At 42.8% G+C, this 55593-nt stretch overlaps 1 protein-coding gene and 2 non-coding genes across 9 annotated transcripts; all 3 read right to left on the bottom strand.

Moving 5' to 3' along the window:
* Window positions 1–4488: 4488 nt before the first annotated feature.
* On the bottom strand, window positions 4489–4595 carry LOC140488219 (U6 spliceosomal RNA). The gene has a single exon (XR_011963015.1). It is a non-coding gene; the product is annotated as a U6 spliceosomal RNA (small nuclear RNA).
* A 13137-nt stretch (window positions 4596–17732) lies between these two features.
* Window positions 17733–17839, bottom strand: LOC140488218 (U6 spliceosomal RNA). The gene has a single exon (XR_011963014.1). It is a non-coding gene; the product is annotated as a U6 spliceosomal RNA (small nuclear RNA).
* Window positions 17840–22618: 4779 nt separating this feature from the next.
* Window positions 22619–54120, bottom strand: LOC140487884 (synergin gamma-like). 7 transcript variants are annotated; one of them, XM_072587267.1, is made up of 7 exons: window positions 53775–54120; window positions 48978–49140; window positions 39835–39891; window positions 38832–38928; window positions 29922–30082; window positions 27137–27238; window positions 22619–24286 (listed from the first exon to the last, which is right to left on the bottom strand). In XM_072587267.1, exons 2-7 carry the CDS (start codon window positions 49014–49016, stop codon window positions 24071–24073), a joined length of 672 nt encoding a protein of 223 aa, XP_072443368.1. In that variant the 5' UTR covers window positions 49017–49140; window positions 53775–54120; the 3' UTR covers window positions 22619–24070. The 7 variants fall into 7 exon arrangements, with proteins under 7 accessions (XP_072443368.1, XP_072443366.1, XP_072443370.1 ...); XM_072587265.1 differs by having other exon boundaries at window positions 48978–49121; XM_072587269.1 differs by having other exon boundaries at window positions 49002–49121.
* Window positions 54121–55593: the final 1473 nt, after the last annotated feature.

The following is a 55593-nucleotide window of genomic DNA, read 5'->3' as shown; positions in this document are numbered from 1 at the left end:
TCCGGAGGAGCTCACCAGTCCCCTGGACTACAATCACCTTGACGTTTCCCGACAGTGAAGTGTCCCGCTGCATTCCTCAAAACTGCAACTCAGGGCATTCTCCAAGCTGTGCAAGAACCAGCAGAGAATTTGGCGCCAGTTGACGCCAGCCAAGATAAAAATATTTGCGAAATGAAGCACTCTGAAAGCTAGTGTTTGATACAGAGCTTTTCAGTTTCGCTCGAAGAATGTACAGCATCATTCATTGCAACTGGAGGGTGCTTCCTACTCCGTGGTTCCTAGTTCAAGGGGTTTGTGGGGAAACACATCCAGGAAAATAACAAATGTTTGCTTTCACATTGATGATCTGTTCTATATAACTCCGAACACTTTCATAATCCAGAACTGAAAAATTATTTGTGAACAATACACACATGATCTGAATAACGGTCACATGTCGGATTGAACACCAACCTCCCATCACTTACATCAATGTCCTTCCTCCACTGAGGCAGCCATACCCAAACCCCTGCCCCGAGCGAGTCTCCAACATTTGCCTGAGTTTTGGAGTCATAGAGTTATGGAGATGTACAACAAGGAAACAGACCCTTCAGCCCCACTTGTCCATGCCGCCCAAATATCCCAACCCAATCCATTCCCACCTGCCTGCACCTGGCCCGTATCTGTCAAACCCTACCTATTCATCTACCCACCCAGATGCTTTATGAATGTTGCAATTGTAGTAGCGTCCACCACTTTCTCTGGCAGCTCATTCCATACACATACCACCCTCTGCGTGATAAAAGTTGCCCCTTAGGTCTCTTTTATATCTTTCCCCTCTCACCCTAAACCTCTGCCATTTAGTTCTGGACTCCCCAATCCCAGGGAAAAGACTTTGTCTATTTATCCTATCCATGTCCCTCCCTCATGATTTTATAAATCTCGATAAGGACACCCCTCAGCCTCTGACGCTCCAGTGAAAACAGCCCTAGCCTATTCAGCCTCTCTCTATACCTCAAATCCGCCAAACCTGCCAACATCCTTGTAAATCTTTTCCGAGCCCTTTCCAATTTCACAACATTTTCCGATACAATGGTGACCAGAATTACATGCATTATTCCAACAGTGGCCCAGCCAATTTCCTGTACAGCTGCAACATGACCTCCCAACTCCTGAACTCAATACTCTGGCCAATAAAGGACAGCATACCAAACGCCTTCTTCACTATCCTATCTATCTGCAACTCTCCTTTCAAGGAGCTCTGAACCTGCACTACAAGAACTCTTTGTTCAGCAACGCTCCCAAGGATCTTACCATTAAGTATAGAAGTCCTGCTAAGATTTGCTTTCCCAAAATGCAGCACCACACATTTATCTGAAATAAACTCTACCTGCCACTTCTCAGCCCATTTGCCCATATGATCAAGATCCCTTTGTTATCTGAGGTAACTTCCTTTGCTGTCCACTCCATCTCCAATTTTAGTGTCATCTGCAAACTTGCTAACTTTACCTCTTACGCTCACATTGAAATCATTTATAAAAATGATGAAAACGGACCCAGTACCAATCTTTGTGACACTCCACTGGTCACAGGCCTCCAGTCTGAAAAACAACTCTCCACCACCACCTTCTGTCTTCTACCTTTGTGCCAGTCCTGCACCAAATGGCTAGTTCTCCCTGTATTCCGTGAGATCTAACCTTGCTAACCAGTCTCCGATGGGGAACCTTATCGAACGCCTTACTGAAGTCCATATAGATCATGTCTGCTGCTCTGCCCTCATCAATCCTCTTTGTTACTTCTTCCACAATCTCAATCAAGTTTGTGAGACATGATTTCCCACACACAAAGCTGCATTGACTATCCCTAATCAGTCATTGCCTTTCCAAATACATGTACATCCTGTCCCTTAGGATTCCCTCCAACAGCCTGCCCACCACTGATGTCAGGCTCACTGGTCTGTAGTTCTCTGGTTTGTCCTTACCACCCTTCTTAAACAGTGGTACCACGTTAGCCAACATCCAGTCTTCTGGCACCTCTCCTGTGACTATCATTGATACGAATATCTCAGCAAGAGTCCCAGCAATCATCTCCCTTGATTTCCATAGAGTTCTAGGGTACATCTGATCAGGTTCTGGGATTTATCAATTTTTATGCATTTAAAAACATCCAGCACTTCCTCCTCTCTAATATGGACATTTTTCAAGATGTCCCCCTAAATACCATATCTTCCATGTCCTTTTCCACAGAAAACACCAATATTCATTTAGCATCTCCCCCATCTCCTGGGACTCCACACAGAGGTCACCATGCTGATGTTTGAGGGGTCCTATTCTCTCCCTAGATACCATTTGTCCTTAGTGTTTTTGTAAAAACCTCATGGATTCTCCTTAACTCTATTTGTCGACGCTATCTCATGTCCCCTTTTTGCCCTCCTCGTTTGTCCACTCTCATCCAGCATTCCGTATACCTATGAGATTTTAATTTCATCGTAACAGGAATACACTGTCTCTGGACTCTCGTTATCTCATTTCTGAAGTTTTCCCATTTTCCAGCCATCCCTGTACCTGTAAATATCTGCCCCCAATCAGCTTTTGAAAGTTCTTGCCTAATACCATCAAAATTGGGCTTTCGCCAATTTAGAACTTCAACTTTTAAATCTGGTCTATCGTTTTCCATCACTATTTTAAAACTAATAGAAATATGGTTGCTGGCCCCAAAATGCACCCCCACTGACACCTCAGTCACATGCCCTGCCTAATTTCCCAAGAGTAGGTCATGTTTTGCACCTTCTCTCGTAGGCCCATCCACATGCTGAATCAGAACATTTTCTAGTACACACTTAACAAATTCCTCTCCATCTAAACCCTTAATACTGTGGCAATCCCAGTCTCTGTTTGGAAAGTTAAAATCCCCTACCATAACCGCCCTATTATTCTTACAGATAACTGAGATCTCCTTACAAATTTGTTTCTCAATTTTCCTCTGATGATTAGGGGGTATATGATACAGTCACAATAAGGTGATCATCCCTTTCTTATTTCTCAGTTCCACCCAAATAACTTCCTGGGATGTATTTCCGGGAATATCCTCCCTCAGTACAGATATAATGCTAGCCCTTATCAAAAGTGCCACTCTCCCTCCTCTCTTGCTTCCCTTTCTGTCCTTCCTGTAGCATTTGTATCCCGGAACATTAGCTGCCAGTCATGTCCATGCCTGAGCCATGTTTCTGTAATTGCTATGATATCCCAGTGCCATGTTCCGAACCATGCACTGAGTTCATCTGCCTTCCCTGTTAGGCCCCTTGCATTGAAATAAATGCAGTGTAATTTATTAGTCCTACCTTGTCCCTGCCTGCCCTGACTGTTTGACTCACTTCTGTTCTCAACTGTACGGGTCTCAGATTGATCTCTTTCCTCACTATTCCTGTGGGTCCCACTCACCTTACAAGCTTAATTCCTCATGAGCAGCTCTAGCAAATCTCTCTGCCAGTATATTAGTCACCTTCCAATTTAGGTGCAATCTATCCTTCTTGTGCAGGTCACTTCTATCCCAAAACAGATTCCAGTGATCCAAAAATGTGAATTTGTATCGCATACACCAACATCTCAGCCATGCATTGATCTGCTGCATCCTCCTATTCCTCTATCCTCACTAGCTCGTAGCACCGGGAGTTATCCAGATATTACTACTCTCAAGGAGATCCTTTTTAACTTCCTGCCTAACTCTCTGTAAACTCCCTTCACAATCTCAACCTTTTGCCTTCCTATGTGGTTGGTTCCAATGTCTACAATGACCTCCTGCCGGCGCTTCTCTTCCTAGAGAACATCCTGCATCTTCTCTCAAATATCCTTGATCCTGGCATCAGGGAAACCACAAACTATTCTGATTTTTCACTACTGGCCACTGAAGCATCTGCCTGCACCTCGGATTAGAGAGTCCCCTAACACAATCTTATAGAACTCGAGGTACCCCTCATTGCATTAGATCCAGTCTCAATACCAGAAACCTGGCTGTTTGTGCTACGTTCCCCTGAGAATCCATCACACCCTACATTTTCCAAAACAGCATACCTGTTTGAAAACAGCATGTCCCCCGCCCTGTAACACACAAACTCTCAACTTTCTTTCTTTCAGAATGTCCTTATGTCATTCACTTTGGACAAAATGACATTTCTATCTCGAAATCTCACTCCATACCCGCCACTAGTTTATTAACACTGTCCAGTCCCCCTTTCACCGTTTTAACACCTGGGGGAAATAGATTTGAAACCACTGTTCCCAGCAGATGTCGATGTTGCCGAGTTGGTCCACAGACTTGGTGTCCATCTGCTGCTCCCTTCCAGCAGGTTCCCAAAGACATGGCTTGTCCTTGCTGAGTATGATCAGCAGTTGGGGTTTTCCTGCAGGGTTTGTTGTTGCCATGGTAAGTGAATCAAGGTGTAACCGGGTTTAACGTCTAAGGTCCATTGTGACACTTTTGCAGCGGGAAAATTGTAATGTTGCGGAAGTGTAAAATATGGAACGCTTCACGAATTTGCGTGTCATCCTTGCGCAGGGGCCATGCTAATCTTCTCTGTATCGTTCCAATTTTAGTATATGTGCTGCCGAAGCGAGCACATTGTTAATGCGGAAATGAATGCCCTTTAAATACTGACAAACCCAATTACATCTATGTTGTGGTGTCTGGCTCTTTCAATTTGGCTTTTTTCCTCACAACCAAACATGAGATAACTTCCTGAAGGATCCGAATTGAATTATACAGAATGTGTTGAATTTCGCGGGAAACGTAATGTTATTTTGTCATTGAACTTGTGCTTGTGAATATAGTTAAAAATTAATCTGTGATCCCATTGGCTGGGCCTGTTTGGTTGACTGAATCGTGAAGGTGTGTTTGCTGTTCACGCACGTGGGCGTGGTCTGTTGCCATGGCGTGACTGATGGGCGTGTTGCATTTGTTGCAGAGTTGCGCGGCCTTGTCCAGTAGGCGGGGCCTATTTCCCTGCTGTGGGAAGCCTGAGTAAGCAGGCAGCTGTGGTTTGTCTGTCCCAGGTTGGAGAGTTAAAAGTCATACAACACCAGGTTATAGTCCAACAGGTTTAATTGGAAGCACACTGGCTTTCGGAGCGTCGCTCCTTCATCAGGTGTTACTGGAGGGCTCAATCCTAACACACAGAATTTACAGCAAACATTTACAGTGTGATGTAACTGAAATTATACATTGAAAAACTGATTGTCTGTTAAGCCTTTCATCTGTTAGAATACAGTGATAGTTTCACTTCTTTCATGTGTAAATCACAAAACCTTTTTTTAAAAAAGTTGCATTCTCGGGTTAGCTGTTAACAATGGTGATAGCTAGACAATATGTTGAAGGTGTTTGCCCCCTGTGTTCTCTGTTTATGACCTGATGTTTAGATTGATTCTAATCTAAAAAGGGAGATAACGGAGTTTTACATAAATTCATGCAGTTTTTGAGCTCAGAGTTCTACATGAATGCATGCAGTTTTTGAGCAAAGTACAATGTCACCCTGAAAGTACAAATTCACCCCACAAAATATATGTGTGCATGTGGGTCTTTGTGTATGTGTCTGTCTGGGTCGGGGGTTGTGAGTGTGAGAAAGTATATGTGTGTGTGTAGTGAGTGCAGAGTGTCTTAAGTCTGTGAGGGGATGCATGTGTGAGTGTGGGAGTGTGTGTCTGTAAGGGTATGTGTGGGTGCGTTTGTGTGTACATGTGACCATGTGTGTGTGTGTAGGAGTATTTTTTTAGATTAGATTACTTACAGTGTGGAAACAGGCCCTTCAGCCCAACAAGTCCACACCACCCCGCCGAAGCGTAACCCACCCATACCCCTACATCTACATTTACCCCTTACCTAACACTATGGGCAATTTAGCATGGCCAATTCACCTGGCCTGCACATCTTTGGACTGTGGGAGGAAACCGGAGCACCCGGAGGAAACCCACGCAGACACGGAGAGAACGTGCAAACTCCACACAGTCAGTCGCCTGTGTGTGTGTATGGTGTATAGTGCAATGGTGATCACCTGTAATGTGACATGAACCCAAGGTCCCGGTTGAGGCCCTCCCAATGGATACTGAACTTAGCTATCAGCCTCTGCTTGGCCACTTTTCTCTGCTGCCTGTCCCAAAGTCCACCTTGGAGGATGGTCACCAGAAGATCCGAGGCTGAATGTCCTGGACCACTGAAGTGTTCCCCAACTGGGAGGGAACCCTCCTGTCTGTTGATTGTTGTGCGGTGCCCATTCATCCGTTGTCGTAGCCTTTGGTCGGTTTCCCCAATGTACCATGCCTCCAGGCATCCTTGCCTGCAACGTATACGATAGACAACGTTGGCTGAGTCACATGAGTACCTGCCAAGTACAAGGTGGGAGGTGTCCCCACGTGTGATGGTGGTATCCATGTCCACACTCTGACACGTCTTGCAGCGTCTACCGTGACAGGGTTGTATGGAGTTGTCCTGAGAGCTGGGCAGCTTGCTGCGAACAATGATCTGTTTGAGGTTTGGCGGTTGTTTAAAGGCAAGTCATGGAGGTGTGGGGAAGGTCTTGGTGAGGTGCTCATCCTCATTGATAATGTGTTGCAGGTCACAAAGAACATGGCGTAATTTTTCAGCTTCTGGGAAGTACTGAACAACGAAGGGTACCCTGTCAGTTGCAGCACGTGTCAGTGGTCCAGGACATTCAGCCTCGGACCTTCGGGTGACCATCCTCCAAGGTGGACTTCGGGACAGGCAGCAGAGAAAAGTGGCCGAGCAGAGGCTGATAGCTAAGTTCGGTACCCATAGGGAGGGCCTCAACCGGGACCTTGGGTCCATGTCACATTACTGATGACCACCATTGCACTATACACACACACAGACACTCCTACACACACATACTCTCACATACACATGGACATATGTACACACAGACGCGCACACAGCCACCCACACACACCCTTACAAACACACACACTCCCACACTCACACATGCACCCCCTCACAGACTTAATACACTGTGCGCTCACTACACACACTCATACACTTTCTCACACTCACAACCCCAACCCAGACAGACACACACTCAGACAAAGATCCACATACACACATACATTTTGTGGGGTGAATTTGTACTTTCAGGGTTACATTGTACTTTGCTCAAAATTTGCATGCATTCATGTAGAACTCTGAGCTCAAAAACTGCATGAATTTATGTAAAACTCCGTTATCTCCCTTTTTAGATTAGAATCAATCTAAACATCAGGTCATAAACAGAGAACACAGGGGGCAAACACCTTCAACATATTGTCTAGCTATCACCATTGTTAACAGCTAACCCGAGAATGCAACTTTTTTTTAAAAAGGTTTTGTGATTTACACATGAAAGAAGTGAAACTATCACTGTATTCTAACAGATGAAAGGCTTAACAGACAATCAATTTTTCAATGTATAATTTCAGTTACATCACACTGTAAATGTTTGCTATAAATTCTGTGTGTTACGATTGAGCCCTCCAATAACACCTGATGGAGGAGCGTCGCTCCGAAAGCTAGTGTGCTTCCAATTAAACCTGTTGGACTATAATCTGGTATTGTGTGATTTTTAACTTTGTACACTCCAGTCCAACACTAGCATCTCCAAATCCAGGTTATAGAGTGTGTCACCGAGCTTTTACAGCAGGGAAAGGCTTCCTGCAACCTCTCGTATCCATGCTGGTCATCAAACACCTGTCAACTCCAGCCCCATTTTCCAGCACTTGACCTATAGCTTTATGATTTGGAGATGCCGGTGTTGCTTCCAATTAAACCTATTGGACTATAACCTGGTGTTGTGTGATCTTTGACTTTATAGCTTTATGGTTATCTAAATACCTGTAGTTCTGAAATATCTTGAGATTCCCTACCTTTATCAGATTTACAGACAGAATTCCAGATGTTCACATTCTTATGAATGAAAACAAAGTATTTAATCCTCTTTTAATTTCCTGCGCACATTCAGACTGAACCCTCTGGTTGCTTTCCCTGTCACTAAGCCAAAGTTTATCACTATTTATCCCATCTTTAATGACACCCAGCCTACTCCCTGGCTGGCCATATGTACCTGATGACTCGTCTCCTTTAAACATCTCTTCTTGTGCTTGAGTTGTCCCCAGCAATTTTGGGTAGTACGGCCCACTCTTGTACACACGTGGCACTGGGCTTATCAAGTAAAACACATTGACTCTTTGTGGCCACTCTTGCCATAAACGGTGGCATTCTACATTTAGTACCACACTCTCCAGAGTTTCCACTATTATACACACCGGGGGAGTTGTCAGGCAACTGTGTTACTTTGCTGGTGTCGAGCATCACTGAGATTGCCATTTCAAAATTGGCCTTGAATCCAGATCTCTCATTTGTAGCTTTCCTTTGGATGGCTTTATGTTGGACACCACAATGCCACATGTCACCTTCGAACAACCTCCAAATGCGCAATGTTCCACTAACCTTTTCAAGTCAGCCAAGAATCGGGAGATGGACTTTCCTGCATGCTCTGCCAGTTTGTACAATGGAATTATTGACTAAGTTAGAGACCCAAAGCAATCACCTGGACATCCACCACCTTTGGCAAAGTCTATAAACATAACAGGATTCAAAATGAAGCAGAATTGAATAGCAGACAAAAATACATCCCTCCCTATTGCGCTCAATGCTTTTTACGCTCAGTTCATAGAGAATGTTAGTGAAACAGTGTGACCTGTCTTGTCAGCCCTGAGGCACCTCTTCCCTCAGTCACCGCTGCAGACATCAGATCAACCTTCTTTCGAGTGAACCGATGGACAGCAACTGGACCAAATGGAGACCCCGGACGTGCACTCAGATCCTGTGCGGACTGGCTGGTGGGAGTATTCGCTGACAGCTCTAATCTCTCCTGGCTGCAATCTGAAGTCTTCACCTGCTGGACTGGGGTCGACAAAGTCAGAAATCACATGATTCCAGGTCATAGTCCAACAGGTTTATTTGAAACTGCAAGCTTTTGGAATGCTGTTCCTTCAGCTGAAAGCTTGTGATTTCAAATAAACCTGGTGGATTATAACCTAGTGTCATGTCACTCCATATACACTTCTAGTTGACAACAGAAAGGCAGCCAACATCATCAAAGACCCCTGCAATAATCTCTTGCAACCTCTTCCATCAGGCAGGAGATTGAAAAGCTTAAACGCACATTACCAACCAGGTTTCAAGAACAGCTTCTTCTCCACTGTTAATAAACTGTTGAACGCATCCCTTAAAATTTCACACCTAATGTTGATCTTGCTTTTGTGCATCTCCTGCGCAGCCGTAACTTTGTATTCCTCGCTTTGTTCAATCACCTTATCATGTGTATGCCCTTGTATACTATGGTCTGCCTGTACTGAACACAAAACTAAACATTTCACTGTACTTAGGTTCAAGTGACAACAATAAATCAAATCAAATCAAAAAGAAACACTCCACGATCATTGGCAGTTCCGGTGCAAAATAATTTTCTAACAATTCATATAGCTCTTGAAATGTCATGTCCATGACTCCTTCTGTTTGTCGTCAAAATTAGAGTGGTGCTGAAAAAGGACAGCAGGTCAGGCAGCATCCGAGGAGCATGGAATTTGACATTTTGGGCAAAAGCCCTTAATCAAGAATGAGGTTGGGGCCCTCGTGGAGGGAAAGATAAATAGGAGGGGAGTGGAAGGGCTGGGGGGAAGGTAGCTGATAGTGCAATAGGTGGATGGAGGTGGGAGTGAAAGTGATTGGTCGGAGAGGAGGGTGAAGAGGATAGGTGGGAAGTCAGATTGACAGGTGGGACAGGTCATGAGGATGGTGCTGAGCTGGTAGGTTGGAACTGGGGTAAAGTGGGGGGAGGGGAAATGAGGAAACTGGTGAAGTCCGCATTGATGCCATGTGGTTGAAGTTTTCCGAGGTAGAAGATGAGGCATCGGATGGTGAGGGAGTGGCGATGGAGGAGGCCCAGGACCTGCGCGTCCTCTGAAGAGTGGGAGGGGGAGTTGAAATGTTGGGCCACGGGGTGGTGAGGTTAATTGGTGCAGGTGTCCCAGAGATGTTCCCTGAAGCGCTCTGCGAGAAGGTGTTCAGTCTCCCCAATGTAGAGGAGACCGCATCGGGAGCAACAGATACGATAAATGACATGTGTGGAAGTGCAGGTGAAACTTTGATGGATGTGGAAGGCTCCTTTGGACCCTTGGACAGAGGTGAGGGAAGAGGTGTGGGCACCGGTTTTGCAATTCCTGCAGTGCCAGTGGAATGTGCTGGGAGGCGAGGGTGGGCTGTTGGGAGGTGTGGACTTGACCAGGTAGTCATGGAGGCAACGGTCTTTGCTGAAAGCGGAGAGTGGTTCGGGAGGGAAATATATCTCTGGTGGTGGGGTCCATTTGGAGGTGGCAGAAATGTCAGTGGTTGATGCAGTTTATGCGAAGGTTGGTGGGGTGAAAGGTGAGGACCAGGGGTATTCTGTCCTTGTTGCAGTTGGAGAGGTCAGATTCAACGGCGGAGACGCGGGATGTGGATGAAATGCGTTGGAGGGCATCTTCAACCATGTGGGAGGGGATATTGCGACCACCTGGTGTGTTCTGTGGTGGAACTGGTCCTTCTGGGAGCAAGTGCAGCTGAGGCGGAGGAATTGAGGATACGGGATGGCATCTTTGCAGGAGGTAGGGTGGGAGGAGGTGTAATCCAGGTAGCTGTGGGAGCTGGTGGGTTTGTTAAAAAATGTCAGTGTTGAGTTGGTCATCGTTGATGGAGATGGAGAGGTCTAGGAAGGGGAGGGAGGTGTCAGAGATGGTTCCGGTGAATTTAAGGTCAGGGTGGAATGTGTTAGTGAAGTTGATGAACTGTTCAACCTCCTTGTGGGAACACGAGGTGGTGCCGATGCAGCCATCAATGTAATGGAGCAAAACTTTGGGAGTGGTGCTGGCGTAACTCCGGAAGATAGACTATTCTACATAGCCGATGAAGAGACAGATTCCTGAAGAAGAGCTGATGCCCGAAACGTCGATTCTCCTGTTCCTTGGATGCTGCCTGACCTGCTGCGCTTTTCCAGCAACACATTTTCAGCTCTGATCTCCAGCATCTGCAGTCCTCACTTTCTCTCCGATGAAGACACAGGCCTGGCTAGGACAAATGAATGGCTACCCCTTTCATCTGGAGGAAGTGGGAGGATTTGAACGAGAAATTGTTGAGGGTGAGGACCAGTTCAGCCAAACGAATAAGAGTGTCAGTGGAAGGGTACTGGTGGGGACATTGGGAGAGGAAGAAATGGACGGCTTGGAGGCCCTGGTCAAGGCGGATGGAGGTGAAGAGGGACTGGATGTCCATGGTGAAGATGAGGCATTGGGGGCTGGGGAAACAGAATTCTTGGAGGAGGTGGAGGGTGGTGTCCCGAACGTAGGTGGGGAGTTTCTGGACCAGGGGTGATAGGACCGTATCAAGGTAGGTGGAGATGAATTCGGTGGGGCAGGAGCATGCTGAGACAATAGGTTGGCCAGGGTGGTCAGGCTTGTGGATTTTGGGAAGGAGGTAGAATCGGGCAGTGCAGGGTTCCCAGACTATGAAGTTGGAAGCTGTGGGTGGGAGATCCCCTGAGGTGATAAGGTTGTATACGGTCTGGGAGATGATGGCTTGGCCAGTCATACCATTTCTCCTGTCATCCACGGTTCACGAATCTTGCCTTTCCTATCCTTTGCCTTCAATGGGACATGCCTATCCGACACAATCGTCTCCAACACAATCCATCCACCTGGACACCCTGTGCCGGTCTATTACCCACCTCAACCTATTTATTTCCAACTGCCACCGAGACATTGACAGCCTTAACCTGTCCACACCCCTCACCCACTCCAACTGCTCACCCTCACAATGCACAGCCCTCCACTCCCTCTGCTCTAACCCCAACTTCACCATCAAACCAGCAGACAAAGGGGGTGCAGTGGTAGTTTGGTGCACTGATCTCTACACCACCGAAGCCAGGCACCAACTCAAAGACACCTCTTCCTGCCGCCCCCTCGACCATGATCACCAAAGCATCATCTCCCAGACCATATACAACCTCATCATGTCAGGGGATCTCTCACCCACAGCTTCCAACTTCATATATCAAAGTTAGGCAGGAGCTGGGAAATGTGGATTGGACATAGCTCTTTGAAGGGAAGTCCACATTTGATATGTGGGAGGCTTTCAAAGATAGGTTAAAGATTATGCAGGATAGTCATGTCAAATTGAAGGCAAAGGATAGGAAGGGGAAGATTCGTGAACCATGGATGACAGGAGAAATTGTATGACTAGCCAAGAGGAAAAGGGAAGCATACATAAGGTCCAGGCAGCTAAGAACAGAATGGGCCCTGGAAGAGTATCTTAAACGAGGAATCAAGCCAGCTAAAAGGGGTCATGAAATAGCTTAGCAAGCAAAATTAAGGAGAATCCCAAAGCGTTTTATTCTTACGTAAGAAGCAAGCGGGTAACTAGAGAAAGGATTGGTCCACTAAAGGATAACGAAGGAAGGCTGTGTGTCGAACCTGAGAGAATGGGTGAGATTCTGAATTATTACTTTGCATCAGTGTTCACTGAGGAGAGAAACATGATGAATCTTGAGATTAGAGATAGAAGCTTGATCAGTCTGGATCATGTTGACATAAGTAGGGTAAGCTAGAGGTTATTAAGGTGGGCAAATTCCCAGGACTGGATGGGATCAATCCCAGGTTGCTGAGGGACGCGAGAGAGGAAATAGCTGGGGCCCTGACAGATATCTTTGTGGTATCCTTAAACACAGGTGAGGTGCCGGAGGACTGGAAAGTTGCTCATGTTGTCTCCCTGTACAAGAAGGGTAGTAGGGATATTCCAGGTAACTACAGACCAGTGAGCCTGACGTCAGTGGTGGGAAAGTTAGTGGAGAAGGTACTGAGGGATAGGATCTATTTATATTTAGAAAAGAATAGACTTATTAGTGATAGGTAACATGGTTTTGTGCAGGGGAGATTGTGCCTTACCAACTTAATAGAGTTCTTTAAGGAAGTGACCAAGTTGGTAGATGAAGGAAGGGCTGTTGATATCATACACATGGCCTTTAGTAAAGCATTTGATAAGGTTCCCCATGATAAACTAATAGAGAAAGTGAAATCACATGGTGTGCGGGGTGTTCTAGGTAGGTGGATAAAGAACTGGTTGAGCAACAGGAGACAGAGAGTAGTAGTTGAAGGGAGTTTCTTAAAATAGAGAAAGGTGACCAGTGGTTTCCACAGGGAGCAGTGCTGGGGCCACTGTTGTTTGTGATATACATAAATGATTTGGAAGAGGGCATTGTTGGTATGACCAGCAAGTTTGCAGATGACACAAAGATTTGTGAAGTAGCAGAAAGCATATGGGACAGTCCAAGAATACAGGAGGATGTAGATAGACTGGAGAGTTGAACGGAAAAGTGGCAGATGGAGTTCAATCCAGACAAATGTGAGGTGATGCATTTAGGCAAGTCTAATTCGAGAGCGAATTATACAATGAATGGAAGAGCCTTGGGAAAAGTTGATGAGCAGAGAGATCTGGGAGTGCAGGTCCCTTGTACCCTGAAGGTTGCTGCACAGGTGGATAGAGTGGTCAAGAAGGTATATAGTATGCTTGCCTTCATTGGACAGGGTAATGACTATAAGAGCTGGCAGGCCATGTTAAAATTGTACAAGAATTTGGTTCAGCTGCATTTAGAATACAGTGTGCAGTTCTGGGTGCCACATTACCAAAAGGATGTGGACGCTTTGGAGAAGGTGCAAAGAAGGTTTACAAGGATGTTGCCTGGTATGGAAGGTGGTAGCTATGAGGAGAGGTTTGTTTTCATTACAAAAAAAGAGATTAAGGGGGCACCTGATTGAGGTTTACAAAATAATGAAGGGTATAGACAGGGTAGACAGAGATAATCTTTTTCCAGGGTGAAGGATTCAATAATAAGAGGTCACACTTTCAAGGTGAGAGGTGAAAAGGTTAAGGGGGATACACATGGCAAGTACTTTACACAAGGTGGTGGGCATCTGGAACACATTGCCAGCAGAGGTGGTAGAAGCAGGCATGGTAGATTCATTTAAGATGCATCTAGACAGATGCATGAGTAGGTGGGGAGCAGAGGGATACAGATGCTTCGGATTGGGCGACAGGTTTAGACAGTGGATTTGGATTGGCTCAGGTTTGAGGGCCGAAGGGCCTGTTCCTCAGCTGTAAATTTTCTTTGTTCTTTGTTCATAGTCCGGGAACCCCGCACCACCCAATTCTACCTCCAACCCAAGACCCACAAGCCTGATTACCCCGGCCAACCCATTGTCTCAGCCTGCTCCTGCCCCACTGAATTCATTACCACCTATCTTGATGACTGTCCTATCCCCCCAGTCCAGGAATTCCAGCCACACCCTCCACCTCCTCCAAGACTTCTGTTTCTCTGGCCAGTAATGCCTCATCTTCACCATGGACATCCAGTCCCTCTACACCTCCATCCACCATGACCAGGGCCTCCAAGCCTTCCGTTTCTTCCTCTCCCGACACCCCAACCAGTATCCTTGCACCGCCAATCTTATTCATTTGGCTGAACTGGTCCTCACCCTCAACAATTTCTCCTTTGAATCCTCCCACTTCCTCCAGACGAAAGGGGTAGCCATAGGCACCCGCATGGGCCCCAGCTATGCTTATCTCTTTGTCGGCTATGAAGAACAGTTCATCTACCGTAATTACACCGGCACCACTCCCCACCTCTTCTTCCGTTACATTGATGACTGAATCGGCGTCACCTTGTGCTCCTGCGAGGTGGTTGAACAGTTCATCAACTTCACCAACACATTCCACCCCAACCTTAAATTCACCTGAACCATCTCTAACACGTCCCTCCCCTTCCTGACCTCTCCATCTCCATCAATGATGACCAACTCAACACTGACATTTTTTATAAACCCACAACTTCTCCCACCCTACCTCCTGTAAAAATGCCATCCCGTATTCCCAATTCCTCCGCCTCTGCCACATCTGCTCCCAGGAGGACCAGTTCCACCACAGAGCACACCAGATAGCCTCCTTCTTTGAAGACCATAATTTCCCCTCCTACATGGTTGAAGATGCCCTCCAACGCATTTCATCCACGTCCCATACCTCTGCCATCGAACCACACCCCTCCAACTGCAACAAGGACAGAACCCCCCTGGTCCTCACCTTCCACCCCACCAACCTCTGCATAAATCGTATCATCTGCCCACATTTCCGCCACCTACAAATGGACCCCACCACGAGAGATATATTTCCCTCCCCACCCCTATCCGCTTTCCGCAAAGACCGTTCCCTCCGCAACTACCTGGTCAAGTCCTGCCCCCCAACAACCCACCCGACCCCCTGACACCTTCCCTGCCACCGTAGGAATTGCAAAGCCTGCGACCACACCTCCCCCGTCACCTCCATCCAAGGCCCCAAAGGAGCCTTCCACATCCATCAAAGACTCACCTACCTGTCGACACATGTCATTTATTGTATCTGTTGCTCCCGATGCAGACTCCTCTACATTGGGGAGCCTTGTAGCCAAATATTTCAACTCCCCTCCCCCCCCACTCTGCCAATGACATACAGGTCCTGGGCCTCCTCCACCACCATTCCCTCACCACCCGACGCCTGGAGGAAGAATGCCTCATCTTCTGCCTCAGGATCCTTTAACCCCAGGGCATCAATGTGGACCTCACCAGTTTCCTCATTTCCCCTCCCCCCATTTTACCCCAGTTCCAATTTTCCAGCTCAGCACCATCCTCATGACGTGTCTTACCTGACAATCTTCCTTCTTACCTATCTACTCCACCCTGCATTCTCAGCTTCCCTTACCCCAGACCCACAACTCCCTCCCAATTTATTTCTCCACCCCTGAGGTTCCAGCCTCATTCCTGATGAAGGGCTTTTGCCCGAAACATTAATTTTCCTGCTCCTTGGATGCTGCCTGACTTGCTGTGCTTTTCCAGCACTACTCTAATCTTGACTCTAATCTTTAGCATTTGCAGTACACACTTCTCCCTTTGTATGTACCAGACTCCTTAGAATCGCAAAGGTCGTGTTTTCAACGGAACTTAAGAAAACTAGTATCATGATGTTCTCAGGCACTTTGTTTGCCTTTAAGAATGAATTAGTGCTCCATGTATAAAGTTCAATTTTTTTGACTTGGCATCAAATTGACATCACTCCAAATTGACCCATCATTTTGTATTCCCACTGGTGTGATTTGTTTTCCCCTCTACTTGAGTCTAGTGGCTGTTCACAGCCCAAGTCACCTCCCCGTCAATCACTCCCTCACCAACTGTACAAATGCACCTCTGCCCACAGCCCGAGTCCCCTGACGACAGCTCTCCATGATGACTCTGGTAGCTGCCAGGTGGGAACTCTCTTCCTCAGCTGTCGGTCCTGAGGAAGGGGTTCGGCCCGAAATGTTGACTTTCCTGCTCCTCTGATGTTGCCTGACCTACTGTGCTCTTCCAGCTTCACATCTGTTGACTCTGACTTCCAGCATCTGCAGCTCTTATTGTCTCCTGGTTGGCCGAAGTCCCCTCACGGCCCATTCTCCAATGAGTACCTTCTTTCCTGGTGTCAACCATAGCACATGCTCCTTCACAACCACCTCCCTCTACATTACCTCCTTAATCCCGTGCCAACATTTCCAAAATCTGAGCGATATCTCTTCAGGTCAAAAGCAATACGGTATTAGTCCCCACTTGTGTATTGGAACCCACACTCATTGTCAGTTGTTAAGTTTGCAATTTGATAGGAACCAGGGATTATACGCAAGGGAGACACAGGTGAAACACTATAGAGAAACCATCTATTTCAGATGCTGACATCCCACATCTTGCTCCATGCTGAGCTCCCGGCTCCATGCCTTGCGGGTGACCTGACCAGCTCTCCAAAAGACGCAGCCCCCTAAAGTCACACACAACACAGAGGATCTTAACTAAGGTCACATTTTGGTTTGAAGAACTTACCATCACTTACCTCAATGTCCTTCATCCAGTCTCACAGTCATACCCAATGCCCCAGCTCTAATTCACAGTCAATCTCCAGCATTTGGCTGAGTTAACAGAGACACTCTAGCCCACACCCTGTAACAGAGAAACTCTCACCTCCCATTCACAGAAAGTGAAGCTGCTATTCTCATATGGATAAAATGCTGCTCCTATCTCTAAACCTCACTTCACACCTTCCACCAGTTTATTAACTTGTCCAGTCCCCCTTTCACAGCATCTCTTTCACCGTTTTAACACCTGGGGTAAATAGATTTGAAACCACTGTTCCCAGCAGATGTCGGTGTTGCCGAGTTGGTCCACAGCCTTGGTGTCCATCTGCTGCTCCCTTCCAGCAGGTTCCCAAAGACATGGCTTGTCCTTGCTGAGTATGATCAGCAGTTGGGGTTTCCGGCAGAATTTGCAGCCTCAGTGACGCAGTAGCATTTTGTTCTTTTCAATAACTATTTTATAATTAACTCTAAATTATTTAACTATCTTGCTGAAAAGAATTAAGTCCCAATGATTGTGGGAACCTGATGATTGGAAAGGATGTCAGACACTTTCCAGGGGGTGAATTGCAAGAGGAAGGGTTTGGAGGGATATGGGCAAGGTGCTGGCAGGTGGGACTAGATTGGGTTGGGATATCTGGTCGGTTGGACCGCAGGGTCTGTTTCCGTGCTGTACATCTCTATGACCCTATTTTAGAAATACAATGTAATTTTGGTAAAAGTGTAAAATATGGAACGCTTCACGAATTTGCGTGTCATCCTTGCGCAGGGGCCATGCTAATCTTCTCTGTATCGTTCCAATTTTAGTATATGTGCTGCCGAAGCGAGCACGTCCCAGAAGAGAAATTGGGTGCCTTATACATCCTAACAATCCGATCTACGTTTATATTGTGGTAACATTTTTTTAATTGCATCATATAAAATTAGCGATATCATTAACGATAAACCAGACACCTGTCTTTTAACTTTATACAATTTATTGATGTATTCTACGCATGTAATAAGAGATTGTCGCGTAGAATTAGGGTTGTTGAATAAATATACTAAAACGTGTTTTCATTGGCTGGACCGGTCAGCCGTTTTGAGTGGGCGGGTGAATCGCGGAACCAAGATAGTGGGTAGGGCTTGTTACCTTTGTGGGCGGGAGCTAGCGTCACAATCGGACAGGTGGGCGTGGACTGTTGTCGTGGAAACCGAGTAGGCGGGACTTGAGTGGGCAGCTCTACTTTCTCTGTCCCAGGTTACAGAGATTTTGCAGCAGGGCCCTTCGACCCATCATATGCATGCTGGTCATCAAATACCTATTCACTCTGATTCAATTTTGCTGCACTTTACCCTTATGTGCTTTGGTGTTTATCTAGGTAGTGCTTAAACATCTTGAGATGTCCTCTTTCTGCCAGATTTGCAGGCAGAGAGTTCCAGATACCCACTGCCTTTTGAAAGAAAGAAATGTACTTAATCCTGTTTAAATCTCCAGTTCACCTGTAGACTGAGCTTCCGCCCACCCGGTTTGTTCTCCCCATTACGAAGTGAAAATTTCTCCCTATTTATCCTGTCTTCACCCCTCAGACCTTTGTACACCGTAATCAGTCCCCCCTCAGCCTCAAAGGAAAACAGCCCCAGCCTATCTATTCTCAATAGATAATAGACAATAGACAATAGGTGCAGGAGTAGGCCATTCAGCCCTTCTAGCCTGCACTGCCATTCAATATGATCATGGCTGATCATTCCTAATCAGTATCCTCTTCCTGCCTTATCTCCATAACCCTTGATTCCACTATCTTTGAGAGCTCTATCCAACTCTTTCTTAAGTGAATCCAGAGACTGGGCCTCCACTGCCCTCTGGGGCAGAGCATTCCACACAGCACGGCTGAGTCATGACAACACTGGGGTCACTATAGTTCCCACCGTCCGTGTGAAAAAGGTACCGACGATGAGGCTACCTTCCGCAACACATATTCGTAGAATCCCTGCAGTCTAAATAGAGATCATTCAGCCCATTGGCTCTGTACTGACCCTCTGAAATGAATCCCATCTAGAACCATCCCTGAAATCTCGCCTTTGCCATAGCTAATCCACCTAGCCTACAGATCCCTGGAAACTACAGGGCAATTTTAGCATTGCCAGTCCACCTAACCTACACATCTTTGGATTTCAACATCATTATGCTTCACATTCACACAAATCTAGTATGTCTCCTGCACCCACCCAAAAGCTTTGACATCTCGCCTCCCTATGCTCTCTAGACTTTAATATTACACATTAGCTGAATCCCAAATAGTGTTTTGTAAAGGTTTAGCATAACTTCCTAGCTTCTGTGCTCCAGACCTCTTAAACCAAGTATTTCCTGTATTCTTGATGGACCAAATGGCCTCCTTCTGCCCAATATGACTTTTAAATTGCTTTCCCACATTATCAACAACCTTTGAAAATTTTCCGATATCTATCCCCATAGCTTTGTACCTGCACCTTTGTCAAACTGTACCTTTCATTTGTCCCATCAAAATGCTTTGCTGCTGGGTTTTTATATGATGAATTTCATTTGCTATAACCCTGCCTGTTTTCTGTCTTTTTCCTCCTGACATCTCTGAATAATGTCCCATTGTGACTATATTTTAGTTTCATTGTTATCAGTGAACTTTATAGTGTCCTGCATATCCAATCCAAGTAATTGGATTTTTGAAAGGAGCTGTGGTCTTAATACTGATCCCTGGACAATACCACCATATACTTTCTTCACATTGAAAAGCACTATTCATCATAGTAATAACAAATCAACAAAGACACTCTTTAATTTGAGGTTTGCTCACAAGTTTATTTTGTGATACATCATCAGGTGCCTTTCATAAGTCCACATACACAAGATCAATTGCATTAAACTGATCTATCTTTGCTGATAAGTACACCGATTGCTTGATAAAATTAGTCAAACATGTTTTGCCTTTAACAGGTCCATGCTAATAATTTATTAGATTCCCTACAGTGTGGAAACAGGCCCTTCGGCCCAACAAGTCCACACCGACCCTCCAAAGAGTAACCCACCCAGACTTATTTCCCACTGACTAATACACCTAACACTATGGGCAATTTAGCATGGCCAATTCACTTGACCTGCACATCTTTGGACTGTGGGAGGAAACCAGAGCACCTTGAGGGGTGCTCACGCAGACACAGGGAGAATGTGCAAACTCCACACAGACAGTCACCCAAGGCTGGAATCAAACCTGGGACCCTGATGCAGTGAGGCTGCAGTGCTAACCACTGAGCCACCGTGATATATTTTCATCATGCTATCTATATATCTCTCTCTCTCTATATTATATATATATAAAAGAAAAGCTGATATATTTTGAAATGTTAATTCATTCAGTTTCCAATTATTCTGTCTACATGTTTTCTCCTACTTCAGTGGTCTAGTTAGTAGGTTTAGCCCTCTCCTTCTGCTGTCTCTCAAGTGCTTCTCTCGTCTTCTCCCTGCATTTTCATCCAATGATTTCCTCGCATCTCAGTTCTGACCTTACATTCCTCCAGAGTCCTCCCTCACTGTCCCTAACAAATGCTATTCCCAATTTTCCTCTTTTCCCTCCATTCCTGTGTTATTACTAATTTTCCCCAGCTCTCTAACAAGTGATAGATGAGTGAGGTCTGCAGAATATTGAGGTAGTATTCATTTGAGGGAGTAAATGATGGAAACTTTCCTGCTGCTGACATTAATTATACAACCATTTCAATGTTTAAAAGTAAAATCTAATAATAAACAAATGACAGTTTTTATTTTTCTGTGAATTTCTTCACTCTGTCCAGAAAAATACCAGGAGTCAGCATTAAGACAGAAGAAGTGAATAAAGCATTGGGAAGGATTACATTATTCCCAGAATCTTGGCTGGAACGATCAAGCACAATTGTGCTTTTATAAAAGGTTATCTGCTGTCAACTGAAGAACTGCATTTGGACATATGAAGGGGTATTTTCAAAGAGGAGTGGTCAGAGGAGGCCACATCTCACTGGATAAATTATATTTAAGATTGGAGTCATTCTTCAGACAATGTCATCATCTAGACTAGATGATGATGGTACTGACGTTTTCTCAGGACAATTGACATGATTAACAGCATTTGTTTCTGTTTAATCACTTACCTGTATAGTTCCAAAACCATTTAAAAGTTATTAACTACCATTTTTAAAGAACTACAGATCCTTACATATGCACACACAGTATACTTAAAGTTTTCAGTCTGCTAGTACACTATCTTGTATTCTTATGTACTAAAATGATCCAAGCCATTGTTACTCTATTTTCCTACTTTTTCTTTACCCTTTTTGAGCCAGTTGGTCCAGATTTCTGCTGTCTGATTGCAACACAAAAGAAAATGTAGAGTTGAGAAAGGATCTGATTTAAACACGTGCAATTCTACCAAGGCTGAACAGATTAGATGCAGGGAGGATTTTTCCCCTGGTTAGAGTCTAGAACTAGGGAAAACAGTCTCAGGATACTAGGTAGACCATTTAAGATTGAGATGAGGAAACATTTCTTTACTCAGAAACCAGTCAACCTATGGAATTCTCCACCACAGAAGACTGTGGATGTCAGGTGAAGTAATTGGAATTAAGTTGGCCAGGTGGATCTCATTGACTACGAGATCTCTGATTGGCCCAGATTAACAACTCCAATCAGAGAGTACTGGCAGATAGATTATAGGATATCCAGAGAGTCTCCTTATTCTAGGGACTAGGTCTGGGCTGGCTGGTTGGTCAGAACCCATTTACCATGGACATGTAAATAAAGGGAGACTTGTTGATGGGATAGCAGCTTCTGTGCAGTTATTTCACCAATTCACAGAGTATAATCAAGAAAGGGATTGATAATTTTAGATATTGAAGGCAAATAGAGAGAAAGTGAGAATGTGGCACTGAGATAGAGGATCAGCCATGATTATTTTGAATGGCAGAGCAATCTCAAAGGTCTACTGGCCTACACTTGCTCCTAGTTACAAAGTTGCTAATGGTTGCTGGTTACTGGATGAATTTTGATTAAGTATACTGAACAATGAAGCCAACTATCTGGTATATCCATGTTGATTGGCAAAAGTGATTCTCTAAGTCCCCATACCCACCCTCAGTGCTCACTTCTGTCCTTTTAGCTGCGAGATTGAATTGAGATCCTTTATGTCTACTTAGCTAGGCATAAAAAAAATCCCATGGCACTATATGAAGAGAAGGAAATCCTCCTAAGGCCATGTGTAAAATTAACTGTTTTTAAAATCTGAATGAGCATGCACAAATCTCTCTGCTGTGAAAATGACTGTGACAGTGACTACTCTTTGAAACTAATTCACTGGTTGTGAAGGACATTAAGGACTTTATTTTCTCTTGGCTATGGAATACTATCTAAAACACTTGTGTTCTCAAGCCATCTGCCAACATTTTCATCATAAAATTAGGGTTTGTGCTGTGTCCCTGTTTACTTATGAAAGATGTATTCCACACCTGTATCGGGCAGCAGCACATTCTTTCCAGCAATTTAATCTGCTTAAATAGCATTATTATAGATGCTTTTGAATTAGTCTCAAATTTCATGGTAATGTGGACATTTAGCAATATGTAGTTTCTTTTAAAAAAAAAGCTTTGATGTATTTTTATCTACCACACTTTCTCTTCAAAGTTTCAAGACTAAGACACTAAACAATTTAAGTAAGGTCTTCAAGGAATATCAGTGAATAGCAGAAAAGGCTGAAAGGTCTACTTCTATTCTTCTGCTAAATAAAAGGTAATAAATTTTCAGATTCTTTGTTAATCAGCCACACTATTTCTGTTCAAATCTCGAGGAAATGCTTGTCAATTGTGTGTTCAAATTGCATAAATTGTATGATTAAAAACTACTTTAAGAAAATTAGCCGAATTATTTTAAGCAGAACTCAGATTTAATTCTATTACCTCAGTTTTGTATATTTCCTGACGAATGTCTTCAGTCACCGGGCTGCACTCGGTACAAGGAAAGTGACCGAGTTCCTGTGTCCCATTCAGAAGTGGGAAAAAAAAGCCAGTGATTCACTTTCAAAGGATTACATACGCAAGGTTGATGCAGGAATTGGAACAGAAAGGGAATCCCGTTAATTGGAGAGCGGAGTTACCCACTATCAAACTGGACTAACACATTAATTCAATTTCTAAACTACAGTCACTCACACATACTTTGTTTAAAAGGAAGCCAACTGGGGACAATTTTTTCAACATGGTTTTCATGGCTATTTGGTGTGTCTTCCCTGAGTTACAGCTGTGCCATCAAGAGATTAGATCCTGGCTCAGTGGTCAGCACTGCTGCCTCACAACACCAGGAATCTGGGTTTGATTCCACCTTCACGCGACTATCTATGTGGAGTTTGCACATTCTCCCTGTGTCTACGTGGGTTTCCTCCTGCAGTCTGAAGATGTGCAGATTAGGTGGATTCACCATGTGAAATGCAGAGTTACACAGATGGGGTGGGATACTCTTTGGAGGGTCTGTGTAGACTCAATGGGCCAAATGGCCTGCTTCTACACTATAGGAATTCTACGATTGGTTTTGTTTTTTCATAGAAAGTTTAACGTTTTGCTGACAGAAAAGCCTCTTAAAGGATCACTTGTCAAATACTTAGTATCTATAAACCATGTTACAGTACTTTTGACACATAACGCAAGGTGACTTTGACAAAGGGGCAGCCTGGTGGCTCAATGGTTAGCACTGCTGTCTCACCTTGATTCCCACCTTGGGCGACTGTCTACGTGGAGTTTGTACATTCTCCCTGTGTCTGCGTGGATTTCTTCCAGGTGCTCCGGTTTCCTCCCACAGTCCAAAGATGTGCAGGCTAGGTGAATTGGCCATGCTAAATTGCCCATAGTGCTATGTGCATTAGTCAGGGGGAAATGTAGGGTAGGGGAATGAGTCTGGGTGGGCTACTCTTCGGAGGGTCGGTATGGACTTGTTGAGCCGAAGGGCCTGTTTCCATACTGTAGGAAACCTAATCTAAAAACCATCCACTCTAAAAAGAATTCACTGATTCTGAGAATAAATATATTTCACAGTCATTGAATTATAGGAAGAGTAAAGTCTTTAGGATTTGTGTCCAAGCAGTTTTGGCCAAGAACTGAGAGCTCTTCCAAGTTCAAGTCTTCAGAATTTTGCTTCGGTGCAATCAGACCAGGTAAGTTTGAGTCCACGCAGTTTAGCCAAAAGTTTGCACAACTTGCATGATAATGGCAACCATTATGCAGAACTGAATGTTCCGTATCACTGAAATCCTGTAAAAATATGAGTGTGTGGATTAGGAGTTAAGGATGTTTGAGACCCAACTACACAGTAGGAGCATTCAGCACATGTAGATGATTTGTTTTTATTAATGTGCACCAATTGTAGTGGCCAGGAGTCATCAGTATGACAATAACTCTGATTAGCTCTTGGAGAGGTGGATAGTTAGTGTGTGGACAATACAGGGAGAGAAGATCTCCAGGCTGCATGAGACAGCATCACTTTTTCCCCTCTCTCTACAGTGAAGTAACCAAAACTAGAAGGTAGTTTGCTCTTCTCTTCCACCATTTGCTATATAGTACTGCCAGTCACCAGTGGGCAGCACAGTGGCTAGCAATGCTGCCTCGAGCGCTAGAGAACCAGGTTTAATTCCACCCTCAGATGACTGTCTGTGTGGAGTTTGCACACTTTCTCTGCATTTGCATGGATTTCCTCCAGGTGCTCTGGTTTCTATAACAGTCAAAAGATGTGCAGGTTAGGTGGATTGGCCATGGGAAATGCAAGCTGACCGAGAGGAGATGTGTCTGAGTGGGATGCGCTGAGGAGGATTGATATGGGCCAAATGGTCTGCTTCCACACTGTGAAGGGTTCTATGATTAATCAGTGACTAAAAGACTGAACAATTCATGTGCCAGTTACCCCTATGTCTTCAAAGAAGTGAAATCAGGAGGGCTCTGAAGTCACAGAAGGGACATCTCATCAAAGCCTGCAGACTTGGTATCATTGAACTGTGTTTCCCCCAATATGTTATTCTTCTACCCATATCAGACATGTCTGTTGGGTGTGTCTGTCTGCCTGCATGTGTGCAAAAGAGTTTAAGAAGGGGCTAGAGTTTCAGCTAGCTGGGATACATGTTGATAATTCATATTTTTGTTTGCTCCTAGTTAAAACTGATTTGTTGCAATAAACAATAGTGCATGTTAAGTACAGAAACCTGGTTGGTTTTTAAGAGACCGTCAAGCAATAAAATTGGGGTTTTTGAGTAATCTGTTTAGATCATTAATTTTGATGGGGTGGTGGGGCTGGAATATCAAAACAATTCCCTGAAATGTACAGCGAGATAGGCCTGAGGATTGGCAATGTTTTAGAAACCAACAAATGGCTATCAAAGAGAGTGTCTAAAAAGGTGAAAAGTATAATATGAAAATGAGCTAGTGAGGACTGCGGGATCCTTTACAAATATATTTTCAAAGTAAACATTGGTCCCTTTGAAGCAGAGTCAAGAGAAATTAGCATGGGAATCAAGAAATGGCAGAGATTTTGAACAAGTATTTTGTCTATCTTCACAAAGAGAACGCTAACAAGAATGAAAGAACAAAAGTCATTAATATCAGCAGAGACAAAGGATTGGAGTAACAAAGTTCTAAACGCCAACCACTACCCAGGACTTAAATGACCTACACCCTAAGGTTCTGAAGATGTTGCTGTAGAGATAGTGGTTCTGAATTTATAAATTACTTAGGTTCCAGAGGATTTCAAGTTAGAAAATGTAACAAACCAATTCAAGAAATTATGATGAGAAAATGGGGAACTATTGGTCAAATAGCATGACATCAGTCATCAAAAAGATGCTGGAGTCTATTATTAAAGAGGTCTCAACAATACACTTAACATCAATGTGATTAGACAAAATCAACAGAGTTTTATAAGGGGAAATCACGTTTCACAAATTATTACTTTTTTGGGATTCAAAGACATGGGTGAATTGAGGAGGACAAGTAGATGTAGTATACTTGAATTTAAAAAGACATTCAACAAAAGTTGGCATACTGAAGATTAACACGCATGCAAGGTGCTCGTGAAATTGAAGTTAATATATTGGCATGGATAGATAATTTGTGACTGGACAAGAAGCAGACTGGGCATTTTCAAAATGGCAGATGAGACTACCAATATAGAGTGCCATAACAATTAGCACCGTTGCCTCTGCCAGTTACTATCTGTAATAATGACTCAGATTATGAGAAACAGTAATGCATTTAGATCTGCTGATAGTACAGCGACAGATGAGAACATAAATCATGAGGACAGAGAAGCTGCAAAATGAAACAGTTTAAGCAAGCAGGTAATGGGAAATAAATGGGCATAATGTAGCAAAGTGAGAAATTATTCACTTTCGGAACAGCATAAAAATTGAACATTTTTAAAAAGGCATTAGACTTGTGATTCTTGGTTGTTCAGGGCTATTCATGTAAGTCCAACTTCAGGAGAACAAAGAACACATTGGCCTTTATTGGGAGAGGATTGGAGTGCACAACAGGAATAAGGAAGTCTTATTTTAATTGTATGGAACTTTGAGACCACCCCGATGTAATGACCAAAATTGTAAATTGAAGGAAGGATTACATAGTGATGGGAGTTTCTTAGATTGGTCTCTGGATGAGCAGCTGGAGTAAACTGGGCTTTTATGCTTTGGCATTGAGAAGAATGAGAAGTGACCTTGTTTGAAATACAGGAGTTTCTGAAGGGGCTTCCTGAGGTGGACACTGAGGTTGCCTATCTAAGCTGGGGAATCTAGAACACGAGGACACAGTCTCAGAATCAGGTCTAGTCATGTAGGACGAAGTAGTGGTGAACTTTCTTCACTCAGGATTGTATCTGTGCACCCCAGAAGGTTGTGGTTGCTACCTCAAAGAATAAAGTCAAGTCAGAGTGATGGAATTTGATCTCTCAGGAAATTGAGGCATGTGGAGAGCAGGCAGGAGGAGATTAGCCATGATTATGGTGAATGACAGAGCAGGCATGAGGTGGTGAATGACAGAGCAGGCATGAGGTGCTAAATGACCTATTCATATTTATATTCCTAATGTTGCTAAAATGTATGTTAAAAATAATAGACTTACATTAGGCTTATTCAGTGTTCTGAGCAGACATACTCCACAGATTTCATTTTGTGCATTTTCTAAAGCAGTTAGAGCTGAACAGTCTAGTGTAGACTCAGCAGGCTGCAGAATATCAAAATAAAGTTTAAAATTCCTGTCAGCTAGAGAAACATTGCATGCATGCATTTCAACTAAACAAGGATGCATCTTGGCTGGTTATTTGTGATAGAGAGGGGTTGTAATTTAGTGTGCTATAACACAAAACAAACCTAAACTAATACACTTTCCACAAACAAGTCTCTTCAATAAAAACTGTTTCAATGGAGTTCTGCTAAGTGCCACTAGATGGTAGGCTTCACAAACTGCTTGAAATGACAGATGCAGACAGTGCCGTGCTTCAAATTGCTGATGAAGGGGGGTGGGGGGGGCATCCTTTGACCTACTTACTTTGAATTTATAAACAAAACTGCTGACCTAATCTTGTAAAGGACCCATATGTCATAGCCATGTATGCTTTAGTATCAGGAAGAATCATGATTAACCCCAATCTATATAATTCTCACAAAATACTCCCACTTGTAAGTGGACAAATATTTGCATACAAAAATCAGAATATGTATTTACAGCAGAAGTGATTTTCATTGACTAAATCACCATTTGTTGCACAACACCATGAGTCAGACTCTTGCTTCTCTTTGTCAGGTTTTTCAGAGGTTGTTCTGCAAATGTTTGATGGGGACAAACAGAAGCAAGTCTTGCGCAGATTTGCTCCTCAAAGTAGTTGTTGACCCAAAGGTGCAGCCAAATATGTTGGGCATCAGACTGCAGACAGGACAACCTATCTGGGTCAAAAATGTTCTTTAGAGGAAGTCTTCACCTGATCTAACCTACATGTGACTCCAGGCCCTCAACTCTCAAGGAGAAATAATGATGGACAAGACGATGTCCTCATCTGATGAGTGCATTGAAATTGCTGGATCAGCAGGGGTTTTATGAGAGCTGGTTTTTCAATTTACTGATTGCCTCATGACGTAAATCTCAAGGAACAATTTGACTCTGTAGTTTGCCTTGCAGTGCTGTTACTTCACCCCTTACCACGCACAGTTTGCTACTTAGGAGACAAAAAAGTCCTGTGTTCTACAAAAAGATACAAAGCTGTTTACTCATCCTGTGACGCACGGAATATAATTTTTCTTTTTTGGAATCCTGACATGCACATTCAATCTGACAAGACTGCTCAAGTGGAAACAAAGGCTATCCCATAATTCAGGCACTGCCCAAGGTTGAAAACAATAGGAGAGTCGATGGGATAAATCGAGCACTGGTGATCCAATCTCGGGTGCTAAAGGCCTAGCGATTAAAGAGGCAAGCAAGGCTCATATGCAATCTACATATTAGGTCCTCGTGATTTGAAGTAACCAAAAATATTGCGTCACCAGTTTCAGGAAATTCAGAGAATAGTTTTAATAGGACTTTGCATCAAGTCTGATTTGAGATTATAGAAGCATTAAAGTTAATTCATATTATTTACATTTTGTCTGCATTTAAGGCAACTTGTAGCAAACAGAACAAGGACAGTTCAGTTTCCATTTACAGTCATATTTACAGTCAATTTAACCTGTGCATTTGGAAAGGCGAGAACTGATTAGGGATAGTCACCGTGGCTTTGTGTGTGGGAAATCGTCTCACTAACTTGATTGAGTTTTTTTTGAAGAGATGACAAACAAGATTGAAGGCAGAGCAGTAGGTGCTCTCTATATGGAGCAAGTGAGGACTGCAGATGCTGGAGATCAGAGTTGAGAGTGTGGTGCCAGAAAAATACAGCAGGTCAGGCAGCATCCGAGAAGGAGAATCAACATTTCGGGCAAAAGGCCTTCATCAGGAATGAGGGTGTGAGCCGAGGGGGTGGTGAGATAAGTGGGAGTTCCCAATCTTACTTCAACAAGGATTGTATTCTAAAAATCTGGAATTAAAAGTAAACCTAACTGTCAATTATCATAAAAATAACCCATTTAGTGAGAAATGTGCAATTCTTACATGGTCCAGCCTATGTATGACTCTACACCAGAAATATGGTTGACGGTGTAGGTCCTCTGAAATGACCTAACAAGTCAGTCATTCAGCTCAAGGGAACCAAGGATGGGCAATACATTTCTGGCTTAGCCAGTGATGCCCACATTGAACAAGTAATAATTTTCTTTAAAAGTAACCTACTACGGGACTTGAACGTGAAGTTCCTGGTTCAAAAGGATGGACACAGTCCTGCCCCAAGTCTTCCACGACCATAATGATAAAAGTCAAGTCATCAATAATTCAACCACTGTGGGCCTGACACAGGCAGTAGTAGAAACAAAAACTTATGATGCTGGGTGGTAAACAACGACATTGGAAAATGAAAAGTTTCTTATTTCATTTACACATCAGTAAACTGCTTTCATTTGCAACATGATATTCATCTGTGGAATGATGCACAACCAACAAACAAAAGTATGTAACTTTTCTATTTTAGAAATTTTGTTTTACAACACATGTTTAAAATTTCCAACTTAATTTACTCCTCTTGTTGGAATTGGGACATCTGCGTTTTAGAAGCCTGCTTATTCTAAAACGTGGAGGACTCACAGTTAAATATCAGGCTCTAGATCACCGAAAATGTAACAAATGCTTCTTGAATGAGATCATCTGCTTATCAATGTCCTTGAAAATTTAAATGGAGTAAATAAAAAGCAAAGCAGTGTCATATGAACACTTGAAATATCTTTCAGTAATGTGACATGCAGTAATTTCTAGTCTTAAATAGACTTACCATCATTCGTAGCACAGAAGGGTTAAATGACATGAAGGCCTGCACATTGTTCCAGATTATCTCAATGTCCCTCAGACTCTTCTGCAGTGTTTCAGTGCTAATACTTAGAGACTTCATTCCACCTTCCACTCTCTTCGCCACTCTGTACACCTCAGTAATGCCTGGGAATTTAAAATAAAAGTATGATCATGCTCTGGGTGGACAAGCATCACTTGACATCCTGTGGGTACGTCTATGAAAACATCAGCTATTCTTTTCTATGATCTGTCAAGTTGTCATCTCGAATACTTGTCTCAAGACATCTAAGTTTCAGTATAATTTTCCTCAAATGTTAATATCTGCCCTGGGTATCGACAGAAAGGCAAGCTGTTCAACTCAAATGATCAACATTTGGATCTGGATTTTCCTGTAGGGCTGGAAAGCACGATTTGCATACTTTTGCATCTTCACAAACAACTGCGAGGTTTTACCCATGTTAGACTTCATCTCATTGGCACCTTTGTGTAATTAATAAGGCTCAAGTTATCAAAGGGTAAAATACATGGTTTTGGGGATGGAAAGTTTTCATTTGAACGTATCACTTGGATTTTGTCAAGCATTTGGCATTTAAGAATCAAACACAACGATAAGGATCAACAAGGAAAACACATTAGAGAACTGGGTTCGGGTTTGGGATGTGTTTTATATTTGGGCTCCAGATGGCAGGAAGCAGAGGCCTAAACTGGAGTACCTTTCTGGCTAGAAATCTGAGCAAGAATTGTAAAAAAAAAACTACAAGTTAAGGTTGGGAAGCTGGGAGTATTCTTCAAGAATTAGAAACATTTGCAAAGAAATTTTGGGGACAATAATAACAGGTGGACAGATTTTGGCTGAATGCTACAAACATTGTTTTCATTAAGGGTGTAAACATAGTACACACGCCAGGGGTCTTTGCTCCCATTGGGAGACAGCATTTTGTCAAAAGAAAACATGCAGCAGGGGACTCTTTGGCAGGAGAAAGTTAGGATTAGTAGTCCAGTACTTGCTAGAAAGTTAGGACTTACATGGGACATTGCAAGTTGACAGGTAATTGTTATAGCTTGGAAGGTGCCAAAGAAATCTCGGCCAATATTAGAATCAGGAATTGAGGCTAAAGGCATTATGTCCAGAAAAGGTGAACAACATTTTGGTTAGGAAGTTACGTGACTGTTGGAAAGTATACAGCTAAAGAAAGAGAAGCACTCAGAAACAAGCTGTGAAATGTGCAGCTACAGGTAACACAGACTGGGAAATTCGAGTTGAATACTTTGAGCTGCAAAGAAGCTTGTATGCATGAAAGAGTTAAGTTCAAATCTCAAAGAAATGCTGTGGGTTAAAGTTCAAGAAACAATAGGGTGGAGACCCCAGGAGTTCGGAGATGCATGGAGGAAGACATCTCTCCACATTAAACTTGTGTAACATCAGATTCCACCAGCTGAGCCATTGCAATCTTTGTTGTCCAATAAATCTCTTTAGTTTGCATTCTAAATTAATGATTTCCATTTTGCCAATAAGGTGAGACCCTGACAAATACTCTCCTTCTCTGGGGTTTAGTATACAGTCCAAATCCTAAAACCTAGGGACTTTTGTTTTATCACGAAAGGAGGAAATATAATGTTCCTGTCATCCTCACAATGCTAACCTTGACCTTGCAAGGCGCCCAGTGACAATTTCCACCCCAAGGTCCTCCTGACTTTGGAGATCTAGGTTTCTATATTCCTAAATCCCTCTGTACCTGCACACCCATTAGGACTGTATCCTTTACCCTCTCCATTTTCTTCCTAACGAAATGAATCCCTTCATATTTCTCTGTATTAAATATCACTTGCCACTTGTCTGCACGTTCCACCATTGTCTACGCCCTTTGGAAGTTTAGGCACTCCTCCTCATGGTTCACAATATCCAAGTTTTATATCATCTGCAAGTTTAAACCAAGTTCAAAGTCATTATTATACACCAGAAAGAGCAGGGAGTCCTAATATTGATCTTATAGGGAATTCCACAATTCCTGTCACTCAGCAATTTTTATGTCCATGTTGCTACTATCCCATTGTTATCTGGTACTTTCTCAGAAGTCTTCAAAAGGAGGAGTGGTTGCTTGGCACTGGTAGGTGAAGCCACTGTTCATAGGTCAGGAGCAGGGTCACTGCGCCAGGTCTCTGAGGATCCAGGACAGAAGTAGCACTGTGGCTTGTGATTTCTGTCCCTGGGCCTACCCTTATTAAAGCTCACTGTTACCTCATCAAAAAACTCAAACAATTTAGTTAAACATAATTTACCTTTAACAAATCCAAACTAGCTTTCCTTAAGCAACTCCTCTTTCACCAAAAACCGAACACAATTCTCTATCTCGATAATTATCTGCAAAGCAATAATTGGCAATGTTTCCAAATCAGCTCTACTCCACTTCTTGCCACTGTTTTATTATTTATATACCTGGGAGTGGGGAGATCTGGAACCAAAATGATGGTTGATACCTCATCTTATTTCTCTTGCTTCTATTTCGTCCCTTTTTAAAATTCCTTTCTGACTTTCTGCATTCAGCCTGGCTCTTAATTACATTCTCTACTTTACATCTGTATTAAGACCACAAATGCTGGCTTCTTCTTAATCTCTAGCTCTTTCACCATCTGGGAAGCTCTGGGTGTATTTTCCCTACATTTTCCCTATGTGGGAATACATTTTGACTCTACTTGACCTCTCTCTTCTTTGAAGACAGTCCATTGTTGAACTGTGGTTTTTCCTCCTAATCTTTGATTCTAATTTGGCTGAAGGGATCCTTTACCCTTTTCTATAATCAACCTAAATCTTATCAGATAATTATCAGTGTCCAAAAATCAGCCAGGACCAATTATTTGGAAGGCAATTTAGTATTTCCACTGAGGAGAGTTTAAGATGACAAGGATGTGGGACCAGAAGGTATTATAAGAGAGGGATACTGAAATGCAAAAACATGGGGAAGAGTCAGTAACCCACTCGAGTGGGTAATTATTAGGAAGGTGTTTGGTGCGTTCAATGAAAAGGAAAAGATAAGTCTAAACTGGGGTTTCAACTGCACAAATGTGAATGCATGGAGAGTGAGGAATTAAATTGGGTAGATAGAAATATAATGTTGTGACAATAATAGACACCAAGCTCAAAGAAAAGTTGGATTGCGTATTAAATGTAACTGATCATGAGGTGTCCTGAGAAGATAGGAAAGGAACAGGATACAGTATTGTATAAACATTGAGTGCTGGAGAGAAAGGATATCCCACACAGGTCATGAACAGAATCTACTTGGCTTGATCTATGAATCAGAAGAGTTAGCATTACCTAATATACAGACACACTATGCCAGACTTAAGTGCCTCTTGTTCCTTACAAGGAGGACAGTTAAACTATAGAATAGCTGTAAATCTGGCATATTTGCTACTGTTCACTTCTCTGACGACTGTTTAACAAAGTGTGTTCAACAGTTGAGCCAAATTCTAGCAAATTGGTGTTTTCTGTCACCCTTCTAAATCAAGGAAGATCTGTTGAAGAGGATCCATAGCATTAAAGCCTTGAGGCATTTCTGCCAAATCTCTGGGTTTGTTACAGTCAGCTGGTTACTGGATACATTCTGGTTAACACTTCCGGGAGTAACCAGAGCAGCTGCACTAAATGAAATAAAAGGAGTAAAATCCCCAAAATAAAAGTCTTGTATCTTACATTAAAATATATTTTGAACAGGTTGAGAATATTTCAGCAATATTATTTGAGATGTTGGATGTTAAGCTGTCAGCAGCACACAATTCTCTCCAGCTTCTTTTTCCCCTGATGTACAATATTTTCAGTGACACCTTGGCTTCATTCAAGGCACTAGTCTTCATACACAGACCTGGAAAGCATGTGTTAGCAAACCACGGGATTGTGGGAACATCAGAGTGAAGCTTAACCTCATTGGCTGCCAACTTCTAGACATCTGCTCCTGGTTAACAAACAGTAGCATAATGTCTGGCCAAGTTTCTGCTCTGTACTTAAGGACCACTGGGCCAATTATTCTCCAAAAGTGGGAACACCATACACACAAGGATCCAAACCTGATTCATATGCATCTAGCACTCACTCACATAACCAGCTGAGCAAATAGCTCAACATTTTTTATAATAATGACTAGAGAAAAGCTTGGACAATCAATTGGCTAATGAGACACAATGAACTGGCTCATTTTGTCTCCTTCCCAATAGAGGTGCGCTGTGATCAGTTATGTTCATTATCAAGTATTACTGTTTCTTCACAGAATGCCTATGGTGTGGAAAAATGCCATTTGGCCCTTCAAGCCCACACTGACTCTGTACACAAAGCGAAGCAGGAATGGGAGGAAGATGTAAAAGACATTTAGAAAGGGTTCATAATTGGATAAGAACATAGCATATGGACTGTAATGTGGAAACATGCACAATTATTTACTTAGATAGGAAAAACAGATGTGCAGAATATTTCTTAAATTTTTAAAAGGTTAGAAAGTGTAGATTTGCAAAGGAACTTGGATGTTCTTGTCAATGAGTCACTGAAAACCAACTGACAAGTGAAGGTTAATAGAAGGTTAGCCTTTCTTTAACTTATTATTGTCACACATACCTAAGTACAGCAAAAAGTTTTGTTTTTGCAAGCAATACAGGCACTACAGTTCATAACATACAAGGACACACAGATCACAGGGTGTTTAGAGAGAGCAAGGCATACAAGATACATGTCTGCATAGGAGGTGCACAAAGGCAACATCAACATTAGATTTGAAATTAGAGAGGTCCATTCAGCAGTCTAATAACAGTGGCAAAAAATCTGTTCTTGAACCTGTTGGTACATGTGTTTAAACTTCTGTACATTCTGACAGAAGAGGTTTTTAATCGGGGTGGGAGGAGTCTTTGATGATACTGGCTACCTTTCCACAGCAATGAGAGGTATAGATGGAGTCAGTGGATGGGAGGATGGCTATCATGCTGGTCAGGGCTATGCAAACAATTTTCTGTAGTTTCTCACTGTTCTGGACAGAACAGTCGCAGTACCAGTTCTTTACGCATCCAAATACATTGCTTTCTATGGTACATTTGTAAAGGTCGGTGACAATCTTTATGGAAATACCAGAAAGTAAAGGCATCGTTGTGCCTTCTTGACCGTCGCATCTACATGGGTGGTCCAGGACAGATTGTTGGTTACTGTCACTCCTTGGAACTTGATCCTCTTGACCCTCTCCACCTCAACTCTGTTGATCTAGATAGGGGTTTGTCCCCCTCCTTGCTTCCTGAAGTCAATGATCAGTTCTTTAGTTTTGCTGACCTGAGGGATAGACTGTTATCATTGTACCATAATACCATTCTGTATTCTGACTCGTCATTGGTTGATATCTGACCAACAAACTTGTAGATGACCTCATTCGCAATTTGGCCACATAGTCATGAGTGTACAGGGAGTACAGTAGGACATTCAGTACACATCTCACAAGCCGATTTGAGGCCAGGAGTAGTGAGGTCTTGTTTCAATTGTTTAAGAGTGTGGTTACACCATACCTGGAGTACTGTGTACAGTTTTGGTCTTATCTCAGTTATTGCCATAGACGGAGTGCATTAAAAATTCACCAGATGTTTTTCTGGGACAGTGGGACTGTCCAATGTAGATAGATTAAGCAAAACGGGCCTCTATTCTCTATCGTTTCAAAGAATAAGAGGTGATTTCCTCAAAAATTACAATATACCTAGAAAGATAGACAGGGTAAATGCAAGTAAGATGCTTTCTTCTTTGGAGAATCTAGAATTAGAGAGTACAACTTTAAGACAAGGGGGCTGCCATTTAAGATTGGGACAACGAGAATTTTTATTTACTCAGAGGGCTGTGGACATTCAATCATTGAGTATATTTAAAATAGAGGTTCATAATGTTCGATTATCAATGACAAAGGATTATAGGGATAGTGTCAGTAAAAGGCAATGAAGTGTTCAATCAGCCACGATCCTATTAAATGGGTGCAGGAGGATTGACTGGCTGAATGATCCACTCCTGTTTCTATTTCCAGATGGAGTCTCCCGCAACAGTACTCAGCCAGCCACCAGGAGGTGCTCTAGAATTGCCTGAGGGCGATTCTACTTTATCCGATAGAAGTGGTTATCACAATGAGATGATAATCTAAATATAAAAGTTGTTGAAAAAAAGTTTAAGAATATTCAGGAAAAATTAAACATTCTGAAAATGGAAACAGAGTAACAAATGTGACCTTGCAAAATTGGTTATTCACTTCCACTGAGCACCAAGCTTCTCATCATACTAATAAGACCCTACTGATTCATTCTCCATTGTCCACTGCACATTGTTATTCCTACCAACTCAATTTGCATTAAGTACTGATATTGATGCAGCCTCTATGGCAACCTGGGTTTGTTTATATAAAAAGGAGGCAACTGAACTCGAAAAAAAATCTCTCCGTGAGAAACAGGATAGGAGTTAGTCATGAGTCTGAAGAAAGTAAACTGAATTTTAAGCCAGTGACCCACCTCAGTACAAGTCAGAGGAAATTGGTGTTATGGTAGACCCTGCCTCTTCAATGTCAACATAAAACACCTTATAGTACTATTTTGAGGAGACGCAGCCCAATGTTCTGATCAATATTTCTTACCTCAATCAATATTCTCTAAACTTAACCATTTAAATAAAAATTTTACATTAAACAGATGTTCCTTTTCTCAAAGTCATTTTTTTAAACCAATTCAGAGTTTAGAATCAGAATTTGGTTTATTGTCCCGTGTCGTCAAGTTACAAAAGGAGTATAGTTAAACGTGTGCAATGTCATCAACACATGGCACCATCTTTGATTAGATTCGATTAGATTTCCTACAGTATGGAAACAGGCCCTTCGGCCCAACAAGTCCATACCAACCCTCTGAAGTGTAACTCACCCAAAAGTAACCCATCTTAGGTACAAAGTACCTAGGTACAAATCTTAGCTATGAAAAGAAAAAATAAAGAAAGGAAAGTTACACAACATTACAAATATACATAGTACAAGGTGGAACGGCCACAAGATCACTGAAAACAGCAAATGTTGGAGATATGAGCATCCATAGAGACAGAGCAAACTACGTTTCAAGTCTCGACGACTCTTCTTCAAAGCTGAAGTGAAGTGAAGTGTGGAGGGGCCAGCATTTATGCAATGGTGGGGAGGTGGGATAGTGGGTGTAGGGTGCTGGTGGAGAAAAGATGACTGGGCAGGTTTAAATTATTCACCTGTTCTCCAGAACGTTAATCTCATCATCTCTTTACAGCATCCAGTCCCTTAGTTTAATCCAAGGACCAGTTTTACTTGTAAATCTTCCCAGCTTACAACAAAAAGGTCATGAGAACAGGAAGCGTTCTGGTCAGCCATGTGATGGAAAGAAATTTGGTCGCCACAGTTCCAGGCTGACACACATGTTGAAGCATACACTGCCACAGCACCCTTATCAAAAGCTTTCTCTTGGTTACTTTCTCCATCCCATTAGGTATCCTGAATAGCTTCCTAAAAGCCCATCAGACTAAGTAACGTTCATTGGCAATGCCGACAGCATAAGGAAGGATTATACCTGAAATGTTTGGACCTCTCCACCTCCTGATGCTGCCTGGCTTACTGTGTCCTTCCAGCCTCCTTTTTGTCTACTCATCTTCCCATCACAGCTATTCATTAAAAAAAATGTTTTAAAAAATCCCACTGAGTAAGATGCCTCCCAGTACTGCATACACAGAGTACCAGAACCAGTTCCTGCTAACCATAATGTCTCAGTTACCATACCTTCCTTAATGGCTAATATTGAATTAAGTTTATTGTCACATGTACTCAAATGAGTGAAAAGTTTACAAGTCGCCAATTACAGCACCATCTTAGGTACAAGGTACCTAGACAGAGATTCTTCAGTACAATTTCTTAGGAAACAAAAAAGTAAAAAAAAAAGTTCAGCATTACAGATCATAGGAATAAATTAGAAAATAGAGAAGTAAAAAATTCAGAACAACAGTCCTTTCTACCCTGTCCACACTGGCAAACTCAAAAGTTGTCCTCTATGAGAGGATACTGAGTCACTCCAGCAGTAGCTCACAAAAAAGGTCAACCTTTTTCCAGAAAGCAGAATTTATTTAGCAATAGGACTTTTTTTAAAGTGGGAATGCCAAAATTGAAATAACGTGTAGCTATACAGCACCATGAGCATAGTCAATGTCCTCCAGCGCTTCCCTTGTACATTAACAACAAATTTGATACCAAAAGACATGAGGATGGGTGGCTGGAAGTTTAGCAAAGGAAGTAGACTTTCAAGACAAAATCTTTAAAAGAGGGCAGAGAGGTTGAAGGAGACATTTTAAAGCCTACTCCACAGGCAACTGAAGGTATGGCACCAATGGGCGTTAATATGGGTATACATAGTTCAGAATATAGAGATCACAAGGGATTGAGAGCCTGGAACAGATAACAGAGACACGAAGACACAAAGGCACTGAGGGATTTGAAAACAAGGATGAGCATTTTAAATTCAAGATGCTGCCCCAAACCTGCAGCCACCAAGTCACAGAGTCATTGAATTATGGGTGAATGGGACTTGGTGTAGGTGGTGAACAAAACTGAGGATAAGTTCAAGTTTTTGGAGGATGAAAGAGAGAGCACTGGAGTTACCAAGTCTGGAGGTAACAATGACAGGGATGGGAGGTTTCAGAAGCCGATGAGCTGTGCTTTGTGTGGAGATGGCAATATCATTGCTGTATCACTTCTGAAGTGAATGGAACCCAAGGTACAGTCTCTGTATTTAATGGAAATGTAATGGATGCTGGAGCTTCTCTTTAATACAAATATTGTCTAAATCTGCTAATTACTGCAGCTGTCAGCATAGCTAATAGTGAAGCATCACTCACCTGAGATATAAGCAATTCCTTGTGGAGATAGCAACACTTCACTGCACACTGATGGCTTGCTGATGGCACACAAGGTATCATTTGCAGTTCTAATAACCTGGAAAGGATCACATCTGAGATAAATGAAGTCCTGTGGTTTTACGTTGAGTTTATATTGCCTTTAATTAAGTTTAATTTCATATCTAATCTTGATCAAGCCCTTGTACATTTTGGATGACAGATGTATGTTGAGACTCAAGTTTCTTGGAATGGACATGACTGTACTGGGAGTCCACTTGTTTGTCCTTAGACTCTGGAAATGAGCTGCAGTTGAAAGCAGTGGTTAGGAACAAGTGGTCACATTGGTTATCTTTTTGCTTTGGTAACTGGTCAGCACTATGTCAACAATAACTAGCATTTGTAAAGTATCTTCAGCATAATAAAACATCTCAAACCACTCCACAGGTACATAATCAGATAACAGGCTGACCCGGTGACATGGGAGACATTAAGGCAGTTGACCAAATACTTAGTTAAGAAAACTAGAGCAAGGAGTTATTATGAAAGGTCACAGACATGAATCATTCATTCTGTTACTCTCTCCACATATGCTGCCTGACCTGACGAGCGTTTCCTGAATTTCAGAAGATTGGCTTTAAGGAAAGTCTTCAAGGAGAGGTGGAAGAGTGAATTCCAGAGTTCCTTGCCCTTGCTATTACCCGAGAGTCAAAAACCTTTGGATGGTGAGTCTTCCTTCTATTGCCCTTTAAAAAACTCATTTCAGTTACATCACAGATGATGGACCAGTCTTGCCGCAAATGTCAGCAATCACTCTATTCACAAAAAAAAGTATTGAGCATACAGCAGACAGATAAAATTCCCTTTGATCATCTTATTTGTTCTAAGTGGAGACTGGAGGTCATTGGCTGGTATCCTCCCAATGAAGTAACTGGTTCTTGGCATTAGAAGGAAAATAGTACCAGGGATGTAGAAGTCAATGGAATTAGTAAATTCAGTATTTTACCTTATAAATACTGTCGAGGCATCTCTGCAAACTGTTAACTTTGTCTTCCATGATGCTCTGCACAGAAATATCAATTGTCAGAATTAAAATGAAAATTAATGATGGATGGGAATTTTAAAAAAAAAAGCTTTGCTTGATGCAGCTTAGAATTACCACAGTCCATAAATAGTTAAACACATCGCTGCCGAAATTGTTATTTCATTTCGCCTGAAGTTATACTTCAGGACTCAGTCAATGTCTCCAGATCTTGCCTTCTTTTTAAACAAAATAGTCTGAAACCATAAATTCTCTGCAGTCTACAAACATCACATTGTCTTGTCTAATCATTGAGGATCTTGCTGTTCACCACTTTATCCTCTGCCATCCTCACCTGATCTGGCCTACGTGTGACTCCAGATCCAGAGCAGTGTGGCTGCCATCTGAAATGGTAGAGCATATCTAACAGCCACAAAGTCTGATAAAAAAGGAATGAAACCAGAGAGACTTGCCAGTAACAACTAAGGTGCTGGAAATAGCAATGGCAAACATAACCCTGTTGACACTGCAACACGCTCCACACTAACATCTTGGGTTCTTAGATTACTTACAGTGTGGAAACAGGCCCTTCAGCCCAACAAGTCCACACCGACCCTCCAAAGAGCAATCCACCCACACCCATTCCCCTACATTTACTCCTTCACCTAACGCTATGGGCAATTTAATATGGCCAATTCACCTAACCTGCACATTTTTGGACTGTGGGAGGAAACCCACGTAGACACGGGGAGAATGTGTAAACTCCACTCAGACAGTTGCCTGAGGTGGGAAGTGAACCCGGGTCCCTGGCGCTGTGAGGCAGCAGTGCTAACCACTGTGCCAACCACTGTGCCACTCTGCAGCCCAGATGGTGCCAGAATTGGGAAGAGCTAACCCATAGACGTAATTAGCAACAATCTGACACGGTAAGGCATTATTCTGTGAGCACGACTACGTTCAGACACCACCCTCACCATCCCGGAGTGTCCCCTGTCCCACCAACTGAATAGACTAACCAGAGGAGACAGCACAGTGGAATACAATCATAATGGAGTAGTTCTGGGAATCCTGAAACTTGTGGTCTCATAGTATCAGGTTAAACATAGGCTGATTACTATATACCATTCTCCCTCAGCTGACGAATCAGTGATACTCTGTTGAACAAAACTTGGAGGAAGCATTGAGGGTGGCTTAGTAGCACCACTACAGACCAAACTGGCTGAGGCCTAAAAGACATAGCTGCTAGACTGGAGTCTGTGATGGGTGGCAAGTGAACTGACAAGTAGGGAAAACCTACTTGACTTCATCCTCACCAATCCAGTTGGAGCAGATGTATCTATACGTTATAATATCAGTAGTAGTGACCACTGCTCAATCCTTCTGGTGGTGAAGTCCTGCCTTCATATTAATAATATCCTCCATGTGATGATACTATATACAGTAAAAGTTTTTGAATAGATCTAGCAACTCAAGACTGGGCATCCATGAGGTCCTATGGGCCATCAGCAGCAACAGACTTGTACTCCAACACAATCTGTAGCCTGGTATATCCCCCATTCGATCACGCCATTAAGCCAAGGGATCAAAACAGATTCAATGAAGTGTACAGATGAGCATGCCAGGAGCAGCAAAAGGCACTCATAAAGTATAAATGCAAAACAGCTAATGAATCTTAAGGGAATACTTCTGTCAGTTCAGTAAGATGAACAAAGAGCTGAAAGAAAGGAAATAGGTCCAAGTTCTGTATCATCAATCCAATGAAAACACTGCCAGTTTAGATCTGGATAAACTAACAGGTACAACAGATCAAGTTCAGCAGATGCAGCTACAGAAACATTGGCTTGACTTCAAAGCAATGCTGCAGAAAATAACTTACCCCCCAAAACAGCTGGGCATGCACAAGTTACAAATTACACGTGACAGTATTTTCAGAAATAAATACCAGTTATGATAAAAAAAAGAGTAAGATAAAGAGGAAATCAAATCACCATTGAAGCAGTAAGCGGAAGAGATCCAGGTTTCAAAGAAAACAAAACTAGAAACAGGTTGGAGAAACAGAATAGTTAATTGGGCAGTTTATGAAGGAAAAAATATAATGTTCCATCCAAAGGCTAAAACTTTGACAGAATTAGAAGAATCCAGAATGTAAAACTACAGGCTTCGAAAAGAGATGAAAGTTCATAAGGAACACACAGTAAATGCCAAAAAGGTAAGAACCGCTCTAGAGAAACAAGATCAGTCAGTGGCTGATCTGGAACAAGATTTGGCTGTGTGCATCAGTAAATTGTATAAGAGCAACTGCGTCCCCTGAAAAATAAGCGTGACAATTCAAACAGGATAAATATACAATATCACCGATAAATGTGGGCAAACAACAGCACTTCCAGACAAAGTCACCATCAGAGATCTGGGCAGATCAGCAAATACTTTATAAAGACTCTTCGGCTCTCTTCTTATTGCAAATAGTTAAACTTCCTTTGGAAAAAGAGGAGGATGTTTAAAAAGTGTAACACGCAGTTAAAAAGAGTTGACTTTTAATGACTCCATGTGCTGTGTCTTATATTGTGACTCTGCCTAGCAAGGAGTCTGCCTAGCACAACAACTCAGTAGCTTGATGCAATGCCTGCTTTATAACTTGTGATGTGTTTCATTGTTTTAAATCAACCAACCCACAGAGTTAATTAATCCCTGACAAGAGATTATTTATTAGACCATTATTATATTACAATTATTGAATGTTCTGGTTAGACCCCATTTAGAAAACCTGGAGGTACATGCTCACTAGAATGACATAAGGGCTTAAATTATGACAAGTTTCACAGTCCAGACATGCATTTCCCCAGCATAGAAAGGAAAACAGTGATCTGGGTGAAGTAATTATTATTAAACTAATTGTTCAGTAGTGTTGGTGTAACATCAATCCTGTGGTGGGGAGGTGCAGGATAAGAATGTGTAAACTTAAAACTGTAGTATGTCAGTTGTACAATGCTGAGATAGGATGTTGTTGATTCTGGGTAATTCACGATGGAGGATGGGAAAAATTTCTGGTTGTAAGAGCTGCTCCTTTTTTTTGAGGTATTTTAGGTGCTGGAGGTGATTTCCTCGAATTCCAGGAGCAGCAATCACTGTGAGTGAGAGAGTGTGAGTGAGAGCGTGTGTGTGTGAGAGAGAGCGTGTGTGTGTGTGAGAGAGCATGTGTGTGTGTGAGAGAGAGCGTGTGTGTGTGTGAGAGAGCATGTGTGTGTGTGAGAGAGAGCGTGTGTGTGAGAGAGAGAGTGAGAGAACCTGCACAGTTACTGCCTTTGCTGTTTTTGAATTCATGTGTCACTGGACATCGGAGTACATGTGGGAAAATTAACAAGCAGTGAATTTCACAACTAATCTTGGAGGAACCGGTTTGGGTGAAGTTCACAACACAGAATCAGATAAGTTAATTGTTGTTTTAAGTCTGGCCAAGAGAAAGGCTGTATTAGTGAGCACAGTGGGTTCTTTCTTGATTATATGTTTTTGGAGAGAAGTCTCTTGATTAAACTTAAAATATAAGCCATAGCTATTAATTTAACCTGGTGCAGTGTTTTGTAGAGGAATAAGACAGTGTTATTTTCTGAGTCTGTAGATAGTGAAGGAGCAAAAATGGCCTTTGCAGTGATATGTACTTTTTGTCAGATGTGGGAGTTTAAAGAGAGTTTAAGGGTTACTGCGGATTATATCTGCCATAAATGCTGTTGGATGCAAATCTTATATCAGATCAAGTCAATCGGTTGGAGAGACAGAAAGAAGCAACAGTATGTGATGGATGGCAGTTATAGGAAGGGGGGAAAGTCTCAGATACAGTCACATAGATGGCTTAACTCCAGGAAGGGTAAGAGAGGTAGGCACCTACGGCAGGAGTCTTTTGTGGATATACCCATTTCAAACAGGTATGTTGTTTTAGAAAATGTAGGGGGTAATTGATTCGCAGGGGAACGTAGCATGAACAGCCAAGTTTCTGGTATTGAGACTGGCTCTAATGCAATGAGGAGTATGTCAGCTTCCAAGAGATCAATTGATTCTGTAGTCAGAGGTACAGACAAACGTTTCTGTGGCCAGCAGAGAAAAAGCAGAATGATGTGTTTCTTCCCTGGTGATAGGATCAAGGATGTCTCAGAGAGGGTGCAGAATATTCTCACGGGGGAGAGCGGCCAGCAAGAGATCATTGTCCACATTGGAACCAATGATATAGGAAGGGAAAAGGTTGAGATTGTGAAGGGAGATTACAGAGAGTTAGGCAGAAATTTAAAAAGGAGGTCCTCAAGGGTAGTAATATCTGGATTCCTCCCAGTGCTATGAGCTAGTGAGGGCAGGAATAGGAGGATAGAGCAGATGAATGCATGGCTGAGGAGCTAGGGTATGGGAGAAGGATTCACATTTTTGGATCATTGGAATCTCTTTTGGGGTAGAAGTGGCCTGTACAAGAAGGACAGATTGCACCTAAATTGGAAGGGGACTAATATACTGGCAGGGAGATTTGCTAGAACTGCTTGGGAGGATTTAAACTAGTAAGGTGGGGGGTGGGACCCAGGGAGATTAGTGAGGAAAGAGATCAATCGGAGATTGGTCCAGTTGAGAACAGAAGTGAGTCAAACAGTCAGGGCAGGCAGGGACAAGGTAGGACTAATAAATTAAACTGTATTTATTTCAATGCAAGGGGCCTAACAGGGAAGGCAGATGAACTCAGGGCATGCTTAGGAACATGGGACTGGGATATCATAGCAATTACAGAAACATAGCTCAGGGATGGACAGGACTGGCAGCTTAATGTTCCAGGATACAAATGCTACAGGAAGGACAGAAAGGGAGGCAAGAGAGAAGAGTGGCATTTTTGATAAGGGATAGCATTACAGCTGCGCTGAGGGAGGATATTCCCGGAAATACATCCAGGGAAGTTATTTGGGTGGTACTGAGAAATAAGAAAGGGATGATCACCTTATTGGAATTGTATTATAGACCCCCTAATAGTCAGAGGGAAATTGAGAAACAAACTTGTAAGGAGATCTCAGCTGTCTGTCAGAATAATAGGGTAGTTATGGTAGGGGATTTTAACATTCCAAACATAGGCGGGGACTGCCATAGTGTTAAAGGTTTGGATGGAGAGGAATTTCTTAAGTGCACACAAGACAAGTTTCTGATTAAGTATGTGGATGTACCTACTAGAGAAGGTGCAAAACTTGACCTAGTCTTGGGGAATAAGGCAGGGCAGTTGACTGAGGTGTCAGTGGGGGAGCACTTTGGGGCCAGCAACCACAATTCTATTCATTTTAAAATCGTGATGGAAAAGGATAGACCAGATCTAAAAGTTGAAGTTCTAAATTGGAGAAAGGCCAATTTTGACGGTATTAGGCAAGAACTTTCAAAAGCTGATTGGAGGCAGATGTTCACAGGTAAAAGGACGGCTGGAAAATGGGAAGCCTTCAGGAATGAGATAACAAGAATCCAGAGAAAGTATATTCCTGTCAGGATGAAAGGGAAGGCTGGTAGTTATAGGGAATGCTGGATGACAAAAGAAATTGAGGGTTTGGTGAAGAAAAAGAAGGAAGCATATGTCAGGTATACACAGGATAGATCAAGTGAATCCCTAGAAGAGTATAAAGGAAGTAGGAGTATACTTAAGAGGGAAATCAGGAGGCAAAAAGGGGGCATGAAATAGCTTTGGCAAAAAAGAATTAAGGAGAATCCAAAGGGTTTTTACAAATATATTAAGGACAAAAAAGGGTAATTAGGGAGAGAATAGGGCCCCTCAAAGATCAGCAAGGCGGCCTTTGTGTGGAGCTACAGAAAATGGGGGGGATACTAAATTAATACTTTGCATCAGTATTTACTGTAGAAAAGGATATGGAAGATATAGACTGTAGGGAAATAGATGGTGACATCTTGCAAAATGTCCAGATTACAGAGGAGGAAGTGCTAGATGTCTTGAAAAGATTAAAGGTGGATAAATCCCCGGAACCTGATAAGGTGTACCCGAGACCTCTGTGGGAAGCTAGAGAAGTGATTGCTGGGCCTCTTGCTGAGATATTTGTATCATCGATCGTCACAGATGAGGTGCCAGAAGACTGGAGGTTGGCAAAAGTGGTGCCACTTTTTAAGAAAGGTGGTAAAGACAAACCAGGGAACTATAGACCAGTGAGCCTGACCTCAATGGTGGGCAAGTTGTTGGAGGCAATCCCGAGGGACAGGATGTACATGTATTTGGAAAGGCAAGGACTGATTAGGGATAGTCAACATGGCCTTGTGCATGGGAAATCATGTCTCACAAACTCGATTGAGTTTTTTGAAGAAGTAACAAAGAAGAGTGATGAGGCAGAGCAGTAGATGTGATCTATACGGACTTCAGTAAGGTGTTCGACAAGGTTCCCCATGGGAGACTGATTAGCAAGGTTAGATCTCATGGAATACAGGGAGAAATAGCCATTTGGATACAGAACTGGCTCAAAGGTAGAAGACAGAGGGTGGTGATGGAGGGTTGTTTTTCAGACTGGAAGCCTGTAACCAGTGGAGTGCCACAAGGATCGGTGGTGGGTCCTCTACTTTTTGTCATTTACATAAATGATTTGGATGCAAGCATAAGAGTTAGAGTTAGTAAGTTTGCAGATGACACCAAAATTGGAGGTGTAGTGGACAGCGAAGAGGGTGACCTCAGATTACTACAGCATCTGGACCAGATGGGCCAATGGGCTGAGAAGTGGCAGATGGAGTTTAATTCAGATAAATGTGAGGTGCTGCATTTTGGGAAAGCAAATCTTAGCAGGACTTATACACTTAATGGTAAGGTCCTAGGGAGTGTTGCTGAACTAAAAGACCTTGGAATGCAGGTTCATAGCTCCTTGAAAGAGTCATCGCAGGTAAATAGGATAGTGAAGGCGGCATTTGGTATGCTTTCCTTTATTGGTCAGAGTATTGAGTATAGGAGTTGGGAGGTCATGTTGCAGCTGTACAGGACATTGGTTAGGCCACTGTTGGAATATTGCATGCAATTCTGGTCTCCTTCCTATCAGAAAGATTTACAAGGATATTGGCAGGATTGGAGGATTTGAGCTTTGGGAGAGGCTGAACAGGCTGGGGCTGTTTTCCATGGAGCTTTGGAGGCTGAGAGGTGACCTTAGAGGTTTATAAAATTATGAGGGGCATAGATAGGATAAATAGACAAAGTTTTTTCCCTGGGACTGGGGAGACCAGAACTAGTGGGCATTGGTTTAGGGTGAGAGGGGAAAGATATAAAAGACACCTAAGGAGCAACTTTTTCACGCAGAGGGTGGTACGTGTATGAAATGAGCTGCCAGAGGAAGTGGTGGAGGCTGGTACAATTGCAACATTTAAGAGGCATTTGGATGGGTATATGAATAGGAAGGTTTTGGAGAGATATGGGCCGGGTGCTGGCAGGTGGGACTAGATTGGGTTGGGATATCTGGTCGGCATGGACGGGTTGGACCGAAGGGTCTGTTTCCGTGCTGTACATCTCTGTGACTCTATGACTCCAATTCCCCAGAAGGTCTTCCTATCCTCTCACCACAACTTTGATTTATGAAAATGTTTGGAAGAAAGGTGAGCATCTGTACGTTATTTTCTCATGAACTAACTTCTGATCTTCCAATTCAAATCATTGGTTCAGTCAGTGGGGAGGTTTGAAGATTCGGCTTTGCAGCTTTTCAGAGATTATACAACGACCAGAACTCGGTGCTAGGCAAAAGTGAGGACTGCAGATGCTGGAAACAGAGTTTAGACTTGAGTGGTGCTGGAAAAGCATAGCAGGTCGGGCAGCATCCGAGGAGCAGGAAAATCGACGTTTCGGGCAAAGGGCAATTTTCCTGTTCCTCCGCGCTGCCTCAACACGAATTTGATGCTGAAAACCACAGGCCAAATTTTTCGATCAAGGGTTGCATTGTGAATTTACAGGAAACTATATCCTCTGGGACTTGGATGTCAACCACAGTGGGCAGAACCTGACTATCGGAGTGAGGCCATTCAGGTGTGGACTGGAAGTACCTCTCAAAATCCCTAGAGCGTGGAAGCAGGCTATTCAGCCATCGAGTCCACACTGACCCTACAAAGAGCACTCCACGCAGACCTACCCACAGCCCCACCCCTATCCTTGTAAACTTGCATTTGCCATGACTAATCCACCTTGCCTACACATTCCTGGACACTATGACCAAGTGATATTATTGCTGGACTGTTATTCCAGAGATCCAGATAATGTTCAGGGGACCTGGGTTCAAATCCTGCCAGAGCAGATGGTGGAATTTGAATTCAATAAGTATCTGCAATTAAGATTCTGATGACGATTATAAATCTATTGCCCATCTGGTTCACTAATGTTCTTTAGGGAAGAAAATCTGCCATCCTTACCTGGTTTGGCCTACATGGAATTCCAGACCCACAGCAATGTGGTTGATGCTCAACTGCCATCTGGGCAATTAGGGATCAGAGTAAAAGCTATCTAGCCAGGGACACCTTCATTTCCACGAATGAACTAAAAAAATTTAGCAGGGCCAATCCACCTAACCTGCACATCTTTAGACTGTGAGAAGAAACCACAGCATCCAGAGCAAACCTACATAGACACAGGGATAATGCGCAAACTTCACATAGACAGTCGCCCAAGGGTGGAATTGAACCCAATCCCTGGTACGGTGAGGCAGCAATGCTAACCAGTGAGCCACCGTGCCACATTAAAGATAGAGGAAACCGGGAACTCACTGCCCAACTGAAAACTTTGAAACAGAGATTGATAGATGTCTGTTAGGTCTGAGTATTTTGGGTTACAGAACCAAACGTGAGGAGATGGGCTTAAGATACAAATAAACCATGATCCAACAGAGCAGAAGAATAGACTTGAGAGGCTGAATAGTTTCTATGTTCCAAAGCTGTAGGATGTAACCTTGAAACGATCAGAACACTGTGTAGCAAATTGAAGTTGGCAGGAGTTCAGGAGTTCAGGAGTTACCAACATCCTGCATGTTGGAATGTTCCAGGTGTTCCACTTGCAAAGACTCCCATAATTGTACTGTCTGACCATAACTAATCCATAATTAATAGCTTAATTGTCACAAGTACTGACATGCTTCCTTTGCAATTCAAAGAAGAATTACCTGTATATTTAATGTCTTACTTGCCTCCTTTGACTCCATCTTGTGCTTTTAAAATTCTCAGAACCTACATGGGTAGATGATCAGTTTGATGAGAATCTTCCATGATGACATCATTTCAGCAATAACAACAAGTCTGATATAATTCTGCAAAAAAAAACACCAACTGATTCCCCTCATTTTTGTTGAATGAAGAAGAGATTCATAATTCTGGAAAAATCCAGTCAAGAGCAGCACAATTCAGAGGCAAATGTTTTGGGTCCATGTGTCCAAATCCCAACCATGTCAGCTTTTGGCATTTAAATTCAATTAAATAAGTCTAGAACTAAAAACTAGTTGTGACCATGAAACCATTCGTGATTGTCATAAACACCCATTTTGTTCACATATGTTTAGGGATAGAAGTCTGATGTCCTTACCCAACCTGACCTATGTATGATTCAAGACACACAACAATGTAATGGACTATTAGTTACCCTCTATTATAGCCAAGCAAACCACTCAATTCAAGAGGGACGGGCAACAAATACCAGTCTTGCCAGCAAGGCCCATCTCCCATGCAAGAATAAACATTAAAAATCCACTTCAACATTTACAGAGGAACCTCGATTATCTGGCATTCGATTATCCGAATATTGCATTATCCAGTAAGATTACAAGGTCCCGATGCTTAGCTAGACTACGTTATCCGGCATTCAATAATCTGGAATTCGATTAACTGAATGAAATACTCCACACCTTCAGATAATCGAGGTTCCTCTGTATTGTGTTTAAAATCATCTTTTAAGCTGCAGACAAAATGTTTTGAAAGAATCAATAAAGGCTTCACTAACTTAGAGTCATAGAAATGTACAGCATGGAAACAGACCCTTCAGTCCAATGCCTCCATGCCGATCAGATATCCCAACCTAATCTAGTCCCACTTGCCAGCATCCGGCCCATATCCCTCCAAACCCTTCATATTCATATACCCATCCAGATGCCTTTTAAATCTTGCAATTATACAAGCCTCTACCACTTCCTCTGGCAGCTCATTCCATACATGTACCACCCTCTGTGTGAAAAGGTTGCCCCAAGGTCTCTTTTATATCTTTCCACTCTCACCCTAAACCTATGCCCTCTAGTTCCAGACTTCCCCACCCAGGGAAAAGATTTTGTCTATTTATGCCCCTCACAATTTTATATACATCTTTAAGGTCACCCCTCAGCTCTGATAGTCCAGGGAAAACAGCTCCAGCCTATTCAGCCTCTCCCTATATCTCAATTCCTCCATTGTTGTAAATCTTTTCTGAAGACTTTCAAGTTTCACAACATCTTTCCGATAGGAAGGAAACCAGAACTGCACACATTTTCCAAAAGTGGCCTAATCAATATCCTGTACAGCTGCAATATGGCCTCCCAACTCCTGTACTTAATACTCTGACCAATAAAGGAAAGCATACCAAACGCCTTCTTCACTATCCTGTCTACCTGTGACTCTACTTTCAAGGAGCTATGAACCTGCACTCCAGGGTCTGTTTGTTCAGCAACACTCCCGAGGACCTTACCATTAAGTGTATAAGTCCTGCTAAGATTTGCTTTCCCAAAATGCAGCACCTTGCATTTATCTAAATTAAACTCCATCTCCCAATTCTCAGCCCATTGGTCCATCTGATCAAGCTCCCGTTGTAATAAGAGGTAACCTCCTTCGTTGTCCACTACACTTCCAATTTTGGTGTCATCTGTAAACTTACTAACTCTACCTCTTATGCTCACATCCAAGTCATTTATATAAATGACAAAAAGTAGTGGGCCCAGCACCGATCCTTGTGGCACTCCACTGGTCACAGGCCTCCAGCCTGAAAAATAACCCTCCACCAACATCCTCTGTCTTCTACCTTCAAGCCAGTTTTCTATCCAAATGGATAGTTCTCCCTGTATTCCATGAGATCCAACCTTGCCAACCATGGGGAATCTCGTCGAATGCCTTACTGAAGTCCACCGCTCTTCTTCAAAAAACTCAATCAAGTTGGTGAGACATAATCTCCCACACACAAAGCCATGTTGACTATCTCTAATTAGTCCTTGCCTTTCCAAACACATGTACTTACTTCACTAGCTTCTATGTTGAAAACATCGCCATAGAGGAAGAAAATCCTGGAACATAGGATAGATTTCAAGATCAATGTATTGCAGAACCAACTAGAAAACAGGTCATCCTAGACTGGTATTGTGTAATTAAAAAGGGGATAATTGGCAATCTAGGTATGCAGGGTCCCTTGGGGGAGAGTGACCATAATGTGATAGAAATTTTCATGAAGGTGGGCATTGTCGCAGTTGGTTCTGAACTCAGGGTACGGAATCTAAATAAAGGAAAGTATGAGCGAGTTTTGAGAAGATTTGTATGATGGTGTAAAACTATAATAGTATGACACGCAACATGCCCAAGATAAATTGGGGAACATTACTTAAAGGGATGACGCTGGAGAGGTAATGGAGGAAATTTAACAAGCATGTGAAGGAACTGCAACAATTGTTCAGTCCTGTCTAGCACAAAAGTAAAACACAAAAGATATCCCGACCACAGCTAATAAGGGAAATTAAAGATAGTTTATATTCATGAAAGGAACATACAAATTGACCACAAAACGCAATAGACTTGAGGATTGGGAGCAGTTTAGATTTCAACAAAGGAGGAAGAGGACAAAGACATTGAATAAGAGGGGGAACATAAAGTATCAGAGTTCGATAGATTCGGGGTCGGTTCCTGAGGATTGGAGGGTGGTTAATATTATACCACTTTTCAAGAAAGGTGGGAGAGAGAAAGCAGGAAATTATAGACCAGTTAGTCTGACCTCAGTGGTGGGAAAGATGCTGGAGTCTATTATAAAGGACAAAATTACGGCACATCTGGATAGTTGTAACAGGATAGGACAGAGTCAGCATGGACTTATGAAGGGGAAATCATGCTTGAATTTGTTGAGGATGTAACTCTGAAGATGGACGAGGGAGATCCAGTAGATGTAGTGTACCTGGACTTTCAGAAAGCTTTTGATAAAGTCCCACATAGGAGGTTAGTGAGTAAAATTAGGGTGCATGGTATTGGGGGCAAAGTACTAGATTGGTTTGAAAATTGGTTGGCTGATAGGAAACAAAGGGTAGTGATAAACGGCTCCATTTCGGAATGGCAGGCAGTGACCAGTGGGGTACCGCAGGGATCCGTGCTGGGACTGCAGCTTTTTACAATATATGTTAATGATATAGAAGATAGTATCAGCAATAACATTAGCAAATTTGCTGATGATACAAAGCTGGGTGGCAGGGTGAAATGTGCTGAGGATGTTAGGAGATTACAGGGTGACCTGGACAAGTTAGGTGAGTGGGCAGATGCAGTTTAATGTGGATAAATGTATGGTTATCCACTTTGGTGGCAAGAACAGGAAGGCAGATTACTACCTCAATGTAATCAATTTAGGTAAAGGGGCAGTACAGAGAGATCTGGGTGTTCTTGTACACCAGTCAATGAAGGTAAGCATGCAGGTACAGCAGGTAGTGAAGAAGGCTAATAGCATACTGACCTTCATAACAAGAGGGATTGAGTATAGAAGCAAAAAGGTGCTTCTGCAGCTGTACAGGGCCCTGGTGAGACCACACCTGGAGTACTGTGTGCAGTTCTGGTCTCCAAATTTGAGGAAAGACATTCTGGCTATTGAGGGAGTGCAGCGTGGGTTCACGAGGTCAATTCCTGGAATGGCAGGATTACCTTACACTGAAAGACTGAAGCGACAGGGCTTGTATACCCTTGAGTTTAGAAGACTGAGAGGGGATCTGATTGAGACATATAAGATTATTAAAGGATTGGACACTCTGGCAGCAGGAAACATGTTTCCGCTGATGGGTGAGTGCCGAACCAGAGGACACAGCTTAAAAATACGGGGTAGACCATTTAGGACAGAGATAAGGAGAAACGTCTTCACCCAGAGAGTGGTGGCTGTGTGGTATGCTCTGCCCCAGAGGGCAGTGGAGGCCCAGTCTCTGGATTCATTTAAGAAAGAGTTGGATAGAGCTCTCAAAGATAGTGGAATCAAGGGTTATGGAGATAAGGCAGGAACAGGATACTGATTAGGAATGATCAGCCATGATCATATTGAATGGCGGTGCAGGCTAGAATGGCTGAATGGCCTACTCCTGCACCTATTGTCTATAAGAGTAAGTTTGTGGGAGAACATGCATAAGGGAAAGGTTTAAAGAAGATGTGCAAGGAAGGTTTTTCTTTACGTAGAAGGTGGTAGGTGCCTGAACATGCTGCTAGGGTAGGTGGGAGAAGCAAATATGTTAGCAACATTTAAAAGGCATTTGAACAGACACACGAACAGGCAGGACATAGAGGGATACAGAGCACGTGCAGGCAGAGGGGATCAGTTTAGAATGGCGTCATGGTCAGCACAGAGAAGATGGGCCAACGGTCCTGTTCCTCTGCTGTACTGTTCTATGTTTGATGATAGTGTATGCTCCCTGTCTCAGTATCAGGGTTATCAAAACTGTGGATCATCACCTTCCCACCTCCCTTCCTCTGTCAATTCTCACTGAGGGGTCATGGCAGTTTTCAAGTCTTGAAAATGAGTCATAGTAGGGACAAAGGTTTGGGAAATGGCAATCGCTTCTGGGTTGGAAGCCACTTCTAACTCAATGTAACTTTTTTAAAAAGCAATTCATTCAAACATATTCAGTGTACTACGCTCGTTCATTCTTTATGACGCATTACTGCAACAATGTCTAGTACTCTTACCATTCCTGTTAAATCTATCTTCTGTCACTCACCATATTGAAGTAAATTTAATCCATTCATGATAAGTCAGCAGCAGCGCACTGAAGGCTAATTGAAACAACTGGCAGTCCAGAGAGTTCTTCCTGATGAGGGAGTCTTAAATCAACTAGACGTAATTAACAGTGTAACAAAGTACAGTACACAGAACAACACCCTCCTCCAGGCACGCAGGCATTTGAGGTATCCCTTAGAAGTTTGAGATAGGGAAGTTAGGTATAGTGCACTTTGCCCTGAAATAAAGGATTTCTGGTTTCCAACTTCCTGTTCTCCTGGATCATGTGATGACTCGTTGGAATGTTTGCTGCACAGATCTAGGCATATTCTGCCAGTTCAAACTATCCAGCGGACTGCTGAAACATGAATTATGTACAGACCTTACAGGGGGAGCATTTTTAACTCTATTCCACTATATAAAGCAAAAGTTCCATTTGGCTGCCAGCTGTTATGCCACCGACTGTACAAAAATGTAAAGCTTGTATTGAGTGCTGCTTTCCGATTTTTCTCAGCGTGTTTCTTTGCCAGGAACTTCCGCATCAGTGCGGAAAATAATAGGTTGCAATCCTGGTCATAAATGCATGATCGTATTCACGCTAAAAAAGTAAAGACCATAAATGTTAACTTTTTAAAAAATACACAGATTATTAGAGTCTTGGTGGTAGAGTCCTAGAGATGTACAGAACGGAATTAAACCTTTGGGTCCAACTTGTCCAGATATCTTAAACTAATCCAGTCCCATTTGCCAGCACTTGGCCCCAATCCCTCTAAAGCTTTCCTATTTAAATGTTGTAATAGAACCAGCCTCCACCATTTCCTCTGGCAGCTCATTCCATACATGCACCACCACCCTTTGCATGAAAAAGTAGCTTCTTGAGGTGGATTTCAAATGTTTCCCCTGTCACTCTAAACCTACACCCTCCAGTTTTGGACTCCCCTATTACAGTGTCAAGAATATCAGGAAAACTCTCAGGTTCACAAGGTGGTCCCATAAGTTCACAATGTAAAAACGGCAAACTCAAGAAAACTGTAACCACAACATTTTATACTACTATAGCGCTTTTAAGATAAGGAAGGGGTGAGGCCACGGAGGGATTTGAAAAGAAGGCTGAGAATTTTCAAATCAAGATGTTGCCTGACTGGGAGTTAATGCAGGTCAGTGAGCAAAGGGGTAAGTGTGAAACAGAACTTTTTCTAAGGCGAAAGTGAGAACTGCAGATGCTGGAAACCAGAGTTTAGATCAGAGTGGTGCTGGAAAAGCACAGCAGGTCAGGCAGCATCCGAGGAGCAGGAAAATTGACGTTTCAGGCAAAAGCCCTTCATCAGGAATGGAGGCAGGGAGCCTCCAGGGTGGAGAGATAAGTGGGGGGAAGGGTACTAGGGAGAAGGTAGCAAAGAGTACTTTTTCCAAGTTAGGACACAAAGGCAGTAGAGTTTGGATGATCTCAAGTTTAAGTAGTATAGATTGTGGTAGATAAGCAGGAATGGGTTGCTGTAGCCAAAGCTGGAGATAATTGAGACGTGGATGAGGGTTTAAGCAGTACATAGACCAAGACAGGAGTAATTTTGAAGTGTATTTGCTGCTGAGAATCCTTCTGACATATACGAGTAGGTCTCACGTTGTACTGTTAACAGTCAAATGATAGGATTTCTTCAAACAACCATAGAATTACATTGAATTCACAGCACAGAAACAAGCCATTCATCCTCGCAGCTCAATGCTAAGTGAGTTGGCAGGACTGTGGCAGATGGAATTCCATGTAAGTAAGTATGAGGTTATCCATTTTGGGCCAAGAAAGGATCGATCAGGGTACTTTC

The sequence above is a fragment of the Chiloscyllium punctatum genome, chromosome 17 (genome assembly GCF_047496795.1).
Source record: "Chiloscyllium punctatum isolate Juve2018m chromosome 17, sChiPun1.3, whole genome shotgun sequence".
Classification (NCBI taxonomy): Eukaryota; Metazoa; Chordata; class Chondrichthyes; order Orectolobiformes; family Hemiscylliidae; genus Chiloscyllium; species Chiloscyllium punctatum.
The sequence above is the reverse complement of the archived record's forward strand: the minus strand, read 5'-3'. Positions and strand labels throughout refer to the sequence as shown.

Coding starts and splice junctions, on each gene's coding strand:
- LOC140487884 (XM_072587267.1), bottom strand. CDS start 49,016: ATGGAGTCAAAGGAGGCAAGTAAGACATTAAATATACAG. Junction 38,929..39,834: donor GCCTCGACAGTATTTATAAG/GTAAAATACTGA, acceptor GATCCTTTCCAG/GTTATTAGAACTGCAAATGA. Junction 30,083..38,831: donor AGGAATTGCTTATATCTCAG/GTGAGTGATGCT, acceptor TTAAATTCCCAG/GCATTACTGAGGTGTACAGA.